The sequence below is a fragment of the Neoarius graeffei genome, chromosome 2 (genome assembly GCF_027579695.1).
Source record: "Neoarius graeffei isolate fNeoGra1 chromosome 2, fNeoGra1.pri, whole genome shotgun sequence".
Lineage (NCBI taxonomy): Eukaryota > Metazoa > Chordata > Actinopteri > Siluriformes > Ariidae > Neoarius > Neoarius graeffei.
The window spans coordinates 114,597,628-114,668,818 of NC_083570.1; the positions used below are offsets into that span (position 1 = coordinate 114,597,628).

The window sequence follows — 71,191 nt, forward strand, 5'->3', positions numbered from 1 at the left end:
GTAACCTGCTCCTTTCACAGTGCAGATTGTGACACAGATCACTCACTAGTAGCCAGCAGAATGGAGATCACACATAAACGCATCCATAGGCAGAGACCGGAGGCCAGGCCCCAAGTCAATGCTATGGTAACCAGGGAGCTGGAGAGAAAGGAAGCTTTTTCTAGGGAGTTCTCGCGGAGAATGCAAGAGCGTGTAATTGGCGGCACAGTCGATGAAGTGTGGCATACACTGAGTAAGAGCATCTACGGCAGTGCAGTTGCCAGTCGTGGAAAAAAGAGACAGGCAGGCAAGGACTGGGTTGAGGCATACGCTGGTTCTCTTATGCCCTTGCTTGATGCTAAAAGGGTGGCAATGTTTGAACACAAACCCATCACAAGCCACATTAGGTCGTCTTCGTCACACAAGATCAGAGGCACAGAGGGAAGCTAGGAAGTGTGCAAACCAGTACTGGACAGATTTGTGCTCTTCCATTCAATCTGCTTCAGATAGGGGTGATGTAGGCACGATGCACAGTCTCATGAAAATGGCTCTTGGCCCGAGGGTCTCTAAGACTGCACCTTTGAAGTCAAAGGAGGGAGAAGTAATAACTGACAAATCCAAACAGCTTGAAATATGGGTGGAACATTACTCTGAATTGTACTCAGAAGAAATACCAGAGAAACCCAGACTGGATGAGGTCCTACCAGTATTCCCAGAACTAGCAGACTTGGATGTGATGCCTGAGGAGAGTGAACTTCTCAAGGCACTGAGTGCTCTATCCAGCAGCAAGGCACCTGGTCAGGATGGCAAACCGGCAGAAGTCCTGAAGGAAAACAAGGAGGTAATACTGCTCTATCTGTACGAACTCCTTCGACAGTGTTGGGAAGAAGGCAAAATTCCTCATGAAATGCACAATGCCAAGATTGTGACCCTTTATAAGAACAAAGGTGACCGAGGAGACTGCAACAGCTTCAGGGGAATCTCACTGCTGAGCATAACAGGGAAGGCTATTGCACGGATAGTACACAAGCGGCTACAGACGCTAGCAGAACATGTGCTCCTGGAGTCTCAGTGTGGTTTTAGAGCAGGGCAGTCTACCATGGACATGATCTTCACATTGCGACAACTACAGGAGAAGTGTAGAGAGCAGTGTATGCCGCTTTACATCGCCTTCGTAGACTTGACAAAGGCGTTCGATACTGTCTGCAGATCTGCCCTCTACAAAGTACTCAAGAGTATCGGATGTCCACCTAAACTCCTGAAACTGGTTATCTCCTTTCATGAGGACATGAAAGTCTGTATTCAGTTTGATGGCTCTACCTCTGACTGTTTTGACGTCAGAAATGGAGTTAAGCAGGGGTGTGTGCTGGCACCGACTCTTTTCAGCATCTACTTTGCTGTACTCCTCCACTTTGCCTTCAGTGGACGCCAGGATAGCATTTATATCCAGTCACATACAGATGGCTCACTGTTTAACCTGGCAAGACTCAGGGCAAAAAGTAAAACTGTTGAGTTGTTGTGCAGAGAACTCCTTTTCGCTGATGATGCAGCACTCACGGCACATGAGGAGACAACTCTGCAGGGACTGTTGGGCAATTTAGCCCAGGCCTGGGATCTGTTCTGCATTGCCATCAGTGTCAAGAAGATGGAGGTAATGGGGCAAGGCACTGCAGTCCTCCCTTCAATCACACTGCATGGAAATCCTCTCCAAACAGTTGAGAAGTTTACCTGCCTGGGATCAGTGGCAGCAAGTACCAATTCTCTGGATGAAGAAATAAATGTGAGGATTGGTAGAGCTGCTGCTTCCTATGGGAAACTAAGCAAGAGAGTTTGGGAGAACCAGAAGCTGACAAGAAAGACAAAGGTACTGATCTACAACACATGCGTACTGTCAACTCTACTATATGGCAGTGAAACATGGACAATTTATTCACAGCAAGAAAAAGGACTAAACAGTTTCCACCTACATTGCTTGCGCAAGATTTTAAACATAAAATGGCAGAACAAAATCACAAATGAAGAAGTACTCCAACAAGCAGGCATACTGTTGTTGTTCAAGATCCTGCGGCGAAAAAGGTTATGTTGGTTAGGCCATGTGAGCAGGATGGAGGACACCAGGCTTCTAAAGAGAGTACTGTACGGCGAACTCTCTATTGGGAGTCGATTCAGAGGAAGGCCCAAGCTGAGGTACAAAGATGTATGCAAAGCTACCCTTCAAGACTTCTCTATATGCAAAGAGAGCTGGGAAAATATAGGAATGGACAGAAGTAGATGGAGATCAGCAGTACACACTGGTGTGGGACTGTATAGGGTTGCCCGAGAGAGGCGGGTTTTGGAAGCAAGACATAGGAGGAAGAAAAGAACAGAGGAGAACAATGACGGTCAAATGTTTTGCTGTGCATTCTGCGGGAGAGCCTGCTGTGCTAACATCAGACTCATTAGCCATGAGAGGCGCTGCCCAGCCAGGACTACACAGAGTACCAGTGACTGACCGAAGCCGCGAGACATGGAAGAAGCTGTTGACCGTCTTCCAAGATGAAAAGAGCCAAAGAGAGAAGAAAGCTGTGAAGGTTTAACTACCTCTTGATTTCAATCAAAAGATGACTTTGGTCAGTTATTTAGTATTGTTACAATATAAACTGATAAACATGCATCCTAATATGAATGTTTGGTGAAATTTAAAAACTAAATTGTTTCACAAAATGTATTCTGTAACAACATATGTAGACTACTTATTGGGGTATTTGGAATGTTTCATAAAGCTGTTCCACACTATTTCAGTTTGTTTTACTGTTACATGCATGTATTATGCAATATATGTGACCCCTCACCGAATCCAGGGACACATGTCGGCCGAAACGAATCCGAGATAATCGCAAAAGAAGCATTTTTTTCGAAATTTGTGATTTTTGTTTTTTTCCATCATGTGCAAGTTGAGATCTTGAAGAATGCAATCAGTATTTCAGATAATAGATTGTTTTGTTGGAAAAGCATACATTTTTTGTTGCAAATTGTCTCGTTTTTGTCAGGACTGTAGCCTGCTGGGGGGTGTGGGTAAATTACCATATGGGCCATTCACATGATGATTTAAGTCTTTTGGGGTTTTTTTTGCGAATCAGCTGTATGATACGGGCTGAGCGCATGGCTACTTAGCTGCATACAGGAGTGTAATTTCACTATGGAATGAGTTACTAAACAGAGCGCAGAGGAGCTGAAACACCACGAAGCAAACAGACACACGGTATTTACATCGGAGATAACCATTTCTAGCAAAAAAACCCCGCAACCTCGTTTTCCAGATTGAATGGAATACTTGAATGATCGGATGATACACGGACCGTTCTAGGATTACATTTCATCGGAGGCATTGGTGTGTGCAAGGCGCCGTTTCTCTTTCTGATGGAGTAAGTTTATTAATCTAAGGCTGTGTGGTTATTTTTGCATGTAACGGAGAGTGTTGTGGTTTGATTAAGCCTAGGTCACAACCGGACGTATGATTTTTTGGCCGTGTGATTTTTGGCATTTCCCAAATCGCTGCGTTTTTTTTTTGTTGTTGTTCATGGAGAAAGACGCGCGTTGGCCGTAAGTTTGTCTTGCAACCTGAAAAAAACGTAAGCGCCCGTAGAGTTTGTTTGACATGACAAAGAACCTCTGCGGCCGGTCTGCGGCTCGAAAATCAGCACATCACACGCGCGCTCTCGTGCGTTTCATGTGCGCCCTCCGTGCGTTTCTTGAGTTTTTTGCACGTAGACCGGCCGTAGGAGCACGTACGGCCGGTTGTGACCGAGGCTTTACATGAAACTAGTGTTGTGTTAGTTGTGTCATCATCGTGCTATCTTTTTTCTTACGATGTGAGTAATTTTTCAACCACAAAACATTAAAGTATACTTTAGGACTTATTTTTGTACTTCATAATTGTTTTGGGCATACTTTGCATGGAAGGAAAATTGACGTGGTGATCTTTGTTTACATGAAAGTAGTATTGTGCTAGCTCATAGGGGGTAGGGCTTTCCTTAATGTCATGCAGATGAGCACCATTATGTGCCTGCTCTACACCCAGAGTAGCTGAGATGGAAAACTTTGAGGGCGATTTTCTCCCTTTTCTGTTTTAAGAAGTATACACTTTCAAAAGGTCACACATTCTTCAAATACTGTCAGATCTCCACATGGAAGGCATCATTGGAAAGCTTAGAAACTGTACTTTCTGAATCTGTCAATAACTCAAAATGTCCCCGGGCAGACACGTGTCCCTGGATTCTGTGATCTGCCACATATAGAAAAATTCACTTAGGTGGAATTTCTTTTCATATCTTGGGAATATCATTCATCTCCAAGGTTTGCATATTACATTCATTAAAAACAAACAGTAAAATCTTACCATTAGCTTGCTTAATTCCATTCATTTTGCAAGATATTAATTGGTTTGCAAATTTGTCTCAGATACAGAGGACCTTGAAGAGCTGTTCAGGCCGAGGAGTACAGATCCACGGCAAAATACCAGATCAGACAGTGAGTTCTATTCTTACTTACAAAAGAGACATGCTAGCGTATACATTTTATGAAAAGATAGAAACACTACTTGAATAAATGACTTACATTTGTGATCTGTCAGTCTGAATATCTGTGTAGTGACATCCAGTACTAATATTACTTATTGATGTGTGGTATTTTATCATAAAATCCAACCATTTTTTAAATTAATGTCTTTAATTCATAAATGCATAATGCTCACTCATTTTTATGTGGCCCATGACACTAACCATTTCCTTTTTATGTGTTTTTATAGATTATCAGAGAAAGGTTCTGATGCACCTATATGAAATTGTGAAGAATTACCTGTAGGTACTTACCTCTTGCAAATATTTTATGTATACATACATCACTTAATCTGACCATATAATGGTAAACAAGGATTTCCCAATTTATCATTGATTTTAATTATATTTGCAGGCTCGCGCTGCTGTGGCTACAACAACTAAGGAGACAACTACTGTACCAACCCACCATTCATCTGATTCAGAAACCAGAGACAGCTGTTAGCTCTTTCACTGCTAGAATTTCTATTATTAAATACTGGTTCACCATTAAATATTTTCTAGAGCCAGAACAAAAATAATGGCTGGCATGTGTGTAAATATTGCAGTCAGTCTCGGTAGGTTTTTATGCCATTTTAGTGTGTCACATGGGTTCTGTGACAAAATGATGACGCAGCCAAGAATTGCAACTTCGGTGCAAGGATGGTGGTTTATTTACAGTCCAGATTTTCCCAAAAGTGAGCAAGTGAGCAAAAATAAAAATTAAAAAAATAAAGTTGGAATTTCAAAATGTTAAAGTAATGTAGGCCTATGAATTTAACAAAAAAAAAACAAAAATGTAACTAGACTAAAGTAGAAAGAAAATTTCCAGTCTGAAGAGCAAACCACTACACAGCTCAGGACTACAAACCAGATTGCAATAAAAATGGCCAGACCGTGAACTACCTCCTTCAGAGGGCTTAAATCATAGATTTACATAGAAGACTAGATTCCTCACCGCGTATTCTAGAACGTCCGCACAGGCCAGTCATCTTACCACAGACAAGCTTTTCCACAGAATTTGCGGTACACTGAGGTAAGACCATTGAGGTGCTTAAATGTTTATACTCTTATCTCGCTGAAATTTTGACGTATATACAAACGGTTTGATTTCTTAAAACATTATTAATGTGGTTGTAATTCTGGGTGCTTGAACATGCTAAAATCGTACCTTTTCTCTTCAAAAACGACTTACTGCAGCTTTGTCAAAGTTGTGCTTCATGCTAGGCTAGCTCGTAGCACCAAGTAATTTTACATGGAAGGTCATGAGATAATATTTCCAATAACTGAAGTTGCACTTGCACGTGGTTTTCATTTTCGTGTTGGTTAATTGAAAACAACTTACATTATGATTTCTAGAGGAAATTAAATTACTGACTGTGACGAGATGCCAGACTTCTGCGCGGCCTTCAGTTGCTCGAACCGGCGATGTCTGGAAAGTAGGGCATGCGGGATCACCTTTCACCAGTAAGATAATACATCATTTTTTTAAGGATAATCATTAGTGTTATTTACTTAGTGAAATAATGTCCAATACAGTTCCTGATATGAGCAGCCGGGCTAGGACAACAGTATCATACTGTATTGTTACATGTGGGTGTGAGGTTGTAATTATTCCTGCATGTAGGCTAAACAAAGGGAAGTGACTGATAACTCGCCTACGCAGGTGTATGCACAGTAGGTGGTTAGTGGTCATTTCCATTCCTGATCTGGGTACATTTTCACTTTTTTAAGGTTTCCCAAGAGCAGGGAGAGAAGGAGGAGGTGGGAAATTGCCATAAGGAGGGAGGGTTTTGTGGCTTCCGATCGAGCACAGCTCTGCAGTAACCACTTCAGGGATGAGGTCTTTGACAGGACAGGGCAGACTGTCTGCCTTAAAGATGGTGTGGTCCCAACCATCTTTAACTTCCCTGCTCATCTTCAAAGAGTATGTGCATCATTAACCAACAGTAATTTAAGGTGTATAGTATTGATATGTAAGAGTGAAAGTAATTTATTTGTCCCTTACAACCCTTGCTTTGTAGGTGTAGTGTGTTGTTTAGTTCAGTATTGTAAACACCCTAAAACGTCTTGTGTTTTATTATAGTCTGAAGCAAGTAGAACAACAGCTACTTCTAGGGCGGCGAAGGAGAATCCATCACCTGTAAGTATTTGCGTGTTGAATGTCAGAAACTAATGGAGGCATCAAATGGCTTGTAATATTAATTAATTGAGAAGTTAAGTTATTCATTTTTGTAGTATGGTTATTCATACATATTTGTATATTTCGCCTAAAACAGGGAGCTGTTGAAAAGAGGCTCAAGGGGCAGTGCAAGCGGCAGGCCACTGATCACTCATATGCACTGCCTGCTTCCCCTAAGGCCCTAAAGGCCAAACTTGACGAAATGTCAGCGCGAGTGAGGAAACTGGAGCGGGAGAAGAGCAATGTCTTAAGGAGAGAGAAGAGGGCCAAGAACAACATGTGGGCACTCCTGGAGGAACTGAGGGAGAAAAATCTCATTAATGAAGAACTGAAATACCAGCTTGAATGCTATTCAGGTAAAGCAAAAAATATTAGATTGATTATTTTATGTGTGTTCTTATGTTCTTTGTTCCCTTAATTATATCTGGGGATTTTAACTTGCATGTAGATAATACTGAAAACACTTATGCCAAAGAACTACTTGCACTTATTGACAACTTCAACCTAGTACACCATGTACAGGGGCCGACCCACTCTCGTGGTCATACCCTTGACCTCGTCATCACAAAGGGTCTTACTGTTTCTACTACTGTTGTTGACCTGGCCTTATCTGATCATTTTTGTGTTTTCTCTGATGTTTCTATGTCTCCTTACATTCAGAACAGCTCAACGACTATGGGTAGGAGAGTCATAAAAGACAACACATGTGCTCTCTTTGAGCAAGCTCTCTCTCAGAACTCAACCAAAATGTCAGACTCTGTAGATGATTTACTGGAAATTTTAAATTTTAATATGACCCAAATTATGGATGATATTGCTCCTTTCAAAATCAAAAGAGTCAATGATAAGCAGAACGCACCATGGAAGCAGTACCTGGCTGTTAAACTGCTAAAGAGAGAATGTAGAAAGACTGAAAGAAAATGGCGCAAATCTAAACTTCACATCCATTATCAAATCCATAAAGAGATGCTTTGTAATTATAATTATGAAATTCATAAAGCAAGACAGTCTTTCTTCTCCAACATCATCAACAGGAATATGAACAATGCCTGTGTGCTATTTTCAACAGTAGAGAAGCTAACTAATCCCCCACCACAATTAGCACCTGAACTTCTCTCAGTTAATAAATGCAATGAGTTTGCATCCTTCTTCAAAGGTAAAATTGATAAAATACGGCAGAATATTGCTCATAATATATCTCAGTTGCAAAAAATTGAAAAACTGCCATCACCAATGACACAGATACATAACTTCAACACAATGTCAGAATTTTGTTTAATTGATTATGAGACTCTTGAAAAAACTGTACAAAATCTCAGTTCCTCAACATCTGAATTGGACATTCTGCCCACCAACTTTTTTAAGTCTGTTCTTCATCTTATAATTACAGATCTGCTTCAAATTATAAATACATCCCTAGAGACTGGCGTTGTTCCTATGTCCCTGAAAAAAGCCGTTGTGAAGCCCCTACTTAAAAAAAATAATCTGGATCCTTCAGTATTAAATAACTACAGGTCAATATCAAATTTACCATTCATCGGGAAAATCCTTGAAAAAATTGTCTTCAATCAATTAACTGCCTTCTTGATATCAAACAGCCGTTTTGATAATTTTCAGTCAGGATTTTGTGCCAATCATAGCACTGAAACAGCGCTGATTAAAGTTATAAATGACATACGTCTTAATACTGATGCAGGCAAAACATCGGTCCTGGTATTACTGGACCTCAGTGCAGCTTTTGATACTGTCGATCACAACATACTGCTATATCGACTTGAACACTGGGTTGGGTTGACTGGTAAAGTTATCAATTGGTCAAATTCATACTTAAAAGATAGAAGCTTCTTTGTTACCATGGGAAATTGTTCCTCAACGTCAATGTCCTTGACCTGTGGTGTCCCCCAGGGGTCGATTCTTGGACCATTACTTTTCAACCTTTATATGCTCCCACTTGGGCAAATTATCAATAACAATTCAATTTTGTATCACTGCTATGCAGATGACACCCAAATTTATTTTGCTTTATCACCTAATGATTATGCCCCCCTTGAATGTCTCTACCAGTGTATCGATCAAATCAACAACTTGATGTCACAAAATTTTCTTCAGCTGAACTCAGATAAAACAGAAGTACTTCTATTTGGAAAAAAAGATGAAAGACTCAGGATTACCACTATTCTTGACACAAAAGGGATTAAAACTAAAGAAATGGTTAAAAATCTTGGTGTTTTCATTGACAGCGAGCTAAACTTTGACAGTCACATGAAAGCAATCACTAAAACGGCATTTTATCACCTAAAAAACATTTCCAAACTAAGAGGACTTATGTCAAAAAATGATCTGGAAAAACTGATACATGCCTTCATCTCTAGTAGGGTTGATTACTGCAATGGCCTTTTCACAGGCCTGCCAAAAAAGACGATCAAACGACTTCAGCTGGTTCAAAATGCAGCGGCTAGGGTTCTCACATGAACAAAAAGAACAGAGCACATTACTCCAATTCTAAGGTCCCTTCACTGGCTTAAGCTACAGAATTGACTTTAAAGCATTGCTGCTGGTGTACAAATCTCTAAATGGTACAGGGCCCAATTATCTCTCTGATATGTTGCAGCGGCCTAACCCAATCAGATCTACCAGATCGCAACAGAAAAATTTACTGGTAAAACCTGTTGTTAAAACAAAGTGTGGTGAAGCAGCTTTTAGCTACTATGCAGTGCAGCTATGGAACCAACTGCCAGAGGACATTAAAAATGCTCCTGCTGTTGGCAGCTTCAAATCTAGCTTAAAGACCAAGCTGTTTTCAGATGCTTTCTGTTAAATAATTAATATTGTCTTCTTTACATGTTTTATAATCTGTACTTTTACAGTCTCTGCATGTTTCAAATTTTACTTAACTTTTATTCTATTTTATTCTGCTGTTTTTTTCTCCCCCTATTTGAACAACTTCTTCATTTTATTATTTTATTTCTACCATTGTTTAATTCTTATTATATTTCTTCCCATTTATTTTATGTAATTTTATTCTCTTTTGTTTACTGTTTTGCTTTTACTTCTGTAAAGCACATTGAACTGCCACTGTGTATGAAATGTGCTATATAAATAAACTTGCCTTGCCTTGCCTTAAAGGTAGAGTATGTAGGATGGTGGCCAGAGTAGGCATTGCAACTATGCTGCCCATTCCCAAATTTGATCTTTTCAAGTAATACTCTAATATTTACTGGTCTGACCAAAGTATAGTAAGTTTTGCTGCCAAAGATATCTACGGTATTACTGGAAATTCAAAATGGTGAACATGGAGAATATCCACCTTTTCATGTATGAAATGTGTAATTTTCCCAGTCATAATGAATACTTAGAAATTGATGGTGGTGGTAAATATTCCTGAAAAAGATAACATTTATGGATGGGCAGCATAAATTCTGGAAATCAACTCCTAAAAAAATACATACTCTACCTTTAAAGGGATACCTAATTAAACACTTGCCATTGCATTTCAGATCTTCCGGTTCATCTCCTCTCGAGGCAGGGCGTAGAATACACCAAGGTCCAGAGAGAGTTTGCCCTTACACTCCATCTGCATGGTCCAAAGGCTTACCCCAGTACCTGAGAGAGACTCTGCATATTAACCTGCCGCATCCCAGTTCATTGCAAAGGTATTGTGCATGATATGTAATTAAACACTGAATTAGATTAAGCACTACAAACAGTATTACCATGAATGGTCAGGCTACCAATGGCCATTAAAGGTGTCAAAGGTCTGTTTGCTTACAGTGTCAAATTAGTGTTTGGATAGTCCTATTACAGATACAACCCCAAGTCCCCAACACAGAAAAAGTTGGGACATTTGGTAAATTGTGACTAAAAACAAAATACTATCATTTTCAAAACCTGTAGATTAAACGAGGAATTGTGCCTAGACAACACATAAGTGGTTAACACCGAGCAAAAATATTGTTTTGAGGAAAATATGCACATTTGCAATGTGATACATGCAACATGCCTCAAAAGTTTGGGACAGGTCCAATAACATGCTGTAAAACTTGGATAATGTTAGAAAGAACACAAGGAAAAACATTTAAAAATGAACTCTATTCACCACCAACATGAATGTACAAATATAAGGCCATTTCAGAGAGCCTGAGTCACTCATAATAAGAGATTAAGAGATGATAAATTACTTGTTGTCTAGGCACAATTCCTCATTTAATGTGTACTTTGTAATTATACAAGGTGGCTGAGTTCTCTTGATGCCAGACCTGGACTCAACAAGATGATGTTGGACATGCTGGAAAGACGACGGCAAGAAGATGAGGACAAATACGGCTGTGTCACTTTGATGCTGGATGCCATGAAAATCAAAAGTCACGTTCAGCAGGATCCTCAAACCCAAACAATGCTTGGCTATGTAGACATGGGGGATCGGGTAAATGAGACGGACATAGCTTCTGAGGCACTTGTGTTTATGGCGGTCAGGCTTCAGGTTTATTGGAAGGCTCCAATTGCCTATTATTTGACCAAGACCCTCACACCAGATACACAGAGAGTGTTAGTCGAACATGCTATAGAAGAGTTACATCATCGCGGGATAAGGGTGGTATGCCTGACAATGGATGGTCATGCATCAAATGTAAGCATGTGCACACAACTTGGGTGTAACCTAAAAGAAGACCTCTGCAAGCCCCTGAAGACCCACTTTCCACATCCAATAACAGGTGACAAGGTTTTTGTCATGATGGATGCCTGCCACATGTTGAAGTTGGCCCGCAATATGTTGAAGGTTCATGCTCTTTATTTTGCTTCTGCTTTTGCTTGACTGTTCTGCTTTTTATACATTTGGTGTGTGTTTACATAACTGTGTTAGACTACAGTTGATTTGTGCAGTGATACAAAAAATGTGATCCTGCAGGTCTACAGCCCAATTAGGAGTGGAACTGGTAGTATCAGTTGGGATTACATAGTCAAGCTGAACACCATCCAAAAGAAAAGTGGACTACATTCTGCGAACCGAGTCACTGATAAGCATGTGAACTTTGATAATCAGAAGATGAAGGTATGTTTGTTAGACTCTACAGCTTTATAATGTTTTTATACTTTTTGATGGTCTTTGTACCTTGTAACACTAATAAGCCCTCCATTTGTCTTTCTAAATTTAAGGTCTCCCTGGATGCTCAGACCCTCAGTAACTCTGTGGCTGTGGCACTGCGCACTTTGCGGGACGTGGGCTATGCCGAGTTCAGAGATTCCGAGGCTACTTCCAAGTTCATCCAGGTAATGCAGCTAGGGATTTACATCATTGACCTAATCCTAGAACACCCACCCATCCTTTGTAGTTGATCTGTTGGTCAGCTGCCACAAAACAGTTGTGGATGTTAAATGTGAATGTCACAACGATTATTTTCTATTTTTGGCATCAGGAATGATTAAATAATCCCTCACATTCAACAATGCAAGAACATGGTTGAAGCTGTTTATTCCTGTCTCATACTGCCCTCAAAAGCACTGTGTCATAGTACAGATTTACAGGTGTAAGGTACAGCAACATAGCCACAGATGACAATTGAAACTGAAATTGAAACTATGCCTAATACTTGGATGTTTCTAATACATGTAAACACTTAAGTTGTCGTGATTATTTCAGCATTAAGATGTGTCTTTATAGATAACAGACAGGCTCTTCGACATCTTGAACAGTCGCAATCCCAGAGCCAAAGGGTTCAAAGCCCCCCTTGGTTCTTGGAATTGGGCAAGCACTAAGGAATTCTTGTTAAAGGCCAGGGAGTTCTTGCTCAGCTTGAAGATGGAGGATGGCAAACCCCTTTACCAAGCAAAGAGGTCTTACAAAAAAATGAACGTTCAATTGATGATGCACTGACACCATTTGTAGATGCCAATACCCAATAATTCATTATTATCAAGAGACTATTGATTTAAAAAGGGGAGTTTTATTCATTATATTGTATTCAAGTAGGGAATTAATCATTTAATTATTCAAGGTAAAACTCTACTGGTTTCAGTGCATCCCTCAAGTCAATGACATAAGTTCTCTTCTCTTGTTTGTCTACTATATTCCGCATCAAGTTCAGATGCTCTGTCCTCCTGCTTGCATCGAGTTCATGAGATGCTCTGTCCTTTCTGCATCGAGTTCATGAGATGCTCTGTCCTTTCTGCATCGAGTTCATGAGATGCTCTTTTCGTTCTGCGTCGTCATGTAAATAAAGTGGTATGTTTTATGTAATTCATATGATACAAAGTAATTTTAATGAATGGCAATGAAGTTAATTTTTTGAACATGTGAATTTGTGTTTGCCCGTAGAAGTGCCTGCTGCTCCTTAAGCTTAACTATTTTTATCTGATTCTGTTAGTTTGCATCCCTGCTTTCTTGGGCCATTTTGGCAGAATCATGGTTATACACATTTCCTTTTGAAGGTTCCTCTCTGTTGTGGGCTTCGTCATCAACATTGACACATTGTTGTCAATGATCCCTGTGTTGCTTGAAGGCCAGCAATATGTCCTGACCTACAGATTTAGCCAGGACCACTTGGAACTTCTGTTCAACTCCATCAGGGCAGCCGGTAGGCATGTGTGTGTGTGTTTTCCTACACATTTCAAATGTCAAAAAAACTGATACATTGTTTTATAACCTTGCTTTTTATTTAAGGTGGCTGGAATAACAATCCCAGTGCCAGCCAGTTTATGTATATATTTAGGAGGCTGATGGCTCGGTGTGGAGTTGTGAGTCGCAGGGGCAATGTCACAGCACAGGATGCCACGGAGTCCTTGACAGTGACCATTGACACCTCTACAAGCCTGTCAGCTGTGGATGTGTCCTCTGCAGCAGGAGGAGAAGACAGAGAAGACTGTCCATTTGCAGACGTTCCGGCCCTACTCCATGACCACAGCTACCTTCCCGCACGTTTCAGTGGTCTTGTGGAGAACGCTCTTGTCTACATTTCAGGTAAAGGCTGATTTTGCGTGTAACTAATAGCCAAATTTGTGGGAAGACAATGTGACAATAGAAAAAAAGAGGTGTCTCCTTAATTTCCCCATGGTTATACATTTATTAATGCATTATTTATTATTATTTCTAGTCATGTTGTTGTTATACTAACTCAAATTTTAGGATTTGTGGTGCGACGGGCTCTGAAGAAACTGGCTTGTGATGTGTGCCGTGAAAGCCTGGTGACAGACGCTGCATCTGCCATAAAGGACGAGAGCTACCACCTACTGTGTCTGAAAGACAATGGAGGCCTGGTAATTCCATCAGAGGGAACGGTGAGAGTCGTCAGGGCAGCAGAGTCAGTCATTCGCCAGGCCAGTTTTGGACGATCACGACCCATCCAACTGCTGGAGGCCGTTTACATGGCGCAGAGCAGGATTGGGTTGGAGGACGTGTTTCAGCTGGGGGAACACATCAGCGACACGCAGTATGGTATTGACAGCCATCACCACACTCTGCTAACACTGGTTGTGTCCCTATTTTTTAAGCTTAGACTCCACCACATTGCCAAGATGACAACCCTTTCCTTACAGAACAACAGCATGAGACAGAAGCACAACAAAGCAGTACTGTTCAAAGGGCATTAGCCAAATATAGTGTAAAAAATTTTCAAGGGGTATGAAGACTTACGCAAGCACAGCCCAGCACTCACATTATGATTTACAGGAAATCAAAGTACTGACTTTCACTGTAAGCCCGGATAAGTTGAGTTTACTTAAAAAATTTGAGGAAAGTGGCTGCCTTAAAAAAATTAAGTAATGTATAATCAAAACTTGAGTGAATTAAACTTAAATGCTTGATGGGAATGGAATTGCTATTTTAAGTACAACACACTAGATACCAAGTTGATTTAACTTAAAATCTTTTGCTAAACCAATTGCTTTGTATAATCATTAAATGTAACATATTAAGTTCATTACACTAAATGCCAAGTTGGTTTAATGCAATATAAATAGCAATATTAACTTTAATGAACAAAAAAAGAAAACAAATGTACATTCTTTTTCTCTTTTATTTTACTGTAGATAGCACATTTACAAAAAAAAAGGAGCAGAAAAAAACAATCAAATCCTGGATTCACAAGACTGACAGCATGGTGTTCATCTTTCTTAATGGCAGGACTGAGAAAATATGCATATACTATATAAGATTTTCACTGACAGAAATATTTACTTTCAGAGAGAGAGGGAGAGAGAGACAGGAGGGCAGAGAGAGAGAGGATGGAAAAGGTAAGCAATAGTGATGAACTGACACACCAAAAACCTACTTAACCAAATAACATGTCCAAATAAATCCAAACAAATGACAGTAACTGGATCATTAACCCATGATATCACTGCCCACATCATCAGACAAAGTGAAAACAGCGCACAAACGGCAGCACACTTATCTAAAAGAGCAACATTAAAAACTAAGCACCTGATATCTGGAACAGCAGAATACTGTATCTGGAACAGTAGCATACAGTAGCATCTGGAACAGTAGCATAACTACTTGAAACCCCTTAGACTTCAAGCTGATTTTTCAGAGTCTGAATTTTGGGTGCCAGCTCACTTTTACCCAGGTTGAACATCACCTGCTGGACAAAGTAAAAAGTGTTTTTCATGTACTCTGGATAATTCAGGTGTAGGGCGTACTGTATATCAGCCCAAAAAGGACACAGAAGGCCTGAGGAAGGTTGGGCAGCTCGTCCATCACCACACTGCCTTCCAGGATGATTCCTACTCTGGACGGGTTCAGCTGAGGACTTTCTTCATCAATGCAGAGGATTCCCACTGGAGTCTGACTGTATAAGTCCTTGCAAGTTGCATCCTGACAAGAGAAAGATTGACAGTACAGGACACAATCATACCAGTTAGATATTTAAAATGAAAAGCCTCAGAAAATAAGTGAACTGAATGTAATTATTGAAAGGACAATAAAGACTGGTCATATTTGGATCTGAGTGTTGCAAGTGCTAATTCCAAAACTGTCTGTTTGGTACCTTGGCAACTAAGGAAACTTAAAGGGGTTTGAGTGCACTTTTTGGAATAACCAAGATTTAACAAAAAACTTGGGCTAAAACATTTAATTAAACTTCCAATTAACTAAGCCATTTCGCTTTGTTTGATCTGAATAATGAACTAACCTAGCCCATTTCAGTTCATGGTCGTCTCAAAATGCAACAGCACTTACCAAATTGAGTGAACAGTGATACACCAACGGACCGTCGCCTTCCTTTCTCTCTCCTTCTCCCTTGTGCTGCGCAACGTGGAAGACCGCGTTTTCTGTGCTGTCGGTCAGGTGTTCAATGCAGCTAACAGCTAGTGAGCACTTAGCTAATAGAGGAAGAACGTCAATTCTAACGTTAGCTACTTAATCGTACAATATATAATGATTAAACCTATGATATGGTTGTGCTGTATACTTGCATTATCCGAAAAGTCTTCAAAAGTGTCCCATTCCAAATCCAGAGAGCTCTCCACAGTGACAAAAGCAACTTAGCCAACAGATGAAAATGACGTGAAATTGGTAAAATACCACCTGTAACTGTCAAACACGCGATTTCCACTGCTCTTAAAGTTAAAACAAACATTCCCACCGACAGTCAGGATCCAAAATACTAAGTTCAGAAAACAAACGTTGGATGAAGCTCACTCTGAATTTTACCAAACCTCACGTAACTGCTGCTGATCTGTGAAAGTTAAAATGGCGGCTTCACAACTCTGCGCAGATTAAAAAAGAGGTGTGGTCATGACTAAAACTTAGAATTTTAAGGCCATTCAACTTAAACTTATTAACACTTTTGACTATGTGTACAAATTAGTAGAATATACTTAATATTTTTTAGTAATGCAATCAAACTTAAATTTTTACGTACATTGTAATTAAAACATTTAATTAAATACAAAGTCCGGGCTTACAGTGTTGATGACAAGATGATGTGTGTCTGTGTGTATTTTAATTGTAGATGTTTATATCAGTATGTTTAGTTTTATTTTAACTGCACATTGGAGCCTAGTCAAATGAAATTTCAATCTTCTGTGCTAACATATATTGACTTTGACATGATAATCAGCTTTGAATGTTCTTTTTGTAAATGTAAAGATATATTTTTATCCTTGGAAGTATAACCACATGTGATTAATTAAATGATTTTTTGTCACAAACTACCGTGAGTCGCTGTCACTGTTTTATACTATTACTTACTCGGGCAGTGCATTTGTTATTATGCTATGATGTGAGTTTACATTTGTTATTATGCTATGATGTGAGTTTACATTTGTTATTATGCTATGATGTGAGTTTACATGTTATTATGCTATGATATGAGTGCATTAGGTTTTTGAGGTGGATGAAGTATTTCTGAAGTTTCAGAAGTGAGTAAGCCGTTTATTTAACTTTAGCTTCCCCTACGGCCCTATCACAAAAATTGGAAATAAATTCTATGGTTATTTGTCCTAAGGCCGCAGTTATCCATAAGTATGCAGTGTTAGGCTTCTCACAGCATAGGAATTTCAGCATGCATCCTGTCTTACAGTCTGTAGTATACTGAAATATCTTCGCCAAGCTATGCGTATTTTTTTAAAACATAAAATGACTATTCATCATTAATATCATAAATACATACTTCCATTTTTTTTTATATAACAAACCAAACCGTTTGAATATCGATTGAAATTTGAGGAAGTTACGGTCATCTGAAAAGTACATATCACTACTAACACAATGTAATGGGTAAGCCAACTGTCTGAGGTAAGATGGCCGCTATGTGCGGACGTTCGACTTCGTTGACGGGCAACGGGGACGAGGCATCTAGTCTTCTATGTAAATCTATGGCTTAAATAGTCACTAGCCCCTCCCCCTACAATTAACACAAACAGCCGTAGCCAGACAAAACCCCATTTATCCTCCATTTACATAACAATGGCAAGATTTACAAATAGCAAAAGTCTTACATTTCTCTCATACAAAACAACTGTTTACATTACAAAATCCTGGCTTCACCACAATTCTTAATTTACACTTAATTATCTTAATTGGATGAAATCATTAGCTTGTAACGAGACTGGCACTACAAAGACAGCCGGTTTCCACAGTTCGGGTCCTTCGGTCACCCGGAAGTGCTGCGAGGAAGTGATTCTTCCGGATTTTTCCGGATTTTCAGGCATAAAAATACGACCCTCGTGAATCATGCAAATTCGTTTTTTTTTTTTTTGTGGGGGGTAAGACCACATTATCCATAGGCAACTCCAATGAGCCACGCATGCGCATAATAACCTACTGTGGCAGCGGGGGCGTGGTCAAGCATCGGTCTGGGACAGGAGGGCAGAGTCAGGGAAGGTAAGTGGCAGAAGCACTACACCTGTCGTCAATTAACCTCCAAAGGCCCAAGCTGTTTTTTTACATGCATTTTTTTTATTTCTCTTTGCTATTTGGGCTTATTAGAACCTGATTAGAATAAAAACTAAGCATCATCTTTTGATAAGATGTACTTTTAGAGAAAAAGTATGTCCACATATGTGGATTCTTGTTCCGAATTTCCATAAAGCGCTGTCCACGCATGTGACCGCTAAGCCCTAGGAGGTTAATGTGTGTGTGTCTTCCCAGTGACCGCGCCCTATTTAAGGAGAGAGAGCAGAGGGGGCTCTCTTCCCAACCAGATGACTGGTGTGAGTGAGTGAGCGGAAAAGCTGAATAAAAGCCAGTTCTCTCTCTCTCTCGCGAGCGCGCGGAAAAGCTGATTAAAGGCCCGGTCCCACTGCACTTACGGATGCAAAGAGGATGTAAAACGTAAAAAAATCTTTGCCATCCGTTGGAAAACGCTATGCATCCGTTGTGTACTCATTGCATACGTGCTTCATACGCTCTATCCATCGAGCATCCGTCCACTATGATTTCATCCGCGCAAAAAGTTTTGAGCTGCACAAAACTTTTAGAACGGATGAACTTTCCACCGTGTACGATGTAAATCCGCGACATATATGAGCAACAAACGTTCTATGTCCGTTATCATCCGTTAAACGTCTGCTGTATCCTCTCTGCATCCTCTGGGCATCCTCGCAACTCACATCCGCTGCAGCTGAAAACGGAAAGAGGGAGGAAAGATAAGGTACATGAAACGTCTATTCATCGTTAGTAGCACGGAAATAGAAAGGATGTAAGCGTATGCATCTTGTATATAAAGTATTCAAAACGGACAAAGCGTTTATATCGGGGATGTATCTCGTATATTTAGGATGTCTGGAGTATGTCTATAGTATATAGAAGGACACCTAGCGGACAATTGATATTTTGTATAAAAAGGGGGAGAAAATCATCTGGATCTCTCGATGTAGCCGCCAGCACGTCTTTCCGCTTTATGCTGACGGCGTGCATGCTGCATCCCTTTATATCCACGGAGCAGACGCAATTCATACCCCCCGCATGTGCAGTGAACGGTCTGCATCCGATATACATCCGAGCAACATCCCCTTTGTTTCCGTTAGGCGTACGTGATGCATCCCCTTCATCCGCTATGCATCCGCTCTTTCTGCTATGCGTCCGCTTCTCAGTTATCACCGGTAACCCCTTCGGAGCTGTCATCCACTTCCATCCGTTAGGCTTCCTATGAACATGCGTTTAACATCCCCGCTATATACTACGCACGTCCGTTCTTTTCCGTTCTGTTTTCGCCAATTTTCACCAATTTTGTCCATTTCTGGAGCGGATGAAAACGGATAGAGCCACCCCCGAAATTTTGCTCGTCCGCTGTGTCCTTTTTGCATACGTTTTGTGTCCATCGGCCAGTGGGACCGGGCCTTAAAAGCCAGTTCTCTCTCGCGAGCGAGCGGAAAAGCTGAGTAAAAGCCAGTTCTCTCTCTCTCGCGAGGGAGGGGAAAAGCTGAGTAAAAGCCAGTTCTCTCTCTCGCGTGCGAGTGCGTGGAAAAACTGAATATAAGCCATTCTCTCTCTCTCTCGCGAGCGTGCGGAAAAACTGAATAAAAGCCAGTTCTCTCTCTCTTTCGCGAGCGCGCGGAAAAACTGAATTAAAGCCAGTTCTCTCTCAATCGCGCGAGCGCGTGGAAAAACTGAATACAAGCCAGTTCTCTCTCTCGCGAGCGGAAAAGCTGAGTAAAAGCCAGTTCTCTCTCTCGCGAGCGAGCGGAAAAGCTGAGTAAAAGCCAGTTCTCTCTCTCTCTCGAGCGGAAAAGCTGAGTAAAAGCCAGTTCTCTCTCTCGCGAGCGGAAAAACTGAATAAAAGCCACTTCTCTCTCTCGCGAGCGCGCGGAAAAGCTGAATAAAAGCCAGTTCTATCTCTCTCTCCCGATCGAGCGGAAAAGCTGAGTAAAAGCCAGTTCTCTCTCTCTCGAGTGGAAAAGCTGAGTAAAAGCCAGTTCTCTCTCTCTCACGAGGGAGGGGAAAAGCTGAGTAAAAACCAGTTCTCTCTCTCACTCTCTCAAGTGAGCGGAAAAGCTGAGTAAAAGCCAGTTCTCTCTCTCTCTCGAGCGCGCGGAAAAACTGAATAAAAGCCAGTTCTCTTTCTCTCTCGCGAGCGCGCAGAAAAACTGAATAAAAGCCAGTTCTCTCTCTCGCGCGAGCGCATGGAAAAACTGAATAAAAGCCAGTTCTCTCTCTCACGCGAGCGCGCGGAAAAACTGAATAAAAGCCAGTTCTCTCTCTCTCTCTCGCGAGCGTGCAGAAAAACTGAATAAAAGCCAGTTCTCTCTCTCTCTCGCGAGCGGAAAAGCTGAGTAAAAGCCAGTTCTCTCTCTTTCGCGAGGGAGGGGAAAAGCTGAGTAAAAGCCAGTTCTCTCTCTCTCGCGAGCGGAAAAGCTGAATAAAAGCCAGTTCTCTCTCTCTCTCTCTCTCTCTCTCTCGAGCGGAAAAGTTGAGTAAAAGCCAGTTATCTCTCTCTTGCGAGGGAGGGTAAAAGCTGAGTAAAAGCCAGTTCTCTCTCTCTCTCTCGCGAGGGAGGGGAAAAGCTGAGTAAAAGCCAGTTCTCTCTCTCTCGAGCGGAAAAGCTGAGTAAAAGCCAGTTCTCTCTCTCGCGAGCGCTCGGAAAAGCTGAGTAAAAGCCAGTTCTCTCTCTCTCTCTCTCTCTCTCTCGAGCGGAAAAGCTGAGTAAGAGACAGTTCTCTCTCGCGCGAGCGCGCGGAAAAGCTGAGTAAAAGCCATTTCTCTCTCTCTCGAGCGGAAAAGCTGAGTAAAAGCCAGTTCTCTCTCTCTCGAGCGGAAAAGCTGAGTAAAAGCCAGTTCTCTCTCTCTCGAGCGGAAAAGCTGAGTAAAAGCCAGTTCTCTCTCTCTCGAGCGGAAAAGCTGAGTAAAAGCCAGTTCTCTCTCTCTCGAGCGGAAAAGCTGAGTAAAAGCCAGTTCTCTCTCTCTCGAGCGGAAAAGCTGAGTAAAAGCCAGTTCTCTCTCTCTCGAGCGGAAAAGCTGAGTAAAAGCCAGTTATCTCTCTCTTGCGAGGGAGGGTAAAAGCTGAGTAAAAGCCAGTTCTCTCTCTCTCTCTCGCGAGGGAGGGGAAAAGCTGAGTAAAAGCCAGTTCTCTCTCTCTCGAGCGGAAAAGCTGAGAAAAAGCCAGTTCTCTCTCTCGCGAGCGCTCGGAAAAGCTGAGTAAAAGCCAGTTCTCTCTCTCTCTCTCTCTCTCGAGCGGAAAAGCTGAGTAAGAGACAGTTCTCTCTCTCTCTTGAGCGGAAAAGCTGAGTAAAAGCCAGTTCTCTCTCTCTCGAGCGGAAAAGCTGAGTAAAAGCCAGTTCTCTCTCTCTCGAGCGGAAAAGCTGAGTAAAAGCCAGTTCTCTCTCTCTCGAGCGGAAAAGCTGAGTAAAAGCCAGTTCTCTCTCTCTCGAGCGGAAAAGCTGAGTAAAAGCCAGTTCTCTCTCTCTCGAGCGGAAAAGCTGAGTAAAAGCCAGTTCTCTCTCTCTCGAGCGGAAAAGCTGAGTAAAAGCCAGTTCTCTCTCTCTCGAGCGGAAAAGCTGAGTAAAAGCCAGTTCTCTCTCTCTCGAGCGGAAAAGCTGAGTAAAAGCCAGTTCTCTCTCTCTCTCGAGCGGAAAAGCTGAGTAAAAGCCAGTTCTCTCTCTCTCTCGAGCGAGCGGAAAAGCTGAGTAAAAGCCAGTTCTCTCTCTCTCTCTCGAGCGGAAAAGCTGAGTAAAAGCCAGTTCTCTCTCTCTCTCTCTCGCGAGCGGAAAACCTGAGTAAAAGCCGGTTCTCTCTCTCGAGCGGAAAAGCTAAGTAAAAGCCAGTACTATCTCTCTCTCGAGCGGAAAAGCTGAGTAAAAGCCAGTTCTCTCTCTCTCTCGAGCGGAAAAGCTGAGTAAAAGCCAGTTCTCTCTCTCTCGAGAGGGAGGGGAAAAGCTGAGTAAAAAACAGTTCTCTCTCTCTCTCGAGCGAGTGTAAAAGCTGAGTAAAAGGCAGTTCTCTCTCTGGCGAGCGCACGGAAAAGCTGAGTAAAAGCCAGTTCTCTCTCTCGAAAGAGAGAGGAAAAGCTGAGTAAAAGCCAGTTCTCTCTCTCTCGCGAGGGGAAAAGCTGAGTAAAAACCAGTTCTCTCTCGAGCAAGCGAGCGGAAAAGCTGAGTAAAATGCAGTTCGCTCTCTCGCGAGCGCACGGAAAAGCTGAGTAAAAGCCAGTTCTCTCTCTTTCGCGAGGGAGGGGAAAAGCTGAGTAAAAGCCAGTTCTCTCTCTCTCGCGCGAGCGGAAAAGCTGAATAAAAGCCAGTTCTCTCTCTCTCTCGAGCGGAAAAGCTGAGTAAAAGCCAGTTCTCTCTCTCTCTCGAGCGGAAAAGCTGAGTAAAAGCCAGTTCTCTCTCTCTCTCGAGTGGAAAAGCTGAGTAAAAGCCAGTACTCTCTCTCTCTCGAGCGGAAAAGCTGAGTAAAAGCCAGTTCTCTCTCTCGAGCGAGCGAGCGGAAAAGCTGAGTAAAAGCCAGTTCTCTCTCTCTCGCGAGGAAGGGGAAAAGCTGAGTAAAAGCCAGTTCTCTCTCTCTCTCGAGCGGAAAAGCTGAGTAAAAGCCAGTTCTCTCTCTCTCTCGCAAGCGGAAAAGCTGAGTAAAAGCCAGTTCTCTCTCTATCGAGCGAGCGGAAAAGCTGAGTAAAAGCCAGTTCTCTCTCTCTCGAGCGAGCGGAAAAGATGAGTAAACGCCAGTTCTCTCTCTCTCGAGCGAGCGGAAAAGATGAGTAAACGCCAGTTCTCTCTCTCACGCGAGGGAGGGGAAAAGCTGAGAAAAAGCCAGTTCTCTCTCTCTCGCGAGGGAGGGGAAAAGCTGAGTAAAAGCCAGTTCTCTCTCTCTCGCGAGGGAGGGGAAAAGCTGAGTAAAAGCCAGTTCTCTCTCTCTCGCGAGGGAGGGGAAAAGCTGAGTAAAAGCCAGTTCTCTCTCACTCGCGAGCGCACGGAAAAACTGAATAAATTGCCAATTCTCTCTCTGGCGAGCGCACGGAAAAGCTGAGTAAAAGCCAGTTCTCTTGAGAGAAACAGGAAAAGCTGAGTAAAAGCCAGTTCTCTCTCTCTCTCTCGAGCGGAAAAGCTGAGTAAAAGCCAGTTCTCTCTCTCTCTCGAGCGGAAAAGCTGAGTAAAAGCCAGTTCTCTCTCTCTCTCGCAAGCGGAAAAGCTGAGTAAAAGCCAGTTCTCTCTCTATCGAGCGAGCGGAAAAGCTGAGTAAAAGCCAGTTCTCTCTCTCTCGCGAGGGAGGGGAAAAGCTGAGTAAAAGCCAGTTCTGTCTCTCGCGAGGGAGGGAGAAAAGCTGAGTAAAAGTCAGTTCTCTCTCTCTCGCGAGGGAGGGGAAAAGCTGAGTAAAAGCCAGTTCTCTCTCTCTCGCGAGGGAGGGGAAAAGCTGAGTAAAAGGCAGTTCTCTCTCTGGCGAGCGCACGGAAAAGCTGAGGAAAAGCCAGTTCTCTCTCTCGCGAGCGGAAAAGCTGAGTAAAAGCCAGTTCTCTCTCTCTCGCGCGAGCGGAAAAGCTGAATAAAAGCCAGTTCTCTCTCTCTCTCGAGCGGAAAAGCTGAGTAAAAGCCAGTTCTCTCTCTCTCTCTCGAGCGGAAAAGCTGAGTAAAAGCCAGTTCTCTCTCTCTCCGAAGTGGAAAAGCTGAGTAAAAGCCAGTACTCTCTCTCTCTCGAGCGGAAAAGCTGAGTAAAAGCCAGTTCTCTCTCTCGAGCGAGCGAGCGGAAAAGCTGAGTAAAAGCCAGTTCTCTCTCGAGCGAGCGAGCGGAAAAGCTGAGTAAAAGCCAGTTCTCTCTCGAGCGAGCGAGCGGAAAAGATGAGTAAACGCCAGTTCTCTCTCTCTCACGAGGGAGGGGAAAAGCTGAGAAAAAGCCAGTTCTCTCTCTCTCGCGAGGGAGGGGAAAAGCTGAGTAAAAGCCAGTTCTCTCTCTCTCGCGAGGGAGGGGAAAAGCTGAGTAAAAGCCAGTTCTCTCTCTCTCGCGAGGGAGGGGAAAAGCTGAGAAAAAGCCAGTTCTCTCTCTCTCGCGAGGGAGGGGAAAAGCTGAGAAAAAGCCAGTTCTCTCTCTCTCGCGAGGGAGGGGAAAAGCTGAGTAAAAGCCTGTTCTCTCTCTCTCGCGAGGGAGGGGAAAAGCTGAGAAAAAGCCAGTTCTCTCTCTCTCGCGAGGGAGGGGAAACGCTGAGTAAAAGCCAGTTCTCTGTCTCTCTCGAGCGAGCAGAAAAGCTGAGTAAAAGCCATTTCTCTCTCGAGCGAGCGAGAGGAAAAGCTGAGTAAAAGCCAGTTCTCTCTCTCTCGCGAGGGAGGGGAAAAGCTGAGTAAAAGTCAGTTCTCTCTCTCTCGCGAGCGAGGGGAAAAGCTGAGTAAAAGCCAGTTCTCTCTCGAGCGGAAAAGCTGAGTAAAAGCCAGTTCTCTCTCGAGCGGAAAAGCTGAGTAAAAGCCAGTTCTCTCTCTCTCTCGAGCGAGCGGAAAAGCTGAGTAAAAGCCATCTCTCTCTCTCTCTCGCGGAAAAGCTGAGTAAAAGCCAGTTCTCTCTCAAGCGGAAAAGCTGAGTAAAAGCCAGTTCTCTCTCTCTCTCGAGCGGAAAAGCTGAGTAAAAGCCAGTTCTCTCTCTCTCTCTCGAGCGGAAAAGCTGAGTAAAAGCCAGTTCTCTCTCTCTCCGAAGTGGAAAAGCTGAGTAAAAGCCAGTACTCTCTCTCTCTCGAGCGGAAAAGCTGAGTAAAAGCCAGTTCTCTCTCTCGAGCGAGCGAGCGGAAAAGCTGAGTAAAAGCCAGTTCTCTCTCTCTCGCGAGGAAGGGGAAAAGCTGAGTAAAAGCCAGTTCTCTCTCTCTCTCGAGCGGAAAAGCTGAGTAAAAGCCAGTTCTCTCTCTATCAAGCGAGCGGAAAAGCTGAGTAAAAGCCAGTTCTCTCTCGAGCGAGCGAGCGGAAAAGCTGAGTAAAAGCCAGTTCTCTCTCGAGCGAGCGAGCGGAAAAGATGAGTAAACGCCAGTTCTCTCTCTCTCACGAGGGAGGGGAAAAGCTGAGAAAAAGCCAGTTCTCTCTCTCTCGCGAGGGAGGGGAAAAGCTGAGTAAAAGCCAGTTCTCTCTCTCTCGCGAGGGAGGGGAAAAGCTGAGTAAAAGCCAGTTCTCTCTCTCTCGCGAGGGAGGGGAAAAGCTGAGAAAAAGCCAGTTCTCTCTCTCTCGCGAGGGAGGGGAAAAGCTGAGAAAAAGCCAGTTCTCTCTCTCTCGCGAGGGAGGGGAAAAGCTGAGTAAAAGCCTGTTCTCTCTCTCTCGCGAGGGAGGGGAAAAGCTGAGAAAAAGCCAGTTCTCTCTCTCTCGCGAGGGAGGGGAAACGCTGAGTAAAAGCCAGTTCTCTGTCTCTCTCGAGCGAGCAGAAAAGCTGAGTAAAAGCCATTTCTCTCTCGAGCGAGCGAGAGGAAAAGCTGAGTAAAAGCCAGTTCTCTCTCTCTCGCGAGGGAGGGGAAAAGCTGAGTAAAAGCCAGTTCTCTCTCTCGCGAGGGAGGGAGAAAAGCTGAGTAAAAGTCAGTTCTCTCTCTCTCGCGAGCGAGGGGAAAAGCTGAGTAAAAGCCAGTTCTCTCTCGAGCGGAAAAGCTGAGTAAAAGCCAGTTCTCTCTCGAGCGGAAAAGCTGAGTAAAAGCCAGTTCTCTCTCTCTCTCGAGCGAGCGGAAAAGCTGAGTAAAAGCCATCTCTCTCTCTCTCTCGCGGAAAAGCTGAGTAAAAGCCAGTTCTCTCTCAAGCGGAAAAGCTGAGTAAAAGCCAGTTCTCTCTCTCTCTCTCTCTCGCGAGCGGAAAAGCTGAGTAAAAGCCAGTTCTCTCCCTCTCTCGAGCGAGCGGAAAAGCTGAGTAAAAGCCATCTCTCTCTCTCTCTCGCGGAAAAGCTGAGTAAAAGCCAGTTCTCTCTCAAGCGGAAAAGCTGAGTAAAAGCCAGTTCTCTCTCTCTCTCGCGAGCGGAAAAGCTGAGTAAAAGCCAGTTCTCTCTCTCTCTCGCGGAAAAGCTGAGTAAAAGCCAGTTCTCTCTCTCTCGAGCGAGCGGAAAAGCTGAGGAAAAGCTGAGTAAAAGCCAGTTCTCTCTCTCTCTCTCTCTCTCGCAAGGGAGGGGAAAAGCTGAGTAAAAGCCAGTTCTCTCTCTCGCGAGCGAGCGGAAAAGCTGAGTAAAAGCCCGTTCTCTCTCTCGAGAGAGAGAGAGCGGAAAAGCTGAGTAAAAGGCAGTTCTCTCTCTCTCTCGTGAGCGGAAAAGCTGAGTAAAAGGCAGTTCTCTCTCTGGCGAGCGCACGGAAAAGCTGAGTAAAAGCCAGTTCTCTCTCTCTCGCGAGGGAGGGGAAAAGCTGAGTAAAAAACAGTTCTCTCTCTCTCTCGAGCGAGCGGAAAAGCTGAGTAAAAGGCAGTTCTCTCTCGCGCGAGCGCACGGAAAAGCTGAGTAAAAGCCAGTTCTCTCTCTCAATCAAGCGAGCGGAAAAGCTGAGTAAAAGCCAGTTCTCTCTCTCTCGAGCGAGCGGAAAAGCCGAGTAAAAGCCAGTTCTCTCTCTCTCTCGCGAGGGAGGGGAAAACCTGAGTAAAAGCCGGTTCTCTCTCTTGAGCGGAAAAGCTGAGTAAAAGCCAGTACTCTCTCTCTCTCTCGAGCGGAAAAGCTGAGTAAAAGCCAGTTCTCTCTCTCTCTCGCAAGCGGAAAAGCTGAGTAAAAGCCAGTTCTCGCTCTCTCGCGAGGGAGGGGAAAAGCTGAGTAAAAGCCAGTTCTCTCTCTCTCTCGAGCGGAAAAGATGAGTAAAAGCCAGTTCTCTCTCTCTCCGAAGTGGAAAAGCTGAGTAAAAGCCAGTACTCTCTCTCTCTCGAGCGGAAAAGCTGAGTAAAAGCCAGTTCTCTCTCTCGAGCGAGCGAGCGGAAAAGCTGAGTAAAAGCCAGTTCTCTCTCTCTCGCGAGGAAGGGGAAAAGCTGAGTAAAAGCCAGTTCTCTCTCTCTCTCTCGAGCGGAAAAGCTGAGTAAAAGCCAGTTCTCTCTCTATCAAGCGAGCGGAAAAGCTGAGTAAAAGCCAGTTCTCTCTCGAGCGAGCGAGCGGAAAAGCTGAGTAAAAGCCAGTTCTCTCTCGAGCGAGCGAGCGGAAAAGATGAGTAAACGCCAGTTCTCTCTCTCTCACGAGGGAGGGGAAAAGCTGAGAAAAAGCCAGTTCTCTCTCTCTCGCGAGGGAGGGGAAAAGCTGAGTAAAAGCCAGTTCTCTCTCTCTCGCGAGGGAGGGGAAAAGCTGAGTAAAAGCCAGTTCTCTCTCTCTCGCGAGGGAGGGGAAAAGCTGAGAAAAAGCCAGTTCTCTCTCTCTCGCGAGGGAGGGGAAAAGCTGAGAAAAAGCCAGTTCTCTCTCTCTCGCGAGGGAGGGGAAAAGCTGAGTAAAAGCCTGTTCTCTCTCTCTCGCGAGGGAGGGGAAAAGCTGAGAAAAAGCCAGTTCTCTCTCTCTCGCGAGGGAGGGGAAACGCTGAGTAAAAGCCAGTTCTCTGTCTCTCTCGAGCGAGCAGAAAAGCTGAGTAAAAGCCATTTCTCTCTCGAGCGAGCGAGAGGAAAAGCTGAGTAAAAGCCAGTTCTCTCTCTCTCGCGAGGGAGGGGAAAAGCTGAGTAAAAGCCAGTTCTCTCTCTCGCGAGGGAGGGAGAAAAGCTGAGTAAAAGTCAGTTCTCTCTCTCTCGCGAGCGAGGGGAAAAGCTGAGTAAAAGCCAGTTCTCTCTCGAGCGGAAAAGCTGAGTAAAAGCCAGTTCTCTCTCGAGCGGAAAAGCTGAGTAAAAGCCAGTTCTCTCTCTCTCTCGAGCGAGCGGAAAAGCTGAGTAAAAGCCATCTCTCTCTCTCTCTCGCGGAAAAGCTGAGTAAAAGCCAGTTCTCTCTCAAGCGGAAAAGCTGAGTAAAAGCCAGTTCTCTCTCTCTCTCTCTCTCGCGAGCGGAAAAGCTGAGTAAAAGCCAGTTCTCTCTCTCTCTCGAGCGAGCGGAAAAGCTGAGTAAAAGCCATCTCTCTCTCTCTCTCGCGGAAAAGCTGAGTAAAAGCCAGTTCTCTCTCAAGCGGAAAAGCTGAGTAAAAGCCAGTTCTCTCTCTCTCTCGCGAGCGGAAAAGCTGAGTAAAAGCCAGTTCTCTCTCTCTCTCGCGGAAAAGCTGAGTAAAAGCCAGTTCTCTCTCTCTCTCTCTCGCGGAAAAGCTGAGGAAAAGCTGAGTAAAAGCCAGTTCTCTCTCTCTCTCTCTCTCTCGCAAGGGAGGGGAAAAGCTGAGTAAAAGCCAGTTCTCTCTCTCGCGAGCGAGCGGAAAAGCTGAGTAAAAGCCCGTTCTCTCTCGAGAGAGAGAGAGAGCGGAAAAGCTGAGTAAAAGCCAGTTCTCTCTCTCTCTCGTGAGCGGAAAAGCTGAGTAAAAGGCAGTTCTCTCTCTGGCGAGCGCACGGAAAAGCTGAGTAAAAGCCAGTTCTCTCTCTCTCGCGAGGGAGGGGAAAAGCTGAGTAAAAAACAGTTCTCTCTCTCTCTCGAGCGAGCGGAAAAGCTGAGTAAAAGGCAGTTCTCTCTCTCGCGAGCGCACGGAAAAGCTGAGTAAAAGCCAGTTCTCTCTCTCAATCAAGCGAGCGGAAAAGCTGAGTAAAAGCCAGTTCTCTCTCTCTCGAGCGAGCGGAAAAGCCGAGTAAAAGCCAGTTCTCTCTCTCTCTCGCGAGGGAGGGGAAAACCTGAGTAAAAGCCGGTTCTCTCTCTTGAGCGGAAAAGCTGAGTAAAAGCCAGTACTCTCTCTCTCTCTCGAGCGGAAAAGCTGAGTAAAAGCCAGTTCTCGCTCTCTCGCGAGGGAGGGGAAAAGCTGAGTAAAAGCCAGTTCTCTCTCTCTCTCGAGCGGAAAAGCTGAGTAAAAGCCAGTTCTCTCTCTCTCTCGCAAGCGGAAAAGCTGAGTAAAAGCCAGTTCTCTCTCTATCAAGCGAGCGGAAAAGCTGAGTAAAAGCCAGTTCTCTCTCGAGCGAGCGAGCGGAAAAGCTGAGTAAAAGCCAGTTCTCTCTCGAGCGAGCGAGCGGAAAAGATGAGTAAACGCCAGTTCTCTCTCTCTCACGAGGGAGGGGAAAAGCTGAGAAAAAGCCAGATCTCTCTCTCTCGCGAGGGAGGGGAAAAGCTGAGTAAAAGCCAGTTCTCTCTCTCTCGCGAGGGAGGGGAAAAGCTGAGTAAAAGCCAGTTCTCTCTCTCTCGCGAGGGAGGGGAAAAGCTGAGAAAAAGCCAGTTCTCTCTCTCTCGCGAGGGAGGGGAAAAGCTGAGAAAAAGCCAGTTCTCTCTCTCTCGCGAGGGAGGGGAAAAGCTGAGTAAAAGCCTGTTCTCTCTCTCTCGCGAGGGAGGGGAAAAGCTGAGAAAAAGCCAGTTCTCTCTCTCTCGCGAGGGAGGGGAAACGCTGAGTAAAAGCCAGTTCTCTGTCTCTCTCGAGCGAGCGGAAAAGCTGAGTAAAAGCCATTTCTCTCTCGAGCGAGCGAGAGGAAAAGCTGAGTAAAAGCCAGTTCTCTCTCTCTCGCGAGGGAGGGGAAAAGCTGAGTAAAAGCCAGTTCTCTCTCTCGCGAGGGAGGGAGAAAAGCTGAGTAAAAGTCAGTTCTCTCTCTCTCGCGAGCGAGCGGAAAAGCTGAGTAAAAGCCAGTTCTCTCTCTCTCTCTCTCTCGAGCGGAAAAGCTGAGTAAAAGCCAGTTCTCTCTCTCTCTCTCTCGAGCGGAAAAGCTGAGTAAAAGCCAGTTCTCTCTCTCTCTCGAGCGAGCGGAAAAGCTGAGTAAAAGCCATCTCTCTCTCTCTCTCGCGGAAAAGCTGAGTAAAAGCCAGTTCTCTCTCAAGCGGAAAAGCTGAGTAAAAGCCAGTTCTCTCTCTCTCTCTCGAGCGAGCGGAAAAGCTGAGTAAAAGCCAGTTCTCTCTCTCTCTCTCGAGCGAGCGGAAAAGCTGAGTAAAAGCCAGTTCTCTCTCTCTCTCGAGCGGAAAAGCTGAGCAAAAGCCAGTTCTCTCTGTCTCTCGAGCGGAAAAGCTGAGCAAAAGCCAGTTCTCTCTCGAGCGAGCGAGCGGAAAAGCTGAGTAAAAGCCAGTTCTCTCTCTCTCGCGAGGGAGGGGAAAAGCTGAGTAAAAGCCAGTTCTCTCTCTCTCGCGAGGGAGGGGAAAAGCTGAGAAAAAGCCAGTTCTCTCTCTCTCGCGAGGGAGGGGAAAAGCTGAGAAAAAGCCAGTTCTCTCTCTCTCGCGAGGGAGGGGAAAAGCTGAGTAAAAGCCTGTTCTCTCTCTCTCGCGAGGGAGGGGAAAAGCTGAGAAAAAGCCAGTTCTCTCTCTCTCGCGAGGGAGGGGAAACGCTGAGTAAAAGCCAGTTCTCTGTCTCTCTCGAGCGAGCAGAAAAGCTGAGTAAAAGCCATTTCTCTCTCGAGCGAGCGAGAGGAAAAGCTGAGTAAAAGCCAGTTCTCTCTCTCTCGCGAGGGAGGGGAAAAGCTGAGTAAAAGCCAGTTCTCTCTCTCGCGAGGGAGGGAGAAAAGCTGAGTAAAAGTCAGTTCTCTCTCTCTCGCGAGCGAGGGGAAAAGCTGAGTAAAAGCCAGTTCTCTCTCGAGCGGAAAAGCTGAGTAAAAGCCAGTTCTCTCTCGAGCGGAAAAGCTGAGTAAAAGCCAGTTCTCTCTCTCTCTCGAGCGAGCGGAAAAGCTGAGTAAAAGCCATCTCTCTCTCTCTCTCGCGGAAAAGCTGAGTAAAAGCCAGTTCTCTCTCAAGCGGAAAAGCTGAGTAAAAGCCAGTTCTCTCTCTCTCTCGCGAGCGGAAAAGCTGAGTAAAAGCCAGTTCTCTCTCTCTCTCGAGCGAGCGGAAAAGCTGAGTAAAAGCCATCTCTCTCTCTCTCTCGCGGAAAAGCTGAGTAAAAGCCAGTTCTCTCTCAAGCGGAAAAGCTGAGTAAAAGCCAGTTCTCTCTCTCTCTCGCGAGCGGAAAAGCTGAGTAAAAGCCAGTTCTCTCTCTCTCTCTCTCGCGGAAAAGCTGAGTAAAAGCCAGTTCTCTCTCTCTCGAGCGAGCGGAAAAGCTGAGGAAAAGCTGAGTAAAAGCCAGTTCTCTCTCTCTCTCTCTCTCTCGCAAGGGAGGGGAAAAGCTGAGTAAAAGCCAGTTCTCTCTCTCGCGAGCGAGCGGAAAAGCTGAGTAAAAGCCCGTTCTCTCTCTCGAGAGAGAGAGAGAGCGGAAAAGCTGAGTAAAAGCCAGTTCTCTCTCTCTCTCGTGAGCGGAAAAGCTGAGTAAAAGGCAGTTCTCTCTCTGGCGAGCGCACGGAAAAGCTGAGTAAAAGCCAGTTCTCTCTCTCTCGCGAGGGAGGGGAAAAGCTGAGTAAAAAACAGTTCTCTCTCTCTCTCGAGCGAGCGGAAAAGCTGAGTAAAAGGCAGTTCTCTCTCTCGCGAGCGCACGGAAAAGCTGAGTAAAAGCCAGTTCTCTCTCTCAATCAAGCGAGCGGAAAAGCTGAGTAAAAGCCAGTTCTCTCTCTCTCGAGCAAGCGGAAAAGCCGAGTAAAAGCCAGTTCTCTCTCTCTCTCGCGAGGGAGGGGAAAACCTGAGTAAAAGCCGGTTCTCTCTCTTGAGCGGAAAAGCTGAGTAAAAGCCAGTACTCTCTCTCTCTCTCGAGCGGAAAAGCTGAGTAAAAGCCAGTTCTCTCTCTCTCTCGCAAGCGGAAAAGCTGAGTAAAAGCCAGTTCTCGCTCTCTCGCGAGGGAGGGGAAAAGCTGAGTAAAAGCCAGTTCTCTCTCTCTCTCGAGCGGAAAAGCTGAGTAAAAGCCAGTTCTCTCTCTCTCTCGCAAGCGGAAAAGCTGAGTAAAAGCCAGTTCTCTCTCTATCAAGCGAGCGGAAAAGCTGAGTAAAAGCCAGTTCTCTCTCGAGCGAGCGAGCGGAAAAGCTGAGTAAAAGCCAGTTCTCTCTCGAGCGAGCGAGCGGAAAAGATGAGTAAACGCCAGTTCTCTCTCTCTCACGAGGGAGGGGAAAAGCTGAGAAAAAGCCAGTTCTCTCTCTCTCGCGAGGGAGGGGAAAAGCTGAGTAAAAGCCAGTTCTCTCTCTCTCGCGAGGGAGGGGAAAAGCTGAGTAAAAGCCAGTTCTCTCTCTCTCGCGAGGGAGGGGAAAAGCTGAGAAAAAGCCAGTTCTCTCTCTCTCGCGAGGGAGGGGAAAAGCTGAGAAAAAGCCAGTTCTCTCTCTCTCGCGAGGGAGGGGAAAAGCTGAGTAAAAGCCTGTTCTCTCTCTCTCGCGAGGGAGGGGAAAAGCTGAGAAAAAGCCAGTTCTCTCTCTCTCGCGAGGGAGGGGAAACGCTGAGTAAAAGCCAGTTCTCTGTCTCTCTCGAGCGAGCGGAAAAGCTGAGTAAAAGCCATTTCTCTCTCGAGCGAGCGAGAGGAAAAGCTGAGTAAAAGCCAGTTCTCTCTCTCTCGCGAGGGAGGGGAAAAGCTGAGTAAAAGCCAGTTCTCTCTCTCTCTCTCTCTCGAGCGGAAAAGCTGAGTAAAAGCCAGTTCTCTCTCTCTCTCTCTCTCGAGCGGAAAAGCTGAGTAAAAGCCAGTTCTCTCTCTCTCTCGAGCGAGCGGAAAAGCTGAGTAAAAGCCATCTCTCTCTCTCTCGCGGAAAAGCTGAGTAAAAGCCAGTTCTCTCTCAAGCGGAAAAGCTGAGTAAAAGCCAGTTCTCTCTCTCTCTCGCGAGCGGAAAAGCTGAGTAAAAGCCAGTTCTCTCTCTCTCTCGAGCGAGCGGAAAAGCTGAGTAAAAGCCAGTTCTCTCTCTCTCTCGAGCGGAAAAGCTGAGCAAAAGCCAGTTCTCTCTGTCTCTCGAGCGGAAAAGCTGAGCAAAAGCCAGTTCTCTCTCGAGCGAGCGAGCGGAAAAGCTGAGTAAAAGCCAGTTCTCTCTCTCTCGCGAGGGAGGGGAAAAGCTGAGTAAAAGCCAGTTCTCTCTCACTCGAGCGAGTGGAAAAGCTGAGTAAAAGCCATCTCTCTCTCTCTCTCGCGGAAAAGCTGAGTAAAAGCCAGTTCTCTCTCGAGCGGAAAAGCTGAGTAAAAGCCAGTTCTCTCTCTCTCTCTCGCGAGCGGAAAACCTGAGTAAAAGCCAGTTCTCTCTCTCTCTCGAGCGGAAAAGCTGAGTAAAAGCCAGTTCTCTCTCTCTCTCGAGCGAGCGGAAAAGCTGAGTAAAAGCCAGTTCTCTCTCGAGCGAGCGGAAAAGCTGAGAAAAAGCCAGTTCTCTCTCTCTCGCGAGGGAGGGGAAAAGCTGAGTAAAAGCCAGTTCTCTCTTGCGAGCGAGTGGAAAAGCTGAGTAAAAGCCAGTTCTCTCTCTCGAGCGGAAAAACTGAATAAAAGCCAGTTCTCTCTCTCTCTCGCGAGCGCGCGGAAAAACTGAATAAAAGCCAGTTCTCTCTCGAGCGCGCGGAAAAGCTGAGTAAAAGCCAGTTCTCTCTCTCTCTGCGCATGCGTGAGTGAGTGGGCGTGTGAGCGTCGTGCCCTTCTTTGGCTTTCTAACTTTTTCTTTCTTTTCTGATTTTCTTCTTTTTGTTCGGTATTTTTTTTATGTACATTTCACTGTTGCATAAGGCACACTTTCTCTTGGACGGGTCTGTCCCCTGAGCCCGTATCCAGCTTTTGCTGGTCGGAGCCATGGCCTCCTCTGGAGGGTCCATGGATTTCACAGCCTTATCACGCCGTCATGGCGTTAAAGTGGTTGCGGATGTCAGTGTTGAGGAGTGCAGTCTAGCAGTGGGTGATATTGTTGGTCATGAGAACATTGCGTCGGCCTCGAGGATGAATAGAGCCATTGTAATTTTCTTTAAATGCATTGACTTTGCGAATGTAATGGTCGAAAGGGGTGTGGTGCTTAATGGCGTACTCCACACGGTTTTGCCTTTAAGTTTGCCTTCGAAGAAAATCGTCATTTCTAACGTCCCCCCTTTTCTCCCTGATAGCATGCTCGAACGGGAGCTTTCTCGCCATGGCAAGCTGGTTTCAAAAATTTTTAAAATGTCGCTTGGTTGCAAATCGCCTCTTCTTAAACATGTTGTCTCTTTTCGCCATCAGGCTTACATGATACTTAATGGCAGTGATGAACTTAATATAACCCTTCGTTTCAAAATTGATGATTTCGACTACGTTGTGTTTGTTACGTCTGACACAATTATGAAATGTTTTATATGTGGGGAAATGGGGCATCTAGTGCGTACATGCCCTAATGGGCCTAAAAATGATAAGGGGCAGCATGAGAGGGATGTGACCGGTGTTTCAGCTGGTGGCGAACCAGCGGATGTGCCGCCTCTGGCCGAGGAGCCTCCAGCTGGTTCCCAACCGGCTGGTACCATCACTGCCCCTGCCGAGATTGTCGACACTGATACAAAGCGCACACGCTCGGAACCCTTTCCGATCGCATCGCAAGAGCCTATCCTCACAACACCCCAGGATGCACCTGCTGCTGCGGCAAATCCTGCGCAATCTTTTGCTGGTCCAGCGAGGACAACGGAGGCCGTAGAACCCGAGGCCTTGCTTACTGATATTGTGGATATGCGGAATGCTCGCACTGATATGGATATTTCTGTTCAAATGCCAGTGGAGGTTGAGTCGACTGGAAAAACCGCTATACAGACATCCTCAGGTAGGACTGCTGGTTCTATTACCGATATTGTTGCGAGTGGGTCCGCTACCAGCACCGATCCACTGCCTACCCTCACTGTCCCTGTTGCCAGCCCAATAGAGTTTAAAGCACCGAAGTCAAAAAGGAAAAGTGTCACTGATGATGCGAGTTGTATTGCCAAAAGGCACGTTAAAGTGGCCTCTGCGGACTCGGAGAGTGATGGATACTCTTCCGACTCCAGCAGTTTCTCTTCGTCCCCCACATCAAGCGCTGTGGTTATGTACACCGCTGATTATATCAGTAAGTTTTTGTCAGATACAAAAGGGAAAAGGAATGTAAAAATTGAGGAGTATTTTGTAGACAGGAAACAGTTCTTGCAGGACGTGTGCCATCATAGAAACGAAGGCGCGTTTAGTGACCCTGAAATTCACCGTCTGAAAAAGATCGTTACGAAAGTTAAGAAAGATTTAAAACGTGATGATGCGCAAATGGTTTAGTTTCCCTTTCGGTTCTGTCTTGTCTCTCCCCCCCCTCACATCCTTGACAATCATGAATAGTGTTCGGATTGCCTCCCTAAATATCAATGGGGCCAGGGATTGTGAGAAGAGGGCATTGATCTATGAACTGATTAGGCAGAAGGCGATTGATGTCATATTCCTGCAAGAAATGCACAGTGATGCGTTAAACGCCACGGACTGGTGCAAAGAGTGGAGTGGTTTGTCTGTCCTCAGCCATCATACATCCAGTAGTGCTGGTGTTGCCCTGCTGTTTTCACATGACTTTACTCCTCAGTCCCACTGCGTCGATGAAGTTATAAAGGGGAGACTTTTAAAAATACGGGCCATGTTTGAGAATGAGGTTTTTGTTTTTATTTGCGCTTATGCCCCGACTACTGGTGACGATAGGTTGGCTTTTTTTAAGAGACTAAGCGCTCTGATTAGAGATTGCAGTCCGGGCGATTTTTTGTTTTTAGGCGGTGATTTTAATTGCATGACAGATAGCATGGACAAGAACCACGCAGAACCCCATGCCCTGTCGCGCAGCCACCTTGTTGAACTGCTACAAACACATGGGCTGTGTGATGTTTGGAGGTGCTTCCACAAAACCGATAGACAATACACATGGGTGCATTCTAGGGGTAACGTGTTGTCCATGGCGCGACTTGACAGATTTTATATTTTTAAACACCATTTGAATACCATTAGAAAATGCTGGATATGCCCTGTTGGGTTTTCTGACCACAGCATGGTCGTTTGCAATGTTTCCATGACCAATGTCAAACCCAGGAGCGCCTATTGGCATTTTAATGCATCACTTTTAGAGGACTCTAATTTTAAGGACAGTTTTATAGTTTTTTGGAGTGCATTAACGGCTGAGAAAACCTTTTACTCATCGCTTGCACAGTGGTGGGATGTGGCGAAAGCAAAAATTAAAATGTTTTGTCAAGACTACAGCCGATGTGTTTCTAAAGTGATTACTGAGTCCCTAAAAGCTATAGAACTTGAAATTATGGATATGCAACACCCCACATCCTCAGCTGGTAATCAATTTTATTATGAGTCTTTTAAATCCAAAAAGGTGTTTTTATCTGATCTTTTAAGAGTTAAGGCTCAGGGAGCTCTAATTAGGTCACGTTTTCAGAACGTTGCTGAAATGGATGCCCCATCCAAGTTTTTCTTTGGTTTGGAAAAGAGGAATAGTCAGAAAAGATTCATTCATGGTGTCTATTCCGCATCGGGGACGCTGGTATCAGATTCCTCTGACATTTGTAGAGAAGCTGTATTTTTCTTCTCAGAACTATACCAGTGTGAATATGTTGAGCACCCACTTGTGGAAGACATCTTTTTCCAAAATCTGCCCACCATCAATGATGACTCTGCCAAGGTGCTTGATGGGCCTTTGTCTTTGCATGAGCTAGAGGATGCCCTCCACACTATGCAAGGTGGGAAAGCACCGGGCATTGATGGGCTATCAGTTGAGTTCTTTCGAGCCTTTTGGCCCATCTTGGGCAAAGATTTTTTAAGTGTCCTAAACGAATGTCTGGAAACAGGGCAACTACCGTTGTCGTGTAGGAGGGCGGTGCTTACCCTGCTACCTAAAAAAGGTGATTTGAACCATCTAAAAAACTGGCGTCCTGTAGCTTTACTCACAACTGACTATAAAATCCTTTCAAAGACCCTAGCCATTCGGTTGGGAAAAGTAATGTCAGAGGTCATACATCAGGATCAGACTTACTGCATACCCGAGCGTTTCATATTTGACAACATCCACCTAATTAAAGGTGTCCTCGACGTTTCCAAACTCGTTGGTCTGAAAACTGGTTTGGTTTCGCTGGATCAGGAAAAGGCTTTCGACCGTGTGGAACACACATATTTGTGGAAAACACTGAAGCATTTTGGTTTTGGTGATGCCTTTCTAAGGTTGATCAAATTGCTGTACTGCAATGTTGAAAGCGTACTCAAAATCAACGGCTTTTTGTGTGCTCCATTCAGTGTTAACAGGGGTGTTCGGCAGGGTTGTTCTCTCTCTGGTATGCTTTATTCACTAGCTATCGAGCCTCTGTTAGTGCAGTTGAGGGCTGAGCTCTCTGGTCTGTATGTTCCTTCTTGTAAAAGTGTTTTTAAATTGTCAGCCTATGCCGACGATGTTATCACGTTGGTCAACGGACAAAAAGATATTGAGGTGCTACTCAAAACAACTGTTTTGTTTGGTTCTATATCATCTGCTAAGGTGAATTGGAGCAAAAGCGATGCTTTTTGTGTTGGGGGTTGGTCTGGACACAACATACAACTTCCTGCTGGGCTGATGTGGAAGAAGGAGGGTCTTAAGTACCTAGGGGTTTACCTGGGTGACCAAAACACCTCACGGAAAAATTGGGAAGGAGTCTTGGAGAAGATCAAAGCCCGTCTGAACAGATGGAGGTGGATTCTACCCCACATGTCCTACAGGGGGCGCATCCTCATCACGAACAATCTGGTCGCTGCTTCATTGTGGCACAAACTAATATGTGCCAACCCCCCAAAAGATTTCCTGGCCAACATTCAAGCGCTTCTAGTGAGTTTCTTTTGGGACAATTTGCACTGGCTGCCTCAAAGCGTGTTGTATCTGCCAAAGGACGAAGGGGGACAAGGTCTGATACATTTACCAAGCAGAGTGGCAGCCTTCCGTCTAATGTTCTTACAGAGATACCTGACGGGTCCCAAAGACTTGGTGTGGAGACCGCTTGTGGGCCTTCTATTTCAGACCGTGGAGGGGTTGAGGATGGACAAGGCTCTCTTCCTAATGGACGTAAAAAGGCTGGACATTTCTAGATTACCGCCATTCTACAAGAGCGTTTTCCAGATTCTGGGCCTGTTCCACACACAAAGGCCTGGACCGAATACGTCGCTGCATTGGCTGCTTGAGGAACCCCTAATCCATGGCTCTAGGTTGGATGTCTCTACAGACGGCAACCCTACACTGTCAAGACTTTTGTCCAGGACTGGTGTGTTACAGGTTAAACATTTGGTGGACTGTACAGGTGCCAACTTCTCATCTTCCTCTGAGTTGGTAGCACGTCTGGGCTTTAGGTCCGCACGGATTGCTGACAAATTGCTGGGCAGATGGAAAAAGTGTTTCTCAGCAGATGAACTCAGAATGCTGGCAAGGTTCAGTGGGGGGGTTGACTTCCCCATCAAAGACGACCCTTTCCCCTTGCTGAACATCTTTCCTGAACTTGGGGATTGTACAGGGGTTCTGTTGGAGGGCAGAGAGAATGTTGGGGTTTCTCTGGCCACCTTGAGCGGGAAAGGTTTTTATAAGTTGTGTGTGATTGTTTTAAACAAACAGAAGCTTAACATGAGAGTCGACACCCCTTGGCGAGATGTTTTTAAGTTACAAAATGATGTGAAACCTGAATGGAGGACACTGTACAAGCCGCCCCTGAAAAAACAGATTGGTGACTTGCAATGGAGACTCCTCCATGGCATATTGGCAATTAATGCATTTGTTTGCATTATCAACCCTGCAGTGAGTCAAGACTGCCCTTTTTGTTCTGAGAGAGAAACTATTTTTCATTGTTTTATGCACTGTTCAAGACTTTTGCCTTTGTTTGGCACTTTGACAAATTTGTTTTTGGCCTTTGGTGAAGTTTTTTCTGTGCAGACTTTTATTTTGGGTTTCAGGTACACACAGAAGCACAGATCCAAGTGTCAGCTGTTAAACTTTATTTTGGGTCAGGCAAAAATGGCCATTTATATCAGCAGGAGGAACAGGGTGTCTGGAGACTTAGATTGCAGTGCAGTACGTGTATTTTCAAGTCTGGTGAAATCCAGGATTCTTATTGATTTCCATTTTTATGAGCTTATGAAAGATATTGATACATTTGTTGACAGGTGGTGTTGTGGGGAAGCACTTTGTGCTGTGAGGGATGAGGATGTGACCTTTTCTTGTTTTCTAGCCTAGAACTTGGTATGTTTTTTTGTTTTGTTTGTTTGGTTTGTTTGTTTAAAAATGCTGTTCATGTATTTGAAGTACTTTTCAATGGTATAAACAAGGATCTGTAAATAAAGTGGATTTAAAAATCAAAAATCTATCTCTCTCTCGAGCGGAAAAGCTGAGTAAAAGCCAGTTCTCTCTCTCGCGAGCGCGCGGAAAAGCTGAGTAAAAGCCAGTTCTCTCTCTCTCTCTCGAGCGGAAAAGTTGAGTAAAAGCCAGTTCTCTCTCTCTCAAGTGGAAAAGCTGAGTAAAAGCCAGTTCTCTCTCGAGCGAGCGAGTGGAAAAGCTGAGTAAAAGCCAGCTCTCTCTCTCTCGAGCGAGCGGAAAAGCTGAGTAAAAGCCAGCTCTCTCTCGAGCGAGCGGAAAAGCTGAGTAAGGCCCACTTTACACGGGGACGGTCTGAAACAAAAACGCAAAAGTCCGTTTTCGTTCTCACTTTTTTCCGCGTCTACACGACCGTTTTCAAGGAGGAAATCTGCGTCTATACGGTGACGCATAAATGTGTGGAATTCAACTGGATGTTGTAATAGAGTGTGCCGAGCGGATGGAGTAGTCAGTCAGAATGATGAGCAAAACAAGGAAAATTCTTGTACAAAAATAGTTTTCTTTTTATTCTTAAGCCGGCAGTTAACACAAACAGGACAAACAAACAAAAAAAAAACACTGATGACAAAACCAAACAAAAAAAAAAAATTCTGGGACAAAATGCCCACGCAAGCTAGGCTACTCTGGCATTACTCACACAGAGCTCAAGTCACGTGTCCTCTCCCTGCAGAGGCCATCCCCGAAATGAACAGTGCAGCGCATATTTAAAAGACTACGGCACAGTCTTAACACAATTAAAATCAATCCACACATCTAGACAGATTTTAACAGTTCTAAACATTTTCACTGCATGCATTACGCTCCTACAACAATGTGCAGACCTTAAATATTACAACAAATACTTACGTAAGATTTTTAGACCATTTCTCTCCGCTCTAATGAGCTGCTTTCCCGCGCATCGCGGAAGAAACCTTGAAAAGCGCTTTCAGACCTGCATTCCGGTTTGGTCCCGCACCCGGAAGACTACAGCAGGTAAATGGCTACAAACATTTCTGGCTGATGTTAGATAAACTCTAGCAGAAAAGGATTCAGATGTTAAACGTGCGCACTTAATGAATCTTTACACGCTATTGTTTATAGTGAAAACTAATAAATGCTTGCGCTGTTTAAACCTGTGTCGCGTCTTTTACTATGAACACGTACATTTCAGGTCTAAAAGTTGTAATAAATGTACCCGTAAAAAAACATACTTGTAAAGCCCCCATTACCAAACCCACAACAAACATACAACACGGATTGTATTTGGAATGTCTTTGCAACTGTGGTTTAGTCCATTGCACTTGACCATTGAAACATGACCAGCGGGAGGAACCGCTGTTTAGTGACAGACGCATTGCGCTCTGTCACAGATGTGCATGCCAGGCGGTGCTGTGAAAGACCTCCGCTATGTCTGCACGCATGCGCAACGTCTTCCGTCTTGTCTGATCTGCACATCTGCGCCGCGAAAACTTTGACTACTCTGGCTATGGTAAGTAAGAAAGTAAGTAAAAAAGTAAGAGCATACTATACCCGCCTCTGTTCATTAACGGTATATGTGCAGATTCGGTATAGATGTTCGAAGGACTCCTGGATGTTTATTAAAGCTGCCAGAGCAGCTTGAAGGTCCGTTGGATCGATGTAATCAGACATGCTCTTACTTTTTTACTTACTTTCTTACTTCCCGGGCTGGCATGTACAGTATATGACATATGTATGACGTAAACGCGTACTCGACGTGAGCAGATCCGAGCAGAGTTTCGCGTATTGGGTAGTTTAGACGGATATGCAACGGGGGCTGTTTTTAACTTATCCACTTTGGAAGGCGTTTTCAATTTTTTCCGTTTTTCAGCCTCGGAAATGCCGTCCCCGTGTAGACGAAAGGCACTTCCGATAAAAATATTTAGTCGTTTTTACCCGACAGCGTCCTCGTGTAAACGGGCCCTAAAAGCCAGTTCTCTCTCTCTCTCTCTCGCGAGCGGAAAAGCTGAGTAAAAGCCAGTTCTCTCTCTCTCTCTCGAGCGGAAAAGTTGAGTAAAAGCCAGTTCTCTCTCGCGTGCGAGGGAGGGGAAAAGCTGAGTAAAAGCCAGTTCTCTCTCTCTCTCGCGAGGGAGGGGAAAAGCTGAGTAAAAGCCAGTTCTCTCTCTCTCGCGAGGGAGGGGAAAAGCTGAGTAAAAGCCAGTTCTCTCTCTCTCGCGAGCAGAAAAGCTGAGTAAAAGCCAGTTCTCTCTCTCTCTCTCGCGAGCGGAAAAGCTGAGTAAAAGCCAGTTCTCTCTCTCTCGCGAGCGGAAAAGCTGAGTAAAAGCCAGTTCTCTCTCGAGCGAGCGAGCGGAAAAGTTGAGTAAAAGCCAGTTCTCTCTCGCGTGCGAGGGAGGGGAAAAGCTGAGTAAAAGCCAGTTCTCTCTCTCTCGCGAGGGAGGGGAAAAGCTGAGTAAAAGCCAGTTCTCTCTCTCTCGCGAGGGAGGAAAAAGCTGAGTAAAAGCCAGTTCTCTCTCTCTCTCACGAGGGAGGAAAAAGCTGAGTAAAAGCCAGTTCTCTCTCTCTCGCGAGGGAGGGGAAAAGCTGAGTAAAAGCCAGTTCTCTCTCTCTCGCGAGGGAGGGGAAAAGCTGCGTAAAAGCCAGTTCTCTCTCTCTCTCTCAAGCGGAAAAGCTGAGTAAAAGCCAGTTCTCTCTTGCGAGCACGCGGAAAAGCTGAGTAAAAGCCAGTTCTCTCTCTCTCGCGAGGGAGGGGAAAAGCTGAGTAAAAGCGAGTTCTCTCTCTCTCGCAAGGGAGGAAAAAGCTGAGTAAAAGCCAGTTCTCTCTCTCTCGCGAGGGAGGGGAAAAGCTGAGTAAAAGCCAGTTCTCTCTCTCTCGCGAGGGAGGGGAAAAGCTGCGTAAAAGCCAGTTCTCTCTCTCTCGCGAGGGAGGGGAAAAGCTGCGTAAAAGCCAGGTCTCTCTCTCTCTCGAGCGGAAAAGCTGAGTAAAAGCCAGTTCTCTCTTGCGAGCGTGCGGAAAAGCTGAATAAAAGCCAGTTCTCTCTCTCTCGCGCGAGCGCACGGAAAAACTGAATAAAAGCCAGTTCTCTCTCGCGAGCGCGCGGAAAAACTGAATAAAAGCCAGTTCTCTCTCGCGAGCGCGCGGAAAAACTGAATAAAAGCCAGTTCTCTCTCTCTCTCATGAGCGCGCGGAAAAGCTGAGTAAAAGCCAGTTCTCTCTTGCGAGCGCGCGGAAAAGCTGAATAAAAGCCAGTTCTCTCTCTCTCTCTCTTGCGAGCGTGCGGAAAAACTGAATAAAAGCCAGTTCTCTCTTGCGAGCACGCGGAAAAGCTGAATAAAAGCCAGTTCTCTCTCTCTCTCGCGAGCGCGCGGAAAAACTGAATAAAAGCCAGTTCTCTCTCGCGAGCGCGCGGAAAAACTGAATAAAAGCCAGTTCTCTCTCGCGAGCGCGCGGAAAAACTGAATAAAAGCCAGTTCTCTCTCGCGAGCGCGCGGAAAAACTGAATAAAAGCCAGTTCTCTCTCGCGAGCGCGTGGAAAAACTGAATAAAAGCCAGTTCTCTCTCGCGAGCGCGCGGAAAAGCTGAGTAAAAGCCAGTTCTCTCTTGCGAGCGCGCGGAAAAGCTGAATAAAAGCCAGTTCTCTCTCTCTCTCTTGCGAGCGCGCGGAAAAACTGAATAAAAGCCAGTTCTCTCTTGCGAGCGCGCGGAAAAGCTGAATAAAAGCCAGTTCTCTCTCTCTCGCGCGAGCGCGCAGAAAAGCTGAGTAAAAGCCAGTTCTCTCTCTCTCTCCCTCGCGAGCGCGTGGAAAAACTGAATAAAAGCCCGTTTTGTGAACTCACTTCTGGCCTGCCGTCCTTCTGTGCTCCACCCACCTACACAAACTGTCACCTAGGTTAAGCGGTACCAATAAAAAAAAAAAGCCCATTATGCATAACGCGAGAGTAACCTTTATGTGACCCGAGTCAACTAATGTAAGACCAGTGGTGTAGTCTACGTGGTACGCAGGTATACGCCGTATGCCCACTGGAAAAGCTCAGCGATTTCCGTATACTCACTGAAAAGCTCAGTGATTTGCGTATGCGCATACGCCTACCGAAAAATATATTCGTTCATTGAACTGGCCAAACCAACGTCAACATTGTCAGATGAATGTTCCGCAGTTCCATTCCTAGATAGCCTGGACCCGCCCATCCTAAGCGTGACGCAACACGAGGGCCTGTAGAGCTTTGTCGCGTTAGCCAGACTAATTCCTAGATGCCTGTGTCCACCGAACGTGTTTTAGCGCTACAAGCGCCTATTCAATTCAAATCCTATGGGCTTCATTAAGAAGATGCTGACAGAGCCTGACTCAGCACTCAAGGCATTGCGAGTTGATCCAAGAGCAGAGAATTGACCCTTCCGGGAGCTCCACCCCCCATAGCAACTGTTGCTATGTCAGTCAAGCCAGCCGTCTGCACTTGTGTATGTAGCCAGTCAAATGAGGTCAGCACTTTTTGAGCCAAGGAAGTACGTCACAACATGGCTGATCAGCATCACTCTGCAACACAACCAAGGAGGCAATGCAGACCTCAAATGCCAGAATATAAAAACACCTGGAAAGTCCTGTAGACCTTTTTTGCAGGGCTTGCGGACTAACACACTGAAGGGCATTGCGCATTTGTTAATTAAATTAATTTTTTCTTCTTTGAAGCAAACGTTTGTTTTAGCACATCTAGGATGTTTTCTTGTTCATTTAAGCTGATGTGCTGAATAGATAAGAAATAAGAAATGCATTTAATATGTTAAAAATATATTATTGTGTGAGTGTTTAATTTACATGTCAATATGTCAAATTTTCTTGATACATGAAAAATAAAAAAAAAACAATGATGGAAAAGCCCACTTATCTTAAGTTGAACGGTGAATCAATTTTATAAATTTTGTACATTTAAACCACATTTGTTTTGCATACAGTAGATCTGTACACAAAACCAGTTTCAAAATGCATATTACTAAGCATTAGGCAGTGATGGTGCTCATGAGGTGTTGCTTTCAGGTTATCGGACAGTTACAAGATGGATGAGTACAAGTATAACAGTATAGCCACAATACACGTGTGTGTGTAATATATATATATATATATATATATATATATATATATATATATATATATATATATACACACATGTATGTATATATATATGTGTGTGTATATATATGTGTATATATGTATGTGTGTGTGTGTGTGTGTATATAGATAGATAGATAGATAGATAGATAGATAGATAGATAGATAGATGTGTGTGTGTGAGTATAAATTTTTTTCCTGGGGGGGCGTTGCATGGCAAGCACTGAGTATACCCACTGCAAAAAAGTAGACTACACCACCGTGTAAGACGCACGCGCATTAGTAGTCAGTTTGTTGTTGGAATGGATGCAGCGGTCACCCTACTCTCGTGTGTGACGTAGCCAGTTTCAGTGTTGGGAAGGTTACTTTTAAAATGTAATCCCCTACAAATTACAGATTACATGCTCCAAAATGTCATTTGTACCGTAATCCATTAGGTTACTTAAGGTGAGTAACGTAATCTGATTACTTGACATTACCATCTTTTTAAAGACTACATGAATGTGTTGAAAACTGCCCAACACATTAGAGGCACTTCACTTCTATTGAGGAGGCCGAAGAAGGGATGTCTGCGCAGAGTGTGCAGCATTCTCAAAGACTTCTCTCATCTGGCAAACAGACTCTTCTAGATCCTTCCCTCCAAGAGACGCTTCAGGAGCCTACCCACCAAAACCACCAGATACAGAAAGAGCTTTTTCTCCACAGCAGTCACCCTACTGAACTTTGTTTAAAGATGATCTTCCCCTTCCTCCTTCCACACTGGTCACTCCAATTCTGCATTTCACTGCTGCGTATCTGCTCATTCCTCCTAATTCTTTAGAATCTGCATTTACTGTATGCCATTTGTTTGCAGAAGAGGGTATGTTACGGAGGGGATGGTGGAGGTGGCGGATAATTATTTCAATGTTTTAGAATTTCCATCAAAATATATATGGCAAACATATACTGTTTGAAACCTTAGACCCTCAGGAATCTATTTATACCCACCAATAGTGATATTGTTTTGTGCATTAACAAAATGTGGGGTGTGCAACAAAAGGTTTATCATATGTTTCATTTGTTGAACAACAATAATAAAGCCCAATTTTTCCTTAACGATTTCTTTAGTTCCAACACTTGAAAGTGGAAGAGTATTAGATAGACATAAAGTGTTTTTATAAAACAATTATCAAAAATGAAACTTGTTTTTCCATTTACTGTCAGTATTCTTTTAATGACTAAACTGATCTTATTAAATATCCTATTAAACATCCTATTAAACTTGAAGTGACAATGACAAAAATGCCCTTTTCCACATTTTTATTTCCAAAACTGAAGTGGTGGTACTTTGTACTGAAATTAGGCAAACAAATGCCATTGAAAAGTATTTACAGCTATGGTTACCAACACTTTCTATCACTATGACTACAGTTAAAATAAAGTAGCAATAAAAAAAAAGTAATAAAACATGGATTTTCAATTTCCCTTTCCCTATAAGGACAAAAAAATAGCTTTTATAAAACAATTATCAAAAGTGAAATATTTGAATTACAGTCAGTCGTATTCATCCACCAATAATTTCAAAGGACTAAATGTCCGTCAAACTTTGTGACACTGACAAAAACGCTGTTTGCCACAAACCTCGTCACCAGATGTACATTTTAAACAAATATGACATATATTTTCCTTTTATCTGTTTGCAAAACCGCAATATTTTCAGCTTGCTTTTCAGCAACCTACTTAAATCTGTCTCGCTTAGTCTAGAGTCCAGTAAAGGCGGTTGTAGCGCAGCAAGAGCACCTGTTCAAAGTGCTTGTCTGTCATGCGGTTTCGGTGAGGGCTGAAAACAAGTCCTCCATGGCTAAACAGCCATTCAACAGGAGCACTTGATGGCAGAGTGGTATTATACTTTAAGAAGAGAGCTCTGATTGTTGGGTATGTTTTTAATGAGGCCAATGTCTTATCTGGATCCTGAAGGTACCGTTGCACTTCTTCCTCTGCTGTAGAACTGGTCTCCTGTGCACTCTGAAAACAGAAAAAAGTGTCATCGTCTTCTGGCTCATTTCCCATTGAAGCATGTCCAGTGGCGCTGGTTGGTTCTGTGTTGGTTGGATCTGTGTTGAGGAGACGAGCCTCCTGGACCATTGTTCTTTTCATGGACTCTCTCTCATCATCAGCAAGCCACCAGAGTCGGAATTTGGGGATGGTTGATGCTGCCATCCTTGCCTCGTGAGAGACCAATACAGCTGCAAATCGAGTGTCAATAGCTTTGATGACTGCTAAGAGTATATGGCATGAGAATTGCACTTGTGCCACCTTCTCAGATAACTTGGCTTTCAAACTCAGAAGGGTGGGGATCACATACCCAAAATAACAGTTCTTTTCCCCCTGGAGCAGGTTGATTGAGTGGGCAAGTGGTTTTAGGATTTTTGTGTACTCTTTGAGAAACAATGTTTCTTGAGGATGAAGTTTTGCCACCTTCAGTTGGTCACAAATTTAATTGAGCTGATTTTCAGGAAGGCTCATTAGTTTCTCAATTGCATTATACTCCGAACTCCACCTAGTCACGCAAGGAACAACGCATCTCACTTGGGCGACTTCTTCAATGATGTCAGCAGCACCTGATGAGCGATGGGACTTGTTCCAGATGGCAGCACATTTTGCCATTGCACTCCTGTACAACTTTCTGGAAAGCCCCTGAGAAGCAGCTTTTTCAATGTCAGTTGTGGCAATGAGATTTAAAGTGTGTGCAGCACATCGATGGTGTGGTGGCAAGAAGAAGTTAAGCTCATCATTCTCTTGGTCTTCATCGAGTGCTGTATTGACATCGGCAAACTGCACCTCATCATTTTCTTCTGCATCATCTTCTGTCTCTGAATCTCCATATTCGCTGAAAGCTTTGACAAAATTACTCCCATTGTCAGTCACTATGGCAGTGACCTTGCCTTGAATATGGAACTCTGCATGAACTTGACTGATTTTGGCAGCAATGACGTCAAAGGTGTGACGGCCTCTGATTCTCGCACATGCCAGTGCAGCAGACTTGCGATCCAAGCTATCGGACTCAATCCAGTGGCACGTGATGCCTATAAAGCTACGGTGATTAGCAGTCCATATGTCTGCGGTGGTGTACACATATTCAGGATTTTCAAGGATTCTGGTTTGATTTTCTTTCATTTTTTTCAAAGCTTTTCTCAATTTGTAGCATTAGTGTTTTTCTGCATACTGGGGTCCTTCCCCCACTTAAGCCTTCAACCAACTGGCGGAAGGTGGTATTCTCAACAGCAGAAAAGGGCTGAACTTCATTACTTATGTAATCAAAAACTAATGAATTCACTTTCCTTTGTGTGATGGCTGGAGTGGTAAGTATGGCTTGTTTGAGAGGAGGAGGGGTCTCTCTGCTACTTTCTCCACCAACATGATCCATGTTTGCCTTGGGTAGACTGTGCAGACTGTGCATGGCTCTGGGATGAACCCTCTAAGGGACAAAAAGACAAAAAACAAACAAAAAAAACATTATTGATAGTGACATGCTTTCTATATGAGATCACGGCTGCCTTTAATCATGTCCAGTTGGCATTCTTTTCAGAACAAATTAACATACTTGGAGTGTACTACATTAACCAACACTGTAATTCCAAATACACACAAGGGAAATAATTCTATATCTAAACTAAAAGTATATTGCTAGCTAATGTTAACCACATACCATAAACCATACCATGTATGTTATTTGCTAATGTTAACCACAAATAGCCTACACAAAGGCTAGAGAATCGTTTTGTCAATCTCTTTAAAGAACATTATTATCATCATCATCATTATCAACAACAAGTAGATTCGACAAGGGCAGACCTGTACTAAATGAGTGCAATATTCCAAAACGACCACTCGTGACATTATAGGCTAGTAGCATATCGGGACAACTTGCTAGTTGAATATGAAAGGACTAAATATGAGAGGACTAAAGCGGAGTCCATCAGAATTTTGGTTCCACAAGGCAACATAATGTTTGAACTTAGCTAAGTCCTGTTATATTACTAAGGCCAAATAAAAAAAAAATAGTGTGTTTCCGGTAACCCGACCGATCGAGAATTTCCGCGTCGAAATTGCCGACCGTAAAGTTTTTATTACAAATTTCCCTCGATATTTTAGTGTAAGCGGTGTTAGTTTGTCATAATTTTTTGTTTCAACGCATTCAAGTTGTGAAAGAAACGATAAAAAGTAAAATGTTTCGCCACTTCTATCAGCCCTCCTGCATAAACATGGAAGCGCACTTGTATACTGAAGGAGGAAGGAAAACTGAGCCGAGCTGCCATTTTGAATCCTCATTCAAGGCTGTAATGCAAATTGCTTCCTTTTCAGTATACAAGTGCACTTCCATGACAGGGAAAAACACTACATTTTGCCGCCTATGTAGTCCCCTATTTATACAAATAGGAGTCATTCAGGATTAAGCCATGTTTTTGCTCGGTGTTTTGGCTCGACCCAAGTTCTACAGTAGGCTAGGCTAGGCCGTCTGCTTTTAATGGAAGTAGCCTAGCCTAGGATGTTATTTTCACGTTATTTCTTGATGAGGTGTTTTCACGTTATTACATGAAAATATCATGAAATATCACTTCCGTAGATCATAACTCGAACTCTCGCGATATTTTTTTTATTCGTTTAAAGATTTAAAACACTTATTTTATGATGATGTGTGGTATAAAGGATTCTGTGCCAAAATACTATTTTGTAAGATGTTTACTTGTGTTAATTTTTTCGAACAAAATAAAAAAAAAATTAAGAAAAAAAAAAACTTTCCTACCTACCGACCTTATTTTAGTATTTCATGTTTCCGGAAACACACTTTTTTTTTTTGGCCTAATACTCGATAAGACCCACCTAGTTTGGTTTCATAAAAAGCAAGCACATGACAAAAACGGACGATTGTTTGCTAACGCCAGCTAGCAAGATTTGCTTTATGGAGTAGCCTTTATGCTAATGTTAAAATCACGCAAATAGGCTACTATTATGTTCCTGAAGTGGCACACAACCTACATTACCAGATACACACAACTAAAACAATCTACAGGGAGTGCAGAATTATTAGGCAAGTTGTATTTTTGAGGATTAGTTTTATTATTGAAAAACAACTATGTTCTTGATGAACCCAAAAGACTCATAAATATCAAAGCTGAGTATTTTTGGAAGTTGGAGTAGGGCTTTCTTAGTTTTAGCTATCTTAGGAGGATATCTGTGTGTGCAGGTGACTATAACTGTACATAATTATTAGGCAACTTAACAAAAAACAAACATATACCCATTTCACTCATTTATTTTCACCAGGGAAACCAATATAACAACTCAACATTCACTAATATACATTGCTGGCATTCAAAAACAAACAAAAAAAAACAAATCAGTGACTAATATAGCCGCCTTTCTTTACAAGGACACTCAAAAGCCTGCCATCCATGGATTCGGTCAGTATTTTGATCTGTTTGCGATCAACATTGCGTGCGGCAACAACCACAGCCTCCCAGACACTGTTCAGAGATGTGTACTGTTTCCCCTCCTTGTAGATCTCACATTTGATGAGGGACCACAGGTTTTCTATGGGGTTCAGATCAGGTGAACAAGGAGGCCACGTCATTAATCTTTCTTCCTTTAGACCCTTTCTGGCCAGCCATGCTGTGGAGTACTTGGATGCGTGTGATGGAGCATTGTTCTGCATGAAAATCATGTTTTTCTTGAAGGATGCTGACTTCTTCCTGTACCACTGCTTGAAGAAGGTGTCTTCCAAAAACTGACAATAGGACTGGGAGTTGAGCTTGACGCCATCCTCAACCCGAAAAGGTCCCACAAGCTCATCTTTGATGATACCAGCCCATACCAGTACCCCACCTCCACCTTGCTGGCATCTGAGTCAGACTGGAGCTCTCTGCCCTTTGCTGATCCAGCCACGAGCCCATCCATCTGGCCCATCAAGACTCACTCTCATTTCATCTGTCCATAAGACCTTAGAAAAATCAGTCTTGTGATACTTCTTGGCCCAGTCTTGACGTTTCATCTTGTGTGTCTTGTTCAGTGGTGGTTGTTTTTCAGCCTTTGTTACCTTGGCCATGTCCCTGAGTATTGCACACCTTGTGCTTTTTGACACTCCAGTGATGTTGCAGCTCTGAAATATGGCAAAACTGGTGGCGAGTGGCATCTTGGCAGCTTCACGCTTGACTTTCCTCAGTTCACGGGCAGTTAGTTTGCGCCTTTTTTTTTCAACGCGCTTCTTGCGACCCTGTTGACTATTTTGAATGAAGCGCTTGATTGTTCGATGGTCACGCTTCAAAAGCTTGGCAATTTTAAGAGTGCTCCATCCCTTTGCAATATATGTCACTATTTTTGACTTTTCTGAGTCCGTCAAATCCCTCTTCTGACCCATTTTGCCAAAGGAAAGGAAGTTGCCTAATAATTTTGCACACCTGATATAGGGTGTTGATGTCATTAGACCACACCCCTTTTCATTACAGAGATGCACATCACCTGGTATGCTTAATTGGTAGGAGGCTTTCAAGCCTATGCAGCTTGGAGTAGGCCAACATGCATAGAGAGGGTAATGTGGTCAACATACTCATTTGCCGAATAATTCTGCACTCCCTGTAGTTGCAGTAGGCTAACGTTTGATTTTTAAAACTTACTGTTAGATGTTTGCTCAGGTTAGATGTAGAGTCTCTGGATGTGGACAGCAGCTTGGTTGCTGGCAAGCAGAGTTTACACTGCACGGCCAGATTCCGCTCATCTTTGTGTCCTTTAAATATAAAGTGGTGCCTTAATTTCCAGGAGAAAAACGTGCTCTTGCCCGTGAGGTGGCTCTGCTCTTGCTCCTCATGGTGGGTTGGTTTGGGCTCCTCGTCCTCTTCCATTGTGTGATTGTGACTGACTGACGCTGCCAACGTTAACCGCTCTTGCTTGCGTTCTATTTCTGTTTGGGTTTTCGGCGGCCGCGGCTATCACTGTTTTTCCCGCGGCGCGGTGACGTCATGCGGTAGCCCTCTATAGCCTAAAATGTGAAAAGGGAAGTACTGCCGTGTAATCCATTTATTTCAACAAAGTAACTGTAATCCGATTTCCACTTATTAAAACAGTAACTGTAACGGATTACAGTTACTCATGATTTGTACTCTGATTACGTAACGCCGGTACATGTAATCCGTTACTCCCCAACACTGGTATGGTACTAGCCAGGTTAGTCAATGTGTAGCTACCATGCTAGGTTGAAAAAAAATGAAATCGGCAGGTATCAGTGAGTAAACATTTCTCCTCTTGAAAGTGTTTAGATTATTTACTTGTATAGTTGGAAAAAGGCATTTTTTTGTTTTTGGGAAAGGAAAGTTTCGCGTGTCAGCATTCAACATGATTTGCCACAGCTAACAAAATTGTTTGCCTAGCAATTGCCTAGCCGTTCGCATGAGATGGCTTCCTAATGTTACTAAGGTTTTAGAATGTTAGCATTAAGTGAACGTTAAGTGAACAAGGCAATTAAAAGTGTTAAATTTGGTTGTAGAGGTATTTTTTTGACTATGAGGTGTCCTAATTTGATTGAAAGTCTGTCTGCTACAATTCGCATGAGTTCGTTTAAATGGTGGGCTTTAGCCTATCAAGATTATCGTCTCAAACCTGAGGTCTCAACAGTTTGATGCCGACGTCATAGCAATTCACTGGTTGTTTGTCATTTGAAACACTAGTATGTATAGCATTGTTAAAAATCTGTGTACACATTACAAAAGGTCGCTGATTAACACTTACAACTCTGTCATGATGGTGTAAAAATCTAAAGGTAGTAAAAAAAAAAAGGTATTAAATTTAATTTAAGGATTGCTGTACAGTATACCCTGTTCTGTGGTTGAGTTGGTAGAGATGATTGGAATGCCTTGCCAAGATAGCAATACTCATTGATTACTCTCAGCCCCGGCTTCATGCCTGCAGCTAAACCACACCTGTGAGGATATCCAGGAACAGCCACACTCCCACCCTTGTTTTATTGCTTAATTACAGAATGTTCAATGTGGTTCATAATAACAGTGTAGGCAACATAATATCAACATCAACATTGATGCTGATGAAAAACTTGAACTATTATAGTCCATCTTGGCTGCATAGCACATTATCATACATGCGTCATAATAACAATGTCAGTATACTGGCGATAGACCAAGTTCATGTGTACTGCAGTTTGTGTTTATTGGTTAAAATATGCAGGGATTGTGTCATAATTGTATAATTTTTTATTATCTTTCCCAGCATACTTTGGACTTATGGCCAGACTTGCAGTGAACAGCCCTGACATTAAAGCTGTTGATGAGGGAGTTTAGTGTTTTTTCACTTGTATGTCCATGTTACACTTCCTGACTTTGTACTTTGTTACACTTCTTGACTTTATACTACACTTACTGACATTGTTATTGTGCATATTTTGAAAAAAATGATGACACTGTTAGTGTGTGCTCATCACCTGTTCTAATATCTGCACCTATTGTTTGATGTTTGAGGTTGTTTGCCCTCAAAATAATTGTTTTCCAATGATGAAAATTGGCACTAAATGTTTGCGTATTGCACTTTTCATTAAAAGTGTCAGAGGTTACTGTGTGTAGTGGCTGCACTGTTGCCGCACCACGTCATTGCCGCGCCATACCACACCACACTGCTGCCATGTCGCATTATGGGTCTATACATTTTCCTGCTTTTTGTCCTTGGCCAATCACATCTCTGAGGAGAGAACAGAAGCAAACAAATGTGGCTCCCACTCACCACGCTAAGATAAGTTATTAAAGATTGTACTGAAACCCATGTGTGTGATCATTTAACTATGAGGTACTTTTGTTATGAAACTATTGCTACAAACAACTCGTGTGTGCACCCACAGAGTTAGTTAGCTGGTAATTAGCAGTAACTCAACATAAATGATATGTATGGTATCAGGTGTTTGTGTGTAGTGTGGTGCATGGGCGCCTGGCGCCGGTACTGAAAGAGCTCCATGTGACATAGTGTAATGTAATATCTGACTAGCGGCCATCATAAAAGTGCAGAATAATACTTTTGAGTTCCTTTGCATATTCATGATTACATTTGATTCAGGTCATGCATGTATTAATCTTCTATTTCATCCTGTGAAACTACAACACATGACCTGTTATGATTGTCAATTGTACTAGTACATACGGTTTATATATATCTCGTCTCGTCTCGTCTTCTTCCGCTTATCCGGGACCGGGTCGCGGAGGCAGCAGCCCAAACTTCCCTTTCCCCAGACACTTCGGCCAGCTCCTCGGGAAGAACACCGAGGCGTTCCCAGGCCAGGCGAGAGACATAGTCCCTCCAGCGTGTCCTGGGTCTTCCCCGGGGCCTCCTCCCGGGGGGACATGCCTGGAACACCTCCCCAGGGAGGCGTCCAGGAGGCATCCGAAAAAGATGGCCGAGCCACCTCAGCTGGTTCCTCTTGATGTGGAGGAGCAGCGGCTCTACTCCGAGCTCCTCCCGAGTGACTGTGCTTCTCACCCTATCTCTAAGGGAGCGCCCAGCCACCCTGCGAAGGAAACTCATTTCAGCCGCTTGTATCCGCGATCTTGTTCTTTCTGTCATTACCCAAAGCTCATGACCATAGGTGAGAGTCGGAACGTAGATCAACCGGTAAATTGAGAGCTTCGCCTTTTGGCTCAGCTCCTTCTTCACCACGACGGACCGGTAAAGTGACCGCATCACTGCGGAGGCTGCACCAATCCGCCTGTCGATCTCACGCTCCATCCTTCCCTCACTCGTGAACAAGATCCCGAGATACTTAAACTCCTCCACTTGAGGCAGGACTTCTCCACCAACCTGGAGAGGGCAAGCCACCCTTTTCCGGTCGAGAACCATGGCTTCGGACTTGGAGGTGCTGATTCTCATCCCAGCCGCTTCACACTCGACTGCAAACCGCCCCAGTGCATGCTGAAGGTCCTGGTTTGAAGAAGCCAACAGGACAGCATCATCCGCAAAAAGCAGAGATGAAATCCTGTGGTTCCCAAACAGGATTCCTTCCGGCCCCTGGCTGCACCTAGAAATTCTGTCCATAAAAATTATGAACAGAACCGGTGACAAAGGGCAGCCCTGCCGGAGTCCAACATGCACTGGGAACAGGTCTGACTTACTGCCGGCAATGCGAACCAGACTCCTGCTCCATTTGTACAGGGACCGGACAGCCCTTAGCAAAGAGCCCTGAACCCCATACTCCCGAAGCACCCCCCACAGAATACCATGGGGGACAAGGTCGAATGCCTTCTCCAGATCCACAAAGGACATGTGGACTAGTTGGGCAAACTCCCATGAACCCTCGAGCACCCTATGAAGGGTATAGAGCTGGTCCAGTGTTCCGCGACCAGGACGAAAACCGCATTGTTCCTCCTGGATCCGAGGTTCGACTATTGGTCGAATTCTCCTCTCCAGTACCCTGGAGTAAACCTTCCCTGGGAGGCTGAGAAGTGTGATTCCCCTATAATTGGAGCACACTCTCCGGTCCCCTTTCTTAAAAAGAGGGACCACCACCCCAGTCTGCCACTCCAGAGGCACTGTCCCCGACCGCCACGCGATGTTGCAGAGGCGTGTCAACCAAGACAGCCCCACAACATCCAGAGACTTGAGATACTCAGGGCGGATCTCATCCACCCCCGGTGCCTTGCCACCGAGGAGCTTGCAAACCACCTCAGTGACTTCGGCTTGGGTAATGGACAAGTCCACCTCTGAGTCATCAGCCTCAGTCTCCTCAGTGGAAGACATGATGGTGGGATTGAGGAGATCCTCAAAGTATTCCTTCCACCGCCCGACAATGTCCCCAGTCGAGGTCAACAGCTCCCCACCCGCACTGTAAACAGTGTTGGCAGAGTACTGCTTCCCCCTCCTGAGGCGCTGGACGGTTTGCCAGAATTTCTTCGAGGCCGACCGATAGTCCTTCTCCATGGCCTCCCCGAACTCCTCCCAGTTCCAAGTTTTTGCCTCCGCAACTGCCCGAGCTGCAGCACGCCTGGCCTGCCGATACCTGTCGGCTGCCTCAGGAGTCCCGGAGGTCAACATGGCCCTATAGGACTCCTTCTTCAGCTTGACGGCATCCCTTACTTCCGGTGTCCACCACCGGGTTCGGGGATTGCCGCCACGACAGGCACCGGAGACCTTGCGGCCACAGCTCCGAACAGCTGCGTCCACAATGGAGGTAGAGAACATGGTCCACTCAGACTCAATGTCCCCCGCCTCCCTCGGAAGCTGGGAAAAGCTGTCCCGGAGGTGGGAGTTAAAGACCTCCCCAACAGAGTGCTCGGCCAGACGTTCCCAGCAGACCCTCACCATACGTTTGGGCCTGCCAGGTCTGTCCAGCTTCCTCCTCTGCCAGCGGATCCAACTCACCACCAGGTGGTGATCAGTTGACAGCTCAGCCCCTCTCTTCACCCGAGTGTCCAAGACATAGGGCCAGAGATCAGATGAAACGACTACAAAGTCGATCATCGACCTCCGACCTAAGGTGTCCTGGTGCCACGTGCACTTATGGACACCCCTATGCTCGAACATGGTGTTCGTTATGGACAAACCGTGACTAGCACAGAAGTCCTATAACAAAACACCACTCGGGTTCAGATCGGGGAGGCCGTTCCTCCCGACCACACCCCTCCAGGTGTCACTGTCGTCGCCCACGTGAGCATTGAAGTCCCCCAGTAGCACAATGGAGTCCCCAGTCTGAGCACCCCTCAGTACCTCTCCCAGGGACTCCAAGAAGGCCGGATACTCTATACTGCTATTTGGCCTGTAGGCACAAACAACAGCAAGAGCCCTCTCCCCAATCCGAAGGCACAGAGAGGCGACCCTCTCGTTCACTGGGGTAAACTCCAACACATGGCGGCTGAGCTGGGGAGCTATAAGCAAGCCCACACCAGCCCGCTGCCGCTCACCACGGGCAACTCCAGAGAAGTGGAAAGTCCAGCCCCTCTCGAGGAGCTGGGTTCCAGAGCCCAAGCTGTGCGTGGAGGTGAGCCCGACTATCTCTAGCCGGTACCTCTCAACCTCCCGCACAAGCTCAGGCTCCTTCCCCCCCAGCGAAGTGATGTTCCATGTCCCAACAGCCAGCCGCTGTGTCCGGGGATCAGGTCGTCGAGGCCCCTGCCTTCGACTGCCACCCAATCCACACTGCACAAAACCCCTACTGCTACCTCTGTGGGTGGTGAACCCACAGGAGGTCGGGTCCACGTCACCTCTTCGGGCTGAGCCCGGCCGGGCCCCATGGGCAAAGGCCCGGCCACCAAGCGCTCGCATACGAGCCCCAACCCCGGGCCTAGCTCCAGGGTGGGGCCCCGGCTGCGTCCTACCGGGTGACGTCACGGTCCTGGATTTTTTCTCCATAGGGTTTTTTATTTATTTATATATATATATATATTTTTTTTTTTTTATTGAATTGCAACAGTACTATATATATTTTTTTCTAATCTTTTATTGAATTGCAACAGCATAATACAATGGACAGCCCAGGCAGCGATGCTGATTTCGGGTGCCATAAACATACATCAGGTCGACATTAACTTAACTTGTACTTTAATAAGGACTTGCTTACACTCAGAGTTCCAATTTCAAAGTAACACAATAATACATAAAAAAAAAAGCCACATATCAAACATACTTATGGAACCAAGCTTCACAATAGATAACATAGAAAGACATAGACATCATAACCCAATATTCACAATAAGTAACATAAACTTAATCCAATTTTAGAACCTTGGGAGGTCAGAGGTCACAATCTCAGCTCAGAACTTTGAATAACAGGTGTTCAAATTAGAAGTTGGTTTGAGACATAGAGAGGTCTGGGGTGGTTTAACTGGAAGAAACATCAAATCGTTTTGTAGAGGAAATGTAAGTTTCAAGTGCCTGAAACACTTGTTTGTTTGTACAGTTATCACAGCCCGGTAGCCCCTGTAGTAGAACTGATTTGGTCAGACGATCTTGTGTGAACTGTTCAACAGTGGCGGCTAAGACTTTACGCTGGTTGTTGTAGAGCGGACAGTGTAGCAGATAGTGGGCAACAGTTTCAGAGGATGAACCACAGGAACACGCTTTGTCTTTTATCTTTATTACATGCAAGGTGGCGTTTAATGGGCTCCAGTCCATTCTTAGTCTGGCAGCAAGGATGTTGTAATGCCGGATACCCTGTCGTCTGTATGCCTGGTGTTGCCTTGGAGTCAAGAGATAGTCCTTGCACCTTCTCTTGAAGGTATTTATGTTGTTAGCATCCTTCAGTCTCTGTGGAAGTTGATTCCAAAGAGTTGATGCATGTGGAATGAAGGTGGACCTGTACAACTTTGTTCTACAGCGGGGTACATGAAGATGAGTTGTGCTGCGGAGCTGAAGTCGAGTTGTTCTCTGTTCGCCTCTTGTTGAGGGGATGAGTGACTGCAGGTGTACTGGTACCAGTCCATTCATGAGCTTGTACATTATCACCATGGAATGATAGTGCCTCCTAGTGGCCAGACTGTCCCATTCAAGTTCTTGTGCAAGGATATATATATAACAACACATGACCTGTTATGATTGTCGAGTGTACTAGTACACACAGTTTTATATATATTGTTCACATTTCTAACCTAACCTGGCTGATGCAGCTATTTTTTTTTGTTGTTGTTGTTGAAATAAATGCACCGACTATGCAAAATATTGTTGCTTCTTCCATGTTTTCTGCATAATATTACTCGGGTTTTGTAAGGTAGTAGAAAGGATGTGAAAATGTAAGGTGGTGAGAACGTGCCAATGTGAGTGTGAAAGTATCCATAGTGTCGTTGGAAGGTGTCCATAGGGTAGTGGGAAGGTCCCCATAAGGTAGTGGGAAGGTGGTGGGTACCTAATTTCTCTACATAACTTTATGATGTAGTAAAAACGTTGCTGGTAGTGCAGAATTTTATGTAGTAACTACGTAAAAACACTATGTAACATCTACCAAACCACTACATTGTAAGTATGTAGTTACTACGTAAAATTGTTACCTGGGTTGCTTGTGTGATTGTTTTGGTAAAATATTATGTGAACAGTTTAAGCCTAAGGGTGGCATGATAGTGTAGTGGTTAGCACTGTCGCCTCACAGCAAGAAGGTTCTGTGTTCAAGTCCAGTGGCCGATGGGGAACTTTCTGTGTGGATTTTGCATGTTCTTCCCATGTCTGTGTGGGTTCCTCTGGATGCTACAGTTTTCCCCACAGCTCAAAGACATGCGATCAGGTTAACTGGAGACTCTAAATTGTCCATAGGTGTGAATGTGTGTGAATGGTTGAGAGGAGAAAACCTCTATAAAAATCTAGTAGAAAGCAACCACTAACCACTACTGTAATTCTTCCCTAGAAACTTTGATGACTGAAGCTGTCAGAGTGGACCTACCATCAGGCCGAACACTGAAGAAGTTTAAGACTGTTTGAAGTAAAGCATTATTCTTGCACATGTAATGTAATGTTGGCCTTACATCATCTGTCTTTTCAAGTGATTTCACTGTCGCAGAAAAATTTCCAACATCTGAATAAAATCATGAGACTTTTGCTAGAGTTGGGATGCAATCCTATCATCTTGAGCATTTGGTGTAAGGTTGTCAGGATAGATACTGTATATAAAGCCAGTCTTCTTCTTGTCTTCATGTTCTGATTAACTCATCCATGTTTAATATTATTTTTGGTCTTGGCTCATGTAAATAATGCCCCTGCAAGATCTCTGTCATTGCAAAATCATAGATAATTACTTGAAAATTTGGTGTAAGGCTGGCGTAACTCTGTGACACCTTGTCTTTCGATATTTGAGGGTGTCGGATTTTCATCTTTGAAAAGACTATGCAAATAACTTTAAATGTCTTCTAGTTTATGGTTAGCATACCATACACATAAAGCCCAGGCAAACACATAACCTGCCAAAAACATACCAGATTTTTTTTTTTTAATTTTTGGCAGAAAACTGAAGAGAGGCAAGTGTTTGACACTAGCATTGTTTTATTTTGGTTTTATATGACAAATTTATTAGAAACCCACCTAAGATGATTGAAATGTTGATTAGCCTAACAGTCACTTCGATAAACCAAAACAAATCTTTGCAGACAGATATTATTGCCAAGGATGGTCACCAGTTTTTCACATTGGAAAGGGGGTGAGGGAGGGGTATTCAGCTGGCTGCAATCAAGAACCTCACCTCTAGATGGCAGTAAATCCTACATAGTGTCCTATTAATCTTCAGAGAGACAGGGAGAAAATTTACAAGCCTCCTTTACTGGGTCAGCCATATGTCCTCATCAAACATGAACATTGCTAGTAACATCAGAAACAAAAAATTATATGATGTTAAAATTATATTAAAAACTCTAAAAAGGAATAGGCCCCAAAAAAGGTCAAACAATTCAGAATTAGAACAAAAGGGGAAAGAAATGAACAAAAACACCTTAATATATTACAGAATTAATGAACAAAAAATCAACAGAAAGCTGCCATTTTCCTAATCAACTGTACTTAATACTGTACTCCCTTAATCCTGCACATACCCATAAAAACCAGCTACTTCTCCACTAAAGCATAGTGTGTATACTCTCAGCCACTAGGCCTTTACACATCACTAAACATCCACTGTATCCTGTCCTGACATTATGTTCTGTCTTGTTTTCCAGATTGCTAATTTTTGCTGTTCCGGATAAAAACTTTAGCAGGACTACAGCATGTTTGTGTCTTACTCAATATTTTGGCCCAAAGTTGAAACACTGGGGGCTGCATGGTGGTGTAGTGGTTAGCACTGTCACCTTACAGCAAGAAGGTTCTGGACTTGAGCCCAGTGGCTGACAGGGGCCTTTCTGTGTGGAGATTGTATGTTCTCCCTGAGTCTGTGTGGGTTTCCTCTGGATGCTCCGGTTTCCCCCACAGTCCAAAGACATGCAAGTTAGGATAACTGGTGGCTCTAAACTGACTATAGGTGCGAATGTGAGTGTGAGTGGTTGTTTGTCTCTATGTGTCAGCCCTGTGATGATCTGGTGACTTGTCCAGGGTGTACCCCGCCTTTCACCCATAGTCAGTTGGGATAGACTCCAGCTTGACTGCGACCCTGCACGGGATAAGCGGTTACAGATAATGGATGGATTGAAACACTGAAAGGAGAAAGCCTCACCTAGAACTAAGAACCAGTTCAAGCACTGCAAATAGGCTTTTCAGCCATGTACTCACTACAAACAGATTGAAAAGAGACAATCTCCAAACAAGAAAGGGCAACCCAAGTCAACACTAGTATTGAGCTGCACCCAGAGTCCCTGTGAAAATTACACTTTGATTCTTGTTTTGGATTTGTTTGCTGGATTCTTTAATAAAAATTGTAACCTGCACCTGTATCCACTTAGGGGGAAGCCATGGCCAAATGTTTAGAGAAACAGCTTTCAGAGCAAAAGGTTGCTGGTTTGAGTCCCTAGACCAGCAGGACTGGCTGAAATGCCCTTTAGCAAGGTGCCTAACCGCCAACTGCAACAACAAGTGCAATGGCACACCTTGTGTCTAATTAGCCAAAGAAAAACTGATGATGTCTTTATCAGTTTGGGTAGGTAACCCAGCCATAATAATAATGTATCTGTTTCAAAACTGTTTTGTGACCCCAACTTCTTTCTTCCTCTTCTTCTTCTTCTTCTAGTTTCATGCTATGAATGTCAATACACACATCTAAGAGGTTAAATTCATTTTTTAACGTTGTGAAAGGCTAAAATAAAGGTGGTGTGATCTGCCGTGAAATCTTCTATGCAATTCCAGTCACACCCTATAACAAAACATCCTTCATTGCCACACATATTTAACTTGCTTAAGAAAACATGCTTGAGCCCAGTATTTGGTGTGTACTCATAATGTCATGTTTTCCTGACCAACTTTGTTTCCAACCTATGCAACATGAGATTTTCTTCAGGTACACACCAAAAAAAGAGAGAGAGAGAGAGAGAGACGTGTATATATTGATTGTGGGTGTGTTTAGTATGCGTAATATGTGTGCCTGAAGTGTTTGACATGTATCTTTGACATCTGTGTGATCTGTGGGTGTGACATGTGTGTATATGCATAACGAGCAGTGTATTATTTTCATCAAGATGCTCAGTGATAAAGAATACAAAGTTAAAAAATGCATATTATATATACAGTGCCTTGAAAAAGTATTCATACCCCTTGAACTTTTTCACATTTTTCCACCTTACAACCACAAACTTAAAAGTTTTTTATTGAGATTTTATGTGATAGACTAACACAGAGTAGCACATAATTGTGACGTGAAACGAAAATGATAAATGGTCTTCAAAATTTTAAACAAATAAAAATCTGAAAAATGTGGTGTGCATTAGTATTCAGCCCCCTGTACTCTGATACCTCGAAATACAATCCAGTGCAATCAATTGCCTTCAGAAGTCATCTAATTAGTTAATAGAGTCCTACTGTGTGTAATTTACTCTCAGCATAAATACACTTGTTCTGTGAAGGCCTCAGTGGTTTGTTAGAGAACACTGAAGAACAAACAGCATCATGAAGACCAAAGAACTCACCAGACATGTCAGGGATAAAGTTCTGGAGAAGTTTAAAGCAGGGTTAGGTTATAAAAAATATCCCAAGCTCTGAACATCTCAAGAAGCACTGTTCAATCCATCATTCAAAAATGGAAAAATATGGCACAACTGCAAACCTACCAAGACATGGCCGTCCACCTAAACTGACAGAGCGAGCAAGGAGAGCACTGGTCAGAGAAGCAGCCAAGAGGCCCATGATCACTCTGGAGGAGTTGCAGAAATCCACAGCACAGGTGGGAGAATCTGTGCACAGGACAACTATAAGTCGTACACTCCACAAATCTGGCCTTTTTGGAAGAGTGGCAAGAAGAAAGCCATTGTTGAAAGACAGGCATAAGAAGTCCCATTTGCAGTTTGCCAGAAGCCATGTAGGGGACACAGCAAACATGTGGAAGAAGGTGCTTTGGTCAGATGAGACCAAAGTTGAACTTTGTGGCCTAAATGCAAAGCGCTACGTGTGGCGGAAAACTAACACTGCTCATCACCCTGCACACACCATCCGCACTGTGAAACATGGTGGTGGCAGCATCATGCTATGGGGATGCTTTTCTTCAGCAGGGACAGGGAAGCTGGTCAGAGTTGATGGGAAGATGGATGGAGCTAAATAAAGGGCAATCCTGGAAGAAAACCTGTTGGAGGCTACAAAAGACTGGGGACTGGGAAGGAGATTCACCTTCCAGCAAGACAATGACCCTAAACATACAGCCAGAGCTACAATGGAATGGTTTAGATCAAAGAATATTCATGTGTTAGAATGGCCCAGTCAAAGTCCAGACCTAAATCCCATTGAGCATCTGTGGTAAGACTTGAAAATTGCTGTTCACAGATGCTCTCCATCCAATCTGGCTGAGCTTGAGCTATTTTGCAAAGAAGAATGGTCAAAAAGTTCAGTGTCTAGATGTGCAAAGCTGGGAGAGACATACCACAAAAGACTTGCAGCTGTAATTGCAGCAAAAGGTGGCTCTACAAAGTATTGACACAGGGGGGCTGAATACTAATGCACATCACATTTTTCAGATTTTTATTTGTTTAAAATTTTGAAGACCATTTATCCTTTTCATTTCACTTCACAATTATGTGCTACTCTGTGTTGGTCTATCACATAAAATCTCAATAAAAAACCTCTAAGTTCGTGGTTGTAAGGTGGAAAAATGTGAAAAAGTTCAATGGGTATGAATACTTTTTCAAGGCACTGTATGTACGAAGGATGCTAGTGCATCCTTTGGGCATCTGCAAAAGAGGGTGTGGAGTATCCACACCATAACCCTAACAACCAAGATTGCTGTCTTTTGAGCCATCGTTTTAAGTACCCTACTCTATGGTGCTGAATGCTGGACAACATATCTCTGCTACATCAAGCAGCTTGAGGCCTTCCAGCAATGTTGTCTCAGAAAAAGCTTGAAAATATCTTGGGAAGAAAAAGTGTCCAATCTTGAGGTGTTATGCAAGTCAAACTGCTCATCTGTTGAAAGCGTCATCATGCAACAACAACACCACACTGTAAAAAATGTAACTTGCAAATTTGTTGACTGAAAAAAGGATTCTAAGTTGAATGAACACATTTCCCTTCTAATTGTTCATGTAACTAAAAAAAAAAATAGTTGAGACGCCTTTCCTTTGCCACAAGTTCATAGGAATTGGAAAATTAAGTTAAGTGAACTTATAGTCAAGTGCTGATTGACGCCCCTTAACCGATGCCACTGCACATGCACACTTCACAAGTTCGAAAGTTTCATCGGTTGGGTGGAGTGAGAAGTCCGTGGCTGCTCAACTTCCTCAAGGTAAGATGGACTATTGCCTTTTTATGCAATTTAGCCTCGTTTTTGATTTATTAAGTTATAAATCATAAAGTTTCAGGATGTACATGTCAGAGTAGTCTTGTTGCTATTTGCAAAACTTTAAGGCAGTGCTATCGCCGTAGCATTGTGGTTGGCTATGCTAGGCAGGTCCAATGGCTTGACCTATACCAACAAAGAAGCATCAGGAAAGTGGCTATGGAGTTGATAAAAAAGCACCCATGTTTGAAGGATCCATCTCTTGGAACCTGTTATGATAGCTGGGCCATGAGACTCCACCACAAGGTTGGAAATTACCGCAGTAAACTAAAAGAAGCAGGTTGCAACGAAGTCATGGTCAACAAAAAGAGAGGAGGCCAAGATGGCAGGAATTGTTTGAAGAAGGCAAAGCGCTGTGAAATAAATTTTCTCCCTGATATTCCAGCTGGACAGTGCAACAAGTCTCTACTAAATGAAAAGGTTGCTTTGCAGGAGGAAATGAAAAAAAGACATCACAACAATGCATTCATCAATACAAAAATGGACTTTCTCATTGAGAAGGAAGGAGATTGTGAATGAAGAACCACTGATAGATGATGTTCTGGCACAGTGGCCAGCATTGTTTCTGGAAGAACAGGTACGTGCCTAAATCTGATTAAGGTTCATTCTGATATACTGAATCCTTGTCATTGAATGCCCTAAATTCTGTTTTTGTTCCTTAGGTCTGCTAAGAGTTTCACAGGATTACTGGCGTTCCACTCAAGGAGACCTTTTTCTCTTCCCTGGATAAATATGCACCAAAGATAATCAAAATGTTCAGGTCACAAAAGGGGTCCTCCGGTGATGATTTGATGAATCTTTTGGACAAACTGGACAATCAAGTAAATTACTATTTGATCTATTCTTTCTCTTTGCATATTAGTATGGTTTACTTGTGCCTCCTTTGCTAAGGCAGAACTTGAAACTCTGTGTTGTGATTCTGGTACAGTTGTATGTCTCATTTTTGAAGATAGGTTTGTGATGATTGCTGTAATCATTTACATCACCACAACAAAACTTCAACCATGCCATCATAATGCTGATCTTTCCTCTTCAATTTCATTCTTGAGATATGCTGTAGGATAGGGCTGTCAAACTCAAATACCCAGTAGGCCGAAATAAAAAACTGGGTCCAAGTCGAGGGCCGGACATATTCGGTATTTATTATGAACTTAAGTTTTACACATACAGTATTGAATCTGAAAGTGGCTTAAAGCTTCGGCTTATTAGCTATTGCAATAATATTTATTCATTTTGAATAGGCCTAAACATGAACTCAGCCTAAGTGTTACACATATAGAATCTGAACTAATCTGAATTATACTAACCAAAAGGTGCATGCAACATTCCAGTGAGCCAGTTCTGATAGACATTATATTATCTGGGGGGCCAAATAAATTTACACCGCAGGCCGGATTTGGCCCCCAGGCCTTGAGTTTGACAGCTATGCTGTAGGATATTTGTGTGTTGGTGTAAATGTGTTAATGTTTGGATGTTTGTTTCCTACTGCTGTCTTTCAGATGACCAATGTGGTTGCATATAGGAAGACAACTGTTCTACAAGGCCTGCCTTTCTTTATGAGAGAGACTCCGGATTCTTTCTTCAAGTCTTGCCTGGTAAGCAACATTATTCTAGCTACATTGCAATCAATTACTGTACTTAAACTAATATGCATGTTTTCTGAAGATAATACCTGACACTTTGATACAACAGGCTGGCATTTCAGTGCTATTTTGTGAGTGTTGTTCGTCCCCTCCATTGTTGGTAGGGTGTATCTACTGAGACATGAAATTGGGTTTGGCTGTTTCAAATTGTATTTTTGTGATGTGCTTTTCCTGCAGGATACTGATGTTGATGTGGAATACGCACAGCTAAAGGGGATAGACATCGGAATCTTATCGGTCATCGAGGATGACGTGGCCAGAGCTGACAGCAGTGCAAGTGTAAGATGTCTTTTTGTCATTTTGGAGGAGCAAATTGTCCTTGATGATGTCCCAGACCTTCAGACTGCCATGGCCTTGCTCTTTGGACTGCTTTATGTGTTGAACATGAAATATCCCGAGAACCTCAAATATACTTTCGAAATCCTCCAGAAGGTATTCATGCATCTGGACACAAACATTTTTCTGCAAGAGTCCTCTCCTTCAGAAACAAAATGCTGAGGTTCTAAGAAAGAGGTGTGCATGCGTGCGTGCGTGCCTGTTGTAGAAAGCAAGCCAAACATGTTTTCAGGTTCTTTGTTCTTTGGCTACTTCTCAATGTTTGCTCAGTTTGAAAAATGCTACTTTGAAAATTTTGCTACTTTAACTACCATGTTAATACTATTTTAAGCCGATACACAAAGAGAAGGCCTTTTATTTGATCATGTTTTATTTTCACTGTGACACGTTTAGTCTGTTGACTTCCTCACTGGAGTCTAACTATAAACAATACAAAGATACAATGTTAACTAGTTCCCAAAACAGAGAGAAGTCAAAAGTATATATATTTTTTAATCATATTGTCTATTACAACCCCGATTCCAAAAAAGTTGGGACAAAGTGCAAATTGTAAATAAAAACAGAATGCAATAATTTACAAATCTCAAAAACTGATATTGTATTCACAATAGAACATAGACAACATATCAAATGTCGAAAGTGAGACATTTTGAAATTCTTGCCAAATATTGGCTCATTTGAAATTTCATGACAGCAATACATCTCAAAAAAGTTGGGACAGGAGCAATAAGAGGCTGGAAAAGTTAAAGGTACAAAAAAGGAACAGCTGGAGGACCAAATTGCAACTCATTAGGTCAATTGGCAATAGGTCATTAACATGACTGGGTATAAAAAGAGCATCTTGGCGTGGCAGCGGCTCTCAGAAGTAAAGATGGGAAGAGGATCACCAATCCCCCTAATTCTGCACCGACAAATAGTGGAGCAATATCAGAAAGGAGTTCGACAGTGTAAAATTGCAAAGAGTTTGAACATATCATCATCTACAGTGCATAATATCATCAAAAGATTCAGAGAATCTGGAAGAATCTCTATGCGTAAGGGTCAAGGCCGGAAAACCATACTGGGTGCCCGTGATCTTCGGGCCCTTAGATGGCACTGCATCACATACAGGCATGCTTCTGTATTGGAAATCACAAAATGGGCTCAGGAATATTTCCAGAGAACATTATCTGTGAACACAATTCACCATGCCATCCGCCGTTGCCAGCTAAAACTCTATAGTGCAAAGACGAAGCCGTATCTAAACATGATCCAGAAGCGCAGACATCTTCTCTGGGCCAAGGCTCATTTAAAATGGACTGTGGCAAAGTGGAAAACTGTTTTGTGGTCAGACGAAACAAAATTTGAAGCTTTTTATGGAAATCAGGGACGCCGTGTCATTCAGACTAAAGAGGAGAAGGACGACCCAAGTTGTTATCAGCACTCAGTTCAGAAGCCTGCATCTCTGATGGTATGGGGTTGCATTAGTGCATGTGGCATGGGCAGCTTACACATCTGGAAAGACACCATCAATGCTGAAAGGTATATCCAGGTTCTAGAGCAACATATGCTCCCATCCAGATGATGTCTCTTTCAGGGAAGACCTTGAATTTTCCAACATGACAATGCCAAACCGCATAGTGCATCAATTACAGCATCATGGCTGCGTAGAAGAAGGGTCCGGGTACTGAACTGGCCAGCCTGCAGTCCAGATCTTTCACTCATAGAAAACATTTGGCGCATCATAAAATGGAAGATACGACAAAAAAGACCTAAGACAGTTGAGCAACTAGAATCCAACATTAGACAAGAATGGGTTAACATTCCTATCCCTAAACTTGAGCAACTTGTCTCCTCTGTCCCCAGACATTTACAGACTGTTGTAAAGAGAAAAGGGGATATCTCACAGTGGTAAACATGTCCTTGTCCCAACTTTTTTGAGATGTGTTGTTGTCATGAAATTTAAAATCACCTAATTTATCTCTTTAAATGATACATTTTCTCAGTTTAAACATTTGATATGTCATCTATGTTCTATTCTGAATAAAATATCGAATTTTGAAACTTCCACATCATTGCATTCCATTTTTATTTACAATTTGTACTTTGTCCCGACTTTTTTGGAATCGAGGTTGTATGTTATTTACTGTGATACTTTTTTTTTTTAAATCTGCTGACTTGTGCAACTGTAAAAATTCTGTTAATTTGCCAAGTAGTAGACAAAGAATTCTACAATGTTAACTTGTTTCAAACACAGAGAGAAGGCAAAGGTATATGTGGCAGCGGGGGCGTGGTCAAGCGCTGGTCTGTGACAGGAGGGCGGAGTCAGGGAAGGTAAGTGGCAGAATCACGACACCTGAGAACAATTAACCTGTGTTTGTGTGTCTTCCCAGGGACCACGCCCTATATGAGGAGGGAGAGCGAGAGAGGAAGGGTCACTCATCCCTGAACCAGACGCTGGTTGCGTGTGTCCCAAATACGAGTGATTATTGTTAGACTGAAAAGTGTGGCAATAAAGTCAAATTGTAAACCTGATCTCTGTCCTGCCGTCCTCTGTGCTCCACCCACACTTAGGGAGTCCTACAGTGGTGCCGAAACCCGGGACAGTGGAGCACCAAACCAGCAGCACCATGGAATCCTCCCCGTTCGCCGATCTGGTCCACGCCCTCGCCACGGCTCAGCAAAGCCAGCACCAGGCACTCGTCACGCTCCGAAAGGAGCAGGAGCAGCGCTTCGAAGCCCTGGTGCTGGCCCAGCAGGAAGATCGCGAGGCGTTCCGGCATCTCCTCGTGTCGGCGGGGTCCACCTGCGCTCCGGCCACGGGCCCGTCTCCCCTCTTTGTCACCAAGATGGGCCCGCGGGACGACCCCGAGGCGTTCATCATGTTGTTTGAACAGGTCGCCGAAGCCTCGGGGTGGCCGATGGAGCAGCGCGCGGCGCGCCTCCTCCCCCTGCTCAGGGGAGACGCACAGCTGGCCGCACTACAGCTCCCCGCCGATCACCGGCTGGCCTACGCGGACCTCCGCCGGGCCGTCCTCCAGCGCGTGGGGCGCACACCGGAGCAACAGCGCCAGCGCTTCCGCGCGCTGCGACTGGAGGAAGTTGGCCGGCCATTCACGTTCGGCCAGCAGCTCCGGGACGCCTGCTGGCGGTGGCTGAGGGCCAACAATTGCGACACCGAGGGAATCGTCGACCAGGTGGTACTGGAACAGTTCATCGCCCGCTTACCAGCCGGAACCGCGGAGTGGGTCCAGTGCCACCGCCCGGCGTCGCTGGATCAGGCAGTCGAGCTGGCGGAGGATCATCTGGCGGCTGTCCCGGCGGCAGGACAGAGATCAGGTTTACAATTTGACTTTATTGGCACACTTTTCAGTCTAACAATAATCACTCGTATTTGGGACACAAGCAACCGGCGTCTGGTTCAGGGATGAGCGACCCTTCCTCTCTCGCTCTCCCTCCTCATATAGGGCGCGGTCCCTGGGAAGACACACAAACACAGGTTAATTGTTCTCAGGTGTCGTGATTCTGCCACTTACCTTCCCTGACTCCGCCCTCCTGTCACAGACCGGCGCTTGACCACGCCCCCGCTGCCACAGTATATTTTTTATTTATAATTGTGGCGGGGGGGGCGTGGTCAAGCATCGGTCTGTGACTGGAGGGCGGAGTCAGGGAAGGTAAGTGGCAGAATCACTACAACTGAGGTGAATTAACCTGTTTGTGTGTCTTCCCAGGAGCCGCGCCCTATTTCAGGAAGAGAGCGAGAGCAGAGCGGGCCCCCAACCAGATGACTTATGTGTGTGTGTATGTGTGTGGCTGGGAGAGTGTGTTTGCGACTGAAAAGTGCAAATTAAAATAGTTAGTGAGAACTCAGTACTGGCCTGCCATGCTTCTGTGCTCCACCCACTTAAACACTTGCTACAGTGGTGCCGAAACCCGGGACGGAGCGCAGGAGAAAACAGCCCCATGGAGTCCTCCCCCTTCAAGGACCTGGTCCATGCCCTCACCACGGCCCAACAGAGCCAGCACCAGGCGCTGGTCGCACTCTGGGAAGAACAGGAGCGAAGGTTCGAGGCCCTGGTGCTGGCGCAGCAGGAAGATCGCTGGGCATTCCGGCACCTACTCGCATTGGCGGGGTCCACCACCTCCACCGCTGCGGGCCCTTCCCACCTCGCCCTGACGAAGATGGGCCCACACAATGACCCCAAGGCCTTCCTCGTTCTCTTTGAGCAGGCAGCAGAGGCGTGGGGTTGGCCGGTGGAACAGCGCGCGGCGCGCCTCCTCCCCCTCCTCACGGGCGAGGCGCAGCTGGCCGCGCTACAGCTCCCCGCCGACAGCCGGCTGGTCTACGCGGACCTCCGCAGGGCCGTCCTCCAGCGCGTGGGTCGCACTCCGGAGCAGCAGCGGCAGCGCTTCCGCGTGCTGCGCCTGGACGAGGTCAGCCGGCTGTTCGTGTTTGGCCAGCAACTCCGGGATGCCTGCTGCCGGTGGCTGAGGGCCGACAACCACAACGCCGAGGAGATCATCAATCTGGTGGCGCTGGAGCAGTTTGTCGCTCGACTTCCAGAGGGAACCACGGAGTGGGTTCAGTGCCATCACCTGGCGTCGCTGGATCAGGCCATTGAGCTGGTGGAGGACCATATGGCGGCCGTTCCAATGGCAGGACAGCATGTCTCCCCTTCTCCCCTCCCCTCTCTGTCTCTCTGTCCTTCTGTTCCTCTCCCTCACCCCATTCCCCCACCGAAGAGGCGGGGGCCGGCTCCACCCCAGCCGGCTCCCCGCACCCGCAGTGTCCTATCTTCTCCTACTTCCATGTCTGTGTCTCCCCCCCCCTCAGGTGAGTGATATCCGGAACACCGGTGCAGAGAGAGAGCCCAGGCCGGTGTCCTGGTGCTGCGGGGAGCCGGGGCACCTCCAGCATCAGCGCTCGGCGATGGAGGCGGGCGCAGTGGTCCGGAACCCCGACGTGCCAGGAGCCGCCCTCGATCGGGCCGGAGAGTATCGCATACCGGTGAGTATCCAAGGGGATACGTATCAGGCTTTGGTGGATTCTGGCTGTAATCAGACCTCAATCCACCAAAGTCTGGTGCAAGATGAGGCATTGGGGGGAGCACAATTGGTGAAGGTGTTGTGTGTGCACGGGGATGTTCACAGCTACCCTTTAGTGTCAGTTCACATTCTGTTTCGAGGGGAGAAATTTATAGTAAAGGCGGCGGTTAATCCTCGCCTCACCCACTCTATAATTTTGGGGACTGATTGGCCGGGATTTCGGGATTTAATGACTCATTTCGTAAAGAGTGGGTCCTGCAGCAGTTTAATAAGGGAAGGTCCCGGTGTGGCATTGGCGGGAGCAGCTGTCACAGAGCCGTCTACGTCAGCTCTGCGTCAGAGTGAGGAGCCGCCGGCCCCTCCTCTCTCTCTCGGGGAATCCCTCACAGATTTCCCGTTAGAGCAGTCGTGAGATGAGACTCTGTGGCATGCGTTTGACCAAATGAGAGTAATCGATGGTCAAATGCTCCAGCCAAGCGCCGCCCCGTCCTTCCCCTACT

The 71,191-nt window shown here is 44.7% G+C and overlaps 1 protein-coding gene across 1 annotated transcript; it reads left to right on the top strand.

Annotated features, from left to right (window-relative positions):
* The first annotated feature begins 11,715 nt into the window (after window positions 1–11,715).
* LOC132870729 (uncharacterized) lies at window positions 11,716–14,319 on the top strand. The gene is made up of 5 exons (XM_060904551.1): window positions 11,716–11,785; window positions 11,890–12,003; window positions 13,162–13,307; window positions 13,394–13,690; window positions 13,856–14,319. The coding sequence occupies exons 2-5, from the start codon at window positions 11,900–11,902 to the stop codon at window positions 14,317–14,319; spliced, it is 1,011 nt and encodes a 336-aa protein (XP_060760534.1). The 5' UTR covers window positions 11,716–11,785; window positions 11,890–11,899.
* The last annotated feature ends 56,872 nt before the right edge of the window (window positions 14,320–71,191 follow it).

What these genes read in the sequence shown, in the direction of transcription:
- LOC132870729 (XM_060904551.1), top strand. Translation starts at nt 11,900, where the DNA reads ATGCTCAGACCCTCAGTAACTCTGTGGCTGTGGCACTGCGCACTTTGC. An exon ending in CTACTTCCAAGTTCATCCAG is followed by an intron (nt 12,004 to 13,161) that starts GTAATGCAGCTA and finishes TTCCTTTTGAAG; the next exon opens with GTTCCTCTCTGTTGTGGGCT. An exon ending in CAACTCCATCAGGGCAGCCG is followed by an intron (nt 13,308 to 13,393) that starts GTAGGCATGTGT and finishes TTTTTATTTAAG; the next exon opens with GTGGCTGGAATAACAATCCC.